General features: G+C 46.4%; 1 protein-coding gene across 1 annotated transcript; it reads right to left on the minus strand.

The window, feature by feature from the left end:
- Positions 1–15,806: 15,806 nt before the first annotated feature.
- ALOX5AP (arachidonate 5-lipoxygenase activating protein) lies at positions 15,807–39,264 on the minus strand. Its single transcript, XM_052650283.1, has 5 exons — positions 39,166–39,264; positions 32,655–32,754; positions 26,077–26,147; positions 23,066–23,147; positions 15,807–16,216 (listed from the first exon to the last, which is right to left on the minus strand). The coding sequence occupies exons 1-5, from the start codon at positions 39,233–39,235 to the stop codon at positions 16,054–16,056; spliced, it is 486 nt and encodes a 161-aa protein (XP_052506243.1). The 5' UTR covers positions 39,236–39,264; the 3' UTR covers positions 15,807–16,053.
- Positions 39,265–72,089: the final 32,825 nt, after the last annotated feature.

Raw genomic sequence — 72,089 nt, forward strand, 5'->3', positions numbered from 1 at the left:
GAACTGCCCAGGTGCCAGGGCCTCCCTCCAGCCCACCCCTTAGGCCAGAAGATGGGGGCTGGGCTTTGGTGGGCATCTAACCACCCCACCTACAGCTGCTTCTATAGAGAAAGGCACTCAACATTCCCAAGACACCAGCCAGTCAATGCACTGTCTTCAGTCTCAGCAGCAGGTGGAAAAGGGCAGAACCAGGAAGCAGGCAGGATGGGGAAACAGAACAGGTCTCAGTTCTCCTTCACCCACAGAGTGGCTTTGGTGGGGTGTAGGGAGGTCTGACATCAGGAAAGGGATACCAGGGACTGTTGTCAGACCTGCCGACAGTGGGTCCCAGCAGAGATTTTATCAACCGACTTTGAGGAACATTGGTGGAGTATTTAATAGATGAGGAAGCCGAGGTTCAGAGAAGTTAACCAAATCCTCGTTCTAATCATCTTCCTGGGCACACACTGCCTGGCATCCCCTGCAACTAGGCGTGGCCATGTGGCTAGTAGCTAAGGGATCTGAGTAGAAGTGATGTGAGCCTTTTCCAAAGTGGGTCTTCAAAGTCTCCCACACATGCCACCATGCTCTCCGAGCTGGCTGGAATGATGATGACTCTGGGCAAGCTTAGAAGTGACCACTGACCTAGTAAAGAGGGAAGCCAGGCCAAGCCCCTGAATAACTGTGCTGAATTGGGGTGCCCACCAACCTCTGCCCCTGCCCAAGAGTACTACCTGAACAAGAAGCAAACTTCTCGTGTGACTACACATGTTGAGGTCTGTTTGATACATGTAGCCTTCCCTGACTCATACGATGAGATAGAGCACTCTCAGGGTCTCTGTACTCCATTTCACAGGACTAGTGCCAGGGTGACTGGTAGCATCTGAGGTATGCAGACTCACCTGGAAAGGTCCAGAGATGCTGGGATCAGAGCTGCTCTGTTCTTCACAACAGCTGCATTCAAGAAGTTAGCTCCAAGACAGACCATTAATTGTTCACATAACGTGTCCCCAGAGAGATTACAGCTTTACTGCACGATGCCTGGTACTTAAAAGATGTTCTATAAATACTTACTGAATGGTTGGATAGATGGATGGATGGATGAATAAGTGGATGGCTAGATGGATAGATTAATGAATGGATGGATGGATATATAGATGGATGAATGGATAAATGGATGGATGGATGGATAAACAGATGAATGGACAGATAGACGGGTGGATGGATAGATGGATAATGGCTTCTATTACAGGGCCGAGAAGGAGGGGATGTCCTAAATATAGACATGGGAGTCTGAGACACAAGAAAGATGGTAAAGAGAGAGTTGCTCACTCCAGTGGCAACAGCCTCTTGCTGTATGTTGGCAAGACCAGCTGGGTAGAGAAGAGCAGGTGAGCAGAGATGGACAGGCTCAAGGAGGCAGCAGATATGTGGCATGAGTGTCTGCCACTGCTGGGAATGCTTCCCATGCAGCCCCAAACATGGCTCAAGATGCCACTTAATCAAATAAGAGCACAGACTGGGTGCCCGGTTCAATTTTAATTTCAAATAAATGACTATTATCTGCCCTTGTGATGTTGGGGACACGCTTATACTAAAATACTGTTCACTTTTTAAAATCTTAAATTCAAATTGAACTTTTGTATTTGACCTGACAACACTCATCCTGGCTGCCCAGTAAGTGATGTTATAGGGACAAATGGGGGAGGCTTCTGACATGAGCTGATCAAAGACCACTGCTTCAGAGATCAGCAGCGGTTCACTTTGTCTCAAGACCAGAGAGGAGAAGACCTCTAGAAACTCCACTGGACCTCTTCCCTGCATTTTGGAAAGTATTCTAAGTATACAAAATGGCTGGTCTATAAATAGTGGTGTAAATTAGAACAGAAAAAAAATAACCTCATATGAAAGTGAAAGCCACTCAGTCATGTCTGACTCTTTGTGACCCCATGGACTGTAGCCTGTCAGGCTTCTCTGTCCATGGAATTTTCCAGGCAAGAATACTGGAGTGGGTAGCCATTCCTTTCTCCAGGGGATCTTCCCAACCCAGGGATCAAACCCAGGTCTCCTGCATTTCAGGTGAATGCTTTACCATCTGAGCCATCAGGGAAGCCCGTACAAACCAAACCAAAACTAAACTAAAAAATCCCTTTGGCCTTTGGTCTACTAGGGGGAAATCCCATGGACAGAGGAACTTGGCAGGCTACCGCCTATGGGCTCACAAGAGTAGGGCATGACATAGCCACCAAACCACCACCACTGCTAGATCCAGAAAAGAAATCCTTCCAACCCAGTGACTGTTTATTAAATGTGAAACGTACACTCTTATTTAGAAGAGAATTTATAAAATAGGGAGAACAAGCAGTCTTTCTGCTTATAACCGTTGGAAGAAGTCTCTGTGTATTTTTTTCAAGATTCTTAAAACAAACGTTTTCTACATGTAGTTATTGTCACTGTCAAAAACTTGCTATTTAATAAACAAATCCATTGTCAGCACAGAATTCTTGGTCAGTGATTGTAAAGATGCTTTTTTCTCCCTTTAGATTCAACACTATTTTAATTTATTTTCTTATTAGTCCCGGGAGCCATGGGAGAAAGTTCTAGAAGTAAAGGGAGTCTAGCGTCACTCTTTTTCCCGATACTGATCACATTATAATTTTACATGGAAATCTTAGGGGTGGGAGGTGGGAGGGAGGTTCAAGAGGGAGGGGACACATGGATGCCTGTGGCTGATTCATGGCAGATATACGGCAGAAACCAACACAATATTGTAAAGCAATTATCCTCCAATTAAAAGGAAATACATTTTAAAAAATTTTCTTGGGGAATAAAAATGCAAGGGGCCGGAAGCGCTAAGTCCGGCTCCCTCGGGGTCGAGAGGACAAGTCAGGTACCTGTGCCACAGCCTCACTGGGTGCTGATGCCTTCTGTCCACGAGAGGACTGAGAGCCTCTGAGCGTCTCACAGACAGGACCTCCGCCCTCATTGTGCCCACCGCTCACATGCTTTCCTTGTCATGGTGCCCCGTAGGAGCCCCAGTTTTCACGTGTGCCCCTCTGCAGTCTGTTCCCTACCCAGTAGCCAGAGGAGCTTTTGGAAAACGCCATCTCCTTGCTATAAACCTTCCAGTGAGTCCCCAGCCCTTGAACAAAACAGCCAATCCCTCTACTGTGGTCTCTGGTGCCCCCCAACTCCGTCTCTCTGACTTCATTCCCTCCCAGTCACCCCATCACCCTCATTCCACCCACCCCACTGACCCTGGCCTTCTTTCTGATCCTCAAATACATGAAGCTCCACCCCTGCTTAGGGCTCCCCATGAGCTGATTACTGTCCTTGGAAAATCCTGATACCCCGGTGTTTGCTTGGCTTCTACCTTGCTCTCATGCAGAAAACAGCACAAAAACTGCCTTTCGAAGTTACTTGTCCAGATCTTGAAACCTAAAGCAACTCTCTCCCTTCATCCCTCACCATGTTATCACACTGTTTTTTTTTTTTCCAAACTTTAAACTTTTTACTTTGTATTGGAATATAGCCGATTAACAATGTTGTGGTCATTTCAGGTGAGACGCAAAGGGCCTCAGCCATACATATACAGGTAGCCATTCTCCCCCATCACCCTGTTTTATTTTTATCATAGCACTTACTACCATCTGATCTTTTTTTTGTTTAGTTGCTTGTTGGCTATATCCTCAAAACAGGATGCAAACTCCAAGAAGACAGGGACACTGTTTGTCCTATTTGACCCATTTCCCTGGCACCTGGAACAACACGGCACATGGCAGGCTGGCCATGCCTGTAGACTGACTGAACGAAGGTTTTGCAGAAGGTTTTGGAAGCTCGTCTTATTACCAGGCACCAAATCCTCACATGCACAGACTTGACACAAGTATTTATCCAGGGCTCACTACCTGGCTAAGCACTTTGCATGTGTGATTCAGTCCCTTAATCCTCACATCAGCCCTGGGAATTCTGTCATATCATCATCCCATGTCAGAGGTTAGGGCCTGGGGCACAGATAGAAGATGTCATTGCCCATGAGCACACACGGGGTCAGAGGATGACTGGATGGACCCTGGCAATGCACCTCCACACTCACTAAGCTGTGCTGATGACTCCAAATAAACCCAAATCCTGGGACACAAAAACCCAGGTGGCACTAGTGGTAAAGAACGTGCCTGCCAACAGAGGAGATGTAAGGGGCCCGGATTCGATCCCTGGGTTGGGAAGATCACCTGGAGAAGGAAATGGCAACCTGCTCCAGCATTCTTGCCTAGGGGGTCCCACGGACAGAGGAGCCTGGTGGGCTACAGTTCACAGGGTCGCGAAGAGTCGGACACGGACATGAGCACGCACATGGTATGGGGGGACACAAAGGGACCCGGGTTCTGGAAGGTATTCCCTGTGAGGCTTTCGGTTGTCCGTGTTCTTTCCTTTATTCCATTTGTTGAGTTCTGGTCATATTTCAGAGTCAAGAGGAAACAGAACCAGGGAGTGACTTGGCAAGACTTAGGAGCGAGCCAAAGACAGAAGGTGGAGGAGGACCCGGGATAGAAGCAGTCTCCAGTGTCCACCCACCCATCCATGGCCATTCACCCAACACCCAGCACCTCCGGGCACCATTCTGGGCGCATCTGTCTATGAAGAGGCGGTGAGAAGAGCAGAGGCACAGAGAAAGGGAGGGGCAGGAGCTGAGGATAGAGCAGAAGCTCCACAGGCTCCAGAGGGAGCCCGAGAGCAGGGCTTCAGGCTGTCGGATGGCAAGTGGTGAGGTCTCGAGGCAGGAACATGCGTGGTATGTCCAGAGACCAGCAGGACTGGGTCTGAGACAGGGCTGCAGTGGGCAGGGCCAGGGTCAGGGAAGAGAGAGGACTTGCAGGTGCTGTGAGGTGTTGGGATTTCACTCTGAATCAACAGGAAGCCGTGGTTTGACTGACAGTTTTCGAGAGTCACTCTGGCTACTCAGGGACTGCAGGGGATGAGCATGCAAGGGGAAGATCGGCCAGGGCGGTGGTTCTGCTCCCCTAGTGGAGACCCGACAGCATCTGGACACAGGTTTAGGTCATCAAGTTGGGGAGGAGGGGAGTGGACGACTGGCAGCTGGGTGAGGATCAGTCAGGGACACTGCCAACCCTCCTGCACTGCACACGAAGCTGACCCAACAGAGAGTTATCCAGCTCCAAACGTCAGTCGTGCCAAGGTTGAGAAATCCAGAGTTAAGGGATTACTGCAAGCATCCAGGGAAGATGGACTAAATAGTGACTGAGCACGTACTATGTGCCTGGCAGTGTTTCAGGGACTGAAGATACAGAGACGAACAAAACAGACCAGGTCTGCACCTTCAGGAGCTTACAATGTGGTAAGAGTGGAAGCTTCAAACAGAGTGGAGGTGGCGGAGGGAACAAAATGGCCCAGTTTGTCTCTCTTCTGAAGGTAAAAACCAACAAGGTCTTCTAAGGAGAGGATGTGCAGAATGAGAGAAAGAGGAGTGAAAGGTGATCCCAAGGCTTCGTCCTGAGGAGTAAGTACTGAGTTGCCATTTACTGAGGTGAGGACCATGGGAGTGGGGTGGGGTGGGGAGAGGTGATTTGAGGGTTGGGGACATCAGGAGTTTTGTTGTGGACGTACTAAGTGGAGATGGGGGAAATTGGAGATTTAAACCAGGTTTTTCTTTTTTTAAAAGAAGGGGTCTTTTTCGGTAGGAAAATTGTTTTTAGAAACTGACCAATGTAAATAAGCACCCTAAGGAATTCAGTGTAAACGTTAAGAGTATATCCAGGAGATTCTCCCCCCAGACTGAGCTCTCCTTCTTGAGAGTAGCTAACCTCCAACCCTGCAGAGGCTGGGGAGGGACAGGATGAAGCAAGAAGAAAGTCAAATGAAGAAAGTGTTCCGAGAGACGAGCACGATCAAACCACGTCAGGGAAATACTCCCACGACAGGAAGAAAACCTAAAAACCGCCCCTTCCCCATTTCTCAAAATTAGAAATTGATCTGGTGCAGTCTCCCTCAATTCGGTCCACTCATCACTTCCTTATATATTGCAGTCTCTCCACTTATTCTGATAGATAATTAAATTGGATATTGTACAAGATGCAAAAATGATTCATGCCTATTTCCCGTCCTCATGAAGCTTTCCATCTGCTAAGGAAAATACAACATGCACAAAATCTCCTGCCACATCAAAGGGAGGAATTAATCTATCAGTACTCAGTGGGCGTCTGCTGTATTCACAGCTTGTGGCTGAAATAACACATGAGAAAGGCGAGAGAAAGGCTTCTATCTCATGGAATTAACAGTCTCGTTGTGGAGCTTGGGTATAAACAGAAATGAAATACTTAGAGGAGACATAGTGGGGAATGGAGATGCTCTAAGTGTGGGAAGAAGGAGGAAGCCATTCATTTTGAAAGGCCGTCGTACTGTCTTCCAGCCTGAAATGTCTCCCTTTTTGCTGGGGTTCATGTATGTGTAGGGACTGAGGGTCCCAAGGAACTTGGGGACCAAGAGGATGAGCATGAAGCAGCAACAACTGTGAAAACCTCTGAGCAAGTGACCCTGATGCCTACTGGCCACGGGCTGACTGCAGGAGGAGACTTTTCCCTGGAGCTCAGACTCAGGCCCAGCATTCCCTAGGGCTGGTGGTGGCAGGGGAATCAGCGCCAACACGGAGCCTAGATATCTCCATGTCTCTTCCCATTCATTACCTCCCAGCGGTTATTTCCCCAGAAGTAACCAGATAAAAGCAGTTTTGCATTTGAAATGTGGAGGCTTTGGAAAAATCGATTTCCACACCAATTTCTCTCTCAGGTCTGATCTACTAACCCGAAATAGTTTTCAATTCTGCACATCTCAGTATTAGAGTAAGAAATTCATGGATTTCTGCATTAATATAACCAAATTCTCATATTATAAGGAGCAAACCTCCAGTATTCACAGGAATTCTTGGTATAAGGGGTCGATGAGCCTCAAAGGACAGTCAGGCATTTACTTTGTGTTAGCCTCTCTTCTAGAGTATAAGCCAGGTGGTAAGGTAGTGGATTGCTGGGCAATATGCTTCAAGTTTTTGCAAAATCTTTACACCTTTTTCTATAAAAAATCTTGGGCAATTCTAAAGATAAATGTGTGTAACTTGAGATCAAAGAAACCATATATTTTCTTTTTGTACTAATTCCTGAAATACTGTTTCAGGAAGACTCAAGAGACCTCAGAAGGAAGACAGAAGGATAAAGTACTTTTTCAGAAAGTTTGCTTCCTCTGTTTCTACTTGTCTTCTTTTTCAAGTCAGTTTGGTTTTTAGTGACAGTGCATGTTTAGTTGCTTAGTCGTGTCTGACACTTTCTGACCCCACGGACTGTAGCCCACCAGGCTCCTCTGTTCATGGGGTTCTCCAGGCAAGAATGCTAACTAGAGTGGGTTGCCTTTTCCTTCTCCAGGGGATCTTCCTGACTGCAGGATCAAACCCAGGTCTCTTGCATTGCAGGTGAATTCTTTGTCATCTGAGCCACCAGAGAAGCCCTTAGTGACAGTAAGATATCTCACTTATCTGTTCTGTCAATACGTCACCAAAGGAAGGCAAACATAATCATTTTGCTTTGGTATAAATAAATATGGGAATAGGTTATTTTTTCAAACAGCCAGGAACCACATAAAGTTGGAAATCCCTTCAGGTCTGGAAGGATTGCAAGGTCATTATCAGGAAAATTCCTTCAAGTCCATTTCCTTAACAAACAGTAAGAAAAAGACCTGGGTTTTTATTTTTCACCTATGAGGAGCCATCCCATTCTTTGAATAAGGTCCTAACACTGGGAAATACAAAGAATCAATGGACTTCTTATGAATGTGATTTTTCTTACCTGACATATTTTCTATAAATTAGGACAATGATGCTGAGTTTTTAGATTAAAAGACCCAGCTCAATATGTCTGTCTGGGGAAGAGGAAATGAAGCATCTGCTTCAAGCCTCCGTTAGGAAGATGACTTACAATGGGCAGCTGGATCCTGGCTGAACCGATTCAGACCCCGTGGTGAAAGCCTTGGAGACCCCCTCCAAAGTCATAGACCGATACCAAGGCCCTCCCAACCCCCATCAGGCTGTGTGCTCAGTCATGTCCAACTCTCTTCGGCCCCATGGACTGTATCCTGCCAGGCTCCTCTGTCCCAGGGCTTCTCCAAGCAAGAATACTGGAGTGGGCTGCCATGCCCTCCTCCAGGGGATCTTCCTGTCCCAGGGATCAAAGCTGTGTCTCCTGCATCTCCTGCATTGGTAGGTGGATTCTTAACCCCTGAGCCACCTGGGAAGCCATACCCAGAAACATGAACAACACAGATGTCCATAGATGCACATTTTGAGCATAATTTCAGGGTTTTCAAGCTTTCCCACCCTGGAGATCCAGACCATGAAAACACATATATCAGTTCTGAGCTCTGAGATCAGGATCACCTCTCTCTAAGACTCATCTCTGTTGTAAAGCGGTGTGGGTTAATGACACCTCACTCATCTATTGATTTTGAAGATTAAATGAGCAGATGTATCTGAACCCCTCTGGGCTTCCTCATTGGTTCAGTGGTAAAGAACCCACCTGCCAATGCGGGAGACAGACGCGGGTCTAATCCCTGGGACAGGAAGATCCCCTGGAGGAGCACATGGCAATCCACTACAGTATTCTTGTCTGGAGAATCCCACGAACAGAGGAGCCTGGCGGGCTACAGTCCATGGGGTCACAAAAGAGTCAAACATGACTTAGCAACTAAACAACCAAGATATGAAGCTCTCAGTGCAATGTCTTGCCCATAACAAAAGCTGTTTCTTGCCTGGGCTATGAGTGTAAGATTTCCTGGTCAAAAAAAATAATACAGGTAATTTATAGTTTATCTCTATCAATTTTAAAAAATCTAAATGACGGGTTTTACAGAGTAGCAGTTAAGAACATGAGTTTGTTTTACAACGTCCATAAGTTACTTGAAAAGAGCTTGACACTGAGAACAGAAACATGAGTTTGGATGAGTTGAAGCTTAATTCTCAGGGCATTAAGTTGCTTTAATAGAAAATTCAGCCTCAGGGGGTGGTCAGCTAGAAACATATCAGAAAGCTGTTGGCTCTTCACATCTCCAGCATCACCTGAGGCTTTGTGAATTAAGATAGTGAATGTCAGAAATGAGTTTTTATTGGCAAAAATGAGAGACTTTTTAGTTTACATGATGAATGTCAGAAATGGACTCAATGGTAGAATTAAAGGTATTCCAGTTTGGAAGATGGGTAAAAACCTGTATAGGTGCTCCCAATCCACGCTGTAGTGTCCAGTACGGCCAGGGGTCATGTCCATATGACGGTCCTGTGAGCTGCCACTGGTTAAAATTTCTGCTTGCCTAATACCAACTCAATGGGCAGAAACTTGAGCAAACTCCAGGAGATAGTGGAAGACAGGGAAGCGCTATGCTTCAAGTGCTTTCAGATGCTTCCAACAGAACTTTAATAAAAGTCTGTACTTATGTCCAGATTTGGCCTGATAATTGTTTTCTTAATAACATGATAATGGGGTCTGAGGATAGAACTAACTCTCACCCACCTTAAATATCTCAGTGACATCATAAACACAAATTACTGGAGTGGTGCTCAGCCTTATTGGATAAATTCAGTTAACAATAGTTTTTTGGGTTTTTTTTGACCCCCACTGTGAGACCTGTGGGATCTTAGTTCCCCAACAAAGTTGAACCCAGGAGCCTGGTAGTGAAAGCGCAAAGTCCTAACCAGTGGACCACCAGGGAATTCCCCGTAATAGCTTTAAGATAAGATAGACAAATTTGACTCCCAGACGTGCTACTCTCTAGTTATTTATCCTGGGGCAGATGTCCTCACCTGTGGGTCATTAAAGGATTGAATAAGATCAGGCCTACAGAGCACATGAACAGCACATGAACCTGGCTCACAGTGAGAGAGTGATAAAGACGTCGTCACGGTGATGATCAGGTATTTGGGATTCTCATTTCTCCTTATTATAAGTGGCTTTCCAGTGTCTTTTGATGTTAATTTCTCATGACAATTTTACACACAACTATAAGTTGAAACTGCCCCCTCTTGGGCTTTTGTGACCCATTATACTCCAGGCTTCCCTGGCGGCTCAGATGGTAAAGAATCCGCCTGCAATACCAGATGGTAAAGAATCTGCCTGCAATACAGAAGACCTGGATTTGATCCCTGCGTCAGGAAGATCCCCTGGAGAAGGGAATGGCTACCCACTCCAGTGTTCTTGCCTGAAGAATCCCGTGGACAGAGGAGCCTGGTGGGCTACAGTCCATAGGGTTGCAAAGAGTCAGACACGACTGAGCGAGTAACACCTATACTTCGCTCTGATGCTTCTTCTACCCCTTCAAGTCTTTAAGATTCCCACTGGGATGAACGTCCCTTGAGGGCGGGGGTCCCTCCCAGAGTTCACTCAGATTCATGTCCATCAAGTCAGTGATGCCATCCAGCCGTCTCATCCTCTGTCGTCCCCTTCTCCTCCTGCCCCCAATCCCTCCCAGCATCAGAGTCTTTTCCAATGAGTCAACTCTTCACATGGGGTGGCCAAAGTACTGGAGCTTCAGCTTTAGCATCATTCCTTCCAAAGAAATCCCAGGACTGATCTCCTTCAGAATGGACTGGTTGGATCTCCTTGCAGTCCAAGGGACTCTCAAGAGTCTTCTCCAACACCACAGTTCAAACGCATCAATTCTTCGGCGCTCAGCCTTCTTCACAGTCCAACTCTCACATCCATACATGACCACTGGAGAAACCATAGCCTTGACTAGATGGACCTTTGTTGGCAAAGTAATGTCTCTGCTTTTGAATATGCTATCTAGGTTGGTCACAACTTTTCTTCCAAGGAGTAAGCGTCTTTTAATTTCACGACGGCAGTCACCATCTGCAGTGATTTTGGAGCCCCAAAAAATAAAGTCTGACACTGTTTCCACTGTTTCCCCATCTATTTCCCATGAAGTGATGGGACGGATGTCATGATCTTAGTTTTCTGAATGTTGAGCTTTAAGCCAACTTTTCACTCTCCTCTTTCACTTTCATCAAGAGGCTTTTTAGTTTCTCTTCACTTTCTGCCATAAGGGTGGTGTCATCTGCATATCTGAGGTTATTGATATTTCTCCTGACATCCTTACCTACTGATTATTTCCAGCTTGTCTCTCCTCCCATGTCTGGCTGGTTCTTTTTTCAAGTGTCTTCTACAAAGCAGTCAGATTATTCTATTAAAACTCTGCACAAGTCATCATTCCCTCTCTCTCTCTCAAAAAACAAACAAGCAAACAACAACAACAACAAAAAATAACCCTTTTTCGACAACTCTCTGAGATCATCCAGATCCCACAGACTTTCTGGCAACTGAGTCTCCACGACCTAACCCATGGACCTTCCTTTCAGGAAATCTTTCTCTCTGGTCACAATGGTTTACTCATTATCTCTGCTGATTCCCCGTGTTCACAGACCAGTGTCTCTTAAACATCTCCACTATAGACTCCTTAAACTACAAAGGAGGGTGACTCAAATACAAAGAAGGAGATGTTGCTTTCAAAATGTGTGTCTTATGTTAAGAACCCATGCGAAAGTGTGCATTCCTAACATAATATATCCATCCGAGTTTGTCTTAATATATAAACATCTTAGATCATAAGTGAAAGTGAAGTCGTTCAGTCGTGTCCGACTCTTTGCGACCTGTGGACTGTAGCCCACCAAGCTCCTCCATCCACGGGATTCTCCAGGCAAGAATACTGGAGTGGGTTGCCATTTCCTTCTCCAGGGGATCTTCCTGACCCAGGGATCGAACCCAGGTCTCCCACATTGCAGGCAGACGCTTTAACCTCTGCACCACCAGGATTATAGCTACTCTGTAAAACTAGATGAGTCCAATCTCCAGGGTCTGGTAAGACGTACCCAAGTAAGCTGATGGTTTGTGGGTTCTCTAGTTCACCACAGAGCGGAGCACCATTCCCCGCAACAAACCCACAATCAGTACTCCTGGGTTCCCTCCTCCCTACCCTGACTATTTGGGATGGCAGTCACCACCTCCTCTTTGATCCTACCCACTATAGCTTAAACTATGGACCACCTTTTCATAAACACTTCTGTTCCCCCAAATAAAAGGTAGGCTCTTTGAGACTAAGAGTCTCTGTTATACCGGTATCTATTCCCTGGGTGTTGCATGAAGCTCTAAATGGCTCTCAGCAACGTCTTCTGTATTCCTCAAATGCTTTAAAGTGTCTCTTAACATTTTCATTTTATATTGATTTTTTTCTCTCTTCTTTTCTTTCTCTCTTGTCTTTTGAAGGCATTTCTTTCCTCTTTTCTCCTGTTTCAGGTCTGAATGAACCAAACACTGACATCTCTCAATGGCAGGAGTTTTTCTGTGCCATGCTTTCAAATGCTTCCAACAGAGCAATAAACAGAGTGAAAAGCGTAACAAAGAATGGCTCATACATGTATTTGTTTGTTTGTTTTTAGCATTTTATCAAAGTCAGGCCCTGTGCTCAGAGATTTATTTGACCTGTTTCATGATAACACGCCTGTTGAGAATCCCTCACTGAGGAAAGGTGGAACATTCCAGAAAAGCAACTCTCAGCTTCCTGGAGACCCACTTCCTATCTCAGTAACAGCCCTACCACATGGGAAGAATGAAAGCAGAGAACTCATGAGAGGAAAGGCTTTGAAACAGAGGGCTAACATGAGACGAGGGTCACTCATTAACTCTGCTCTCTGTGGTCCCCATTAACCAGGTGATTGAAAGGGTGACAGAAAGGATGTGTCAGCTGAATCACAGAACGCTGTTGTGGTTTTCTTCCTCTTACTGGGCAAGCACGCATGCACACACCCCCACACATACACACACACACTTCCCTCCAACCCTCCTCCCACCCCAGCCTTTTTCAGAGGCTGTAAATAACAAGCATCTCCAGCCTCATGGCATCAGTCATGCAAGCAGCGCTCGTCATCTGTCCCTGGCTGGGTGCATCAGTGAGTATATAATAGGAGTGGGGGAGGGAGGCTGTGTGCGCGGTGGGCATGGTCTCCTGGCTCCAGGTGAGAATCGACCTTTTGACCTTTCTAGCTGATGATGTAGCCACATCCAGGTGGCCATGGCATTGACGATGAGAGCCTGAACGTATACACACAGAATCAAGTAATCACACACCAAATCTTCATTTTTTCCCCTCTTGTTGACTGGCTGAGCAGTTATTAGTTGGAATTCTGAGAAGGCTTGTGTTTCCTTTCATTATGTTTATGGTTTCCAGTCTATTAATAGCAAGTCCATTTTTGCAGCAAACTTCTTCAACCATTGAGGCCAATTTCCATTAAAAACTGGTTTCAAAAATTATCCAAAGGGAGACAGAGCTGTTGCTTTTCCATAGGTAGAACTTTCTGATTTCTTTGAAGCCTGAGCTGACTTCTTTAGGCAGACGGGAATGTGCCAATTTGAGGGGCTGTGGTAAATCTTAATACATTTGCCCTGTACAGTCAATCTGCACTACCTATCAGCCCAGCATTGAAATGCTTAGGCCAGGATAACAAGAAAAAAGGAGGTTAAACCTCCCCTGGGACTCTGGTCTATTGGTGTGCCAAGCCAAGTTTTTAATTTGGAGAGCAATTCTGCAGAAATGAACAGAAACTGCTATCTAAACATTTTAATAAGAATAAACCCCCAAGCCAATATGCAATCGAGTGCACTGCTTTCTAGTAATTTCATTTATACAACAGCTCCACAAGCTGTTTTGCTCTCCATATTCAGATAACCCCCGCCTCTAGGGTGACCGGAAAAATGATATTTTAATCATGCGCCACATCTGTGATCAGAAATACTTAATGAAACACTCTGAAGATCACATGGTAACAAGCTTCAAAGAACTCTTTCCCAGATTTAGGCAGGATCCATTTGCTTCTTGTGACAATTTTAGCAGCGTATTTTTCAGTATCCTCTGCAGGAGTCATTACCCGGAGACATGTGCTTGGGATGAGGTCCAGCAGTTCTTTCAGTTGGGGGATTTTGCTAGCACCCATAGAACCTCTGGATCAGTGCTGTCCGATAGAAATACAACGCAAGTTGCACATGTAATTAAAAATTTTGTCATTATACTGAGGAAAGTAGAAAGAAATAGGTGAAATTAATTTTACTAATACATTTTATGTAACACAACATATTCGCAATATTGGGCTTCCCAGGTGATGCAGTGGTAAAGAATCTGCCTGCCAATGCAGGAAGCATAAGAGATGAAAGTTTGATCCCTGAGTTGGGAAGAGTCTCTGGAGGATGGAATGGCAAACCACTCCAGTATTCTTGAGTGGAGAAACCCATGGACAGAGGAGTCTGGTGGGCTACAGTCCATGGGGTCACAAAGAGCAGGACACGACTGAAGCAACTTAGTGTCAACAGCATCCACAAGATTATTGTTTTGATGTGTGAAAGTGAAAGTGTTAGTTGCTCAGTCTTGTCCAACTCTGAGACTCCACAGACTGTAGCCCGCCAGGCTCCTCTGTCCATGGAATTCTCCAGGGAAGAATACTGGAGTGGGCTGCCATTTCCTTCTCTTTCTGGCTTACTTCACTATGTATAACAGGCTCTAGGTTCATCCATCTCACTAGGACTGACTCAAATTCGTCCCCTTAATGGCTGAGTAATACTCCATTGTATCTATGCACCGCATCGTCTTTAACCATTCAGTGTCAGTGGACATCTATGGTGTTTCCATGTCTTGGCTATTGTAAATAGCACTGCAATGAAATGTATGTGATTTTAAGCCATAAAGTGTGTGGCCTTTCATTATGCCACAATAGAAAATGAATGCAATAACATCCCAATAATAAATATAACAATAATAGATCATAGTGTTCAGCACTTACTATGTGCTAAACATAATCAATTGCTTTATCTCATTATTCCTCACAGCACCTCCTAAGTCTGGCACTGTTATTACCCCAATTTAGCACATGCAAAAGCTGAGGCTCAGGACTGAGGATGTGGGGGCAGGGGTCCAGCCCAGGGATGGAACTCTGAAGAGTCTGGTCATTATGCCACACTGCCTCCTATTCAGAGAGGGGCCCCTCATGGAAAGACTGATGCTGAAAGTGAAGCTCCAAGTCTATAGCCACCCGAAGCAAAGAGCAGACTCATTAGAAAAGACCCTGCTGCTGGGAAAGATTGAGAGAAAGAGGAGAAGGGCACGACAGAGGAAGAGATGGTTGGATGGCATCACCAACTCAATGGACATGAGTTTGAGCAAACCCTGGGAGATAGTGAAGGGCAGTGAAGCCTGGTGTGCTTCAGTCCATGGAGCCACAAAGACTGAGCACAGCACAATATTCAAGAGCTGACGATTTAGTGGGGACCAGTGGTACAGAACAAGAAACAGCTTGACATCGTGGTATGAATTTGCTGCAGCTGAGACGTGCACAGGGTGCTATGGACAGTCGGGCAACATTAGACCAATCTGGAGTTTGGGAAGGCATCTTGGAAAAGGCAGTCTTCAGTTGTGTCTTATTACTTTGTTTAGTGGTATTTATTTGCTCCTTAACATTTTCCAAATAATATGCAAAAATATAAATAAGCGAGTAAAAAACATATCTGAAATCTCTTCACCCAGAGATACTCACAATTGATCATTGGTGACCTTCCAGGAGTGTATGTATGTGTGTGTGTGTGTGTGTGTGTGTAGATAGCATATTTTTTATTATCATCATTAAGGTTGAGGAAAACAGCCTAGTTATTCAACTGTAGCAATATATCCACCCAAAACTCAACCACCAGCTTCAAACATATGTCTGTGTTTTATTTTAGGAAAACATAAACTGGGTCACAAAACGTCTTCAGAAAGCAGGATAAGTCACGAAACACACAGAAGGGATCTGAATTTGCAAATGTGGGGCCTCGGCCTTGTTCAGAGGGCGAGGCTGATGTGAAAATTTCCTCTTCCAGGAAAAGCGAGGTTCACTCAAGCTGCAAAGCCCAGCAGGTCATTAGATTTACAGCCTCTCTTAAAGGTTTGCGCTTTGATGGCTTCTAGGTATCGATTAGCTGAGCACACCAACCGGAATTCAGCAGAGACTCAAGGGATGAGAAGGAGAGGGGAGATGGTGGTGGTGATGGTCCTGATGTAGTTTTCAAAGTCACTTCCGAAAAAGGCGATGAGGAAATAGTTGAGTATCCCAGCGAGGGACATGGCGAATAGGAACAGGATAATGCGTTTCCCGAATATGTAACCAGGCGTGCTGGAAAGGAAAGAGAGGGAAAACTGGAGAACAGCACAAGTGACGCCAATTTAACACAAAATATTATCGCTTTGAAATACATGGGGCTTAAAGGATACCTCCTTTTACTCAAGGATGCTCCATTTACTTCACATGAAGGATGGACGTGTCTTACCTAGTATTAGTCATTGAATCTAGTTCAGAACCAAGCAAAAACAGCCTTAAACCCATCACCATCAGGGCTCTGCTCTCTGGTTTCTCTGTGCCATGGGAACGCCAGCTCCCGGATGGCGTGAATGTGGTGGCGTCTGCTGGTAGCCGGGGTTATGACTGGGGATTAGGAACCCGTGGATTCACGAAGACCCTCTCAGGAGTGCCTGTAAGACCCATGCTGGCAGCTGTGTGTATTGCAGGATTTTCAGTGCCTCAGGTGAGAAGGGATGGTATACATGAACCAAGAAGCCTGGTGGATTCTAAGAGATGCTCTCGCATTCGAGGGCTCAGTCTCCTGAGGCTGCCTGGGGATAACTCAAGTTCCCACTAATGAGAGCTGGCCTCCGGGGCTGGAAGGCAGGCCCTTACATGTGAAGAGAAACAAGGAAGGGAGACTTTGTAGGGCCAGATGATTTCGTCTCCTTCTGTCACAGGCTCTAAATCCTACACTGCTTGGACAGAGCATCCACTGGGGTCAGGAGGCATCTCTCCAGTGACATGTGACCACACAGCTGTGTTCAGCAGCTGCCTGGTTCCCCTCCTCTGTAGCATCCTTCTGTGATGGCTCTGGATGGTTCATTCCTGCAGCACTGGTATGTTTTGAAAGTGCAGCCAAGTGGGTCACCGAGTGAAAAGTGAAAGTGTTACTCACTCAGTCCTGTTGTACTCTTTGCAACCTGATGGACTGTAGTTCACCAGGCAAGAATACTGGAGTGCGGTGCCATGCCCTTCTCCAGAGGATTCTTCCCGAACCAGGAATCGAACCCAGATCTCCTGCATTTGCAGGCGGATTCTTTACTGTCTGAGCCACCAGGGAAGCCCCATGGGTCGCCAAGATTATCAGTTGCTAAGGCTGTTAGTAAAGACCCTAGCAAGGGGACTCCTTGGCACTCAGGAGGCCTCCCCAAGAACACCCAACTCATCTAAACAGGTACCTTAAGGCTGCCAGGCCCTTGCTTGCTATAATCTAGAGACTACAATGTGGTATCCATAGGTTCAATGTTAGAAATTTTATCTTATTGAAAGGGACCCCAAAGGTTCATGATGCAACTCCTAGTCTTCCTGTGTCGAGAGTTTGAAAATAGTTTTGCAGCTGAGTATCAACCTCCTCGCTCCTCACAGTGCTCCATGGACCAGCAGCACAGAAGCTTGTTGGAAGTGCACATGCCCAGGTCCATTGGATCAGAACCCATACTGTGGACAAGCTCCCCCTGGGACTCGCGAGCACAGCAGGATCTGAGAGGCACCCTCAGTTGACAGCTCCCTGCTTCTTGGCCAGTGCGTTCCTCTCTCCTTGGTTTCCTGGTTACAGTCCTGCTCGTGACGTGACCCATTCTAGCTCCTTGTTAGGGAAAAAAAGTATGGTCCCCAAAGAGAGCGTTCTGAGCTGAACTATACATGTGCCCCGCCCCCACATTCATATGGTGTGGTCCTAAACCCTAGTCCCTTAGAATGACTGTATTTAGAAAGAGGGTCTTTAAAGAGGTGATAATGGTAAAATGATAATGGTAAAATTTTCTCTTCAAGAAAATTAGAGATACCAAGGGAACATTTCATGCAAAGATGGGCTCGATAAAGGACAGAAACGGTCTGGACCTAACAGAAGCAGAAGATATTAAGAAGAGCTGGCAAGAATACACAGAAGAACTGTACAAAAAAGATCTTCACGACCAAGATAATCACGATGGTGTGATCACTCACCTAGAGCTAGACATCCTGGAATGTGAAGTCAAGTGGGCCTTAGAAAGCATCACTACAAACAAAGCTAGTGGAGGTGATGGAATTCCAGTTGAACTATTTCAAATCCTGAAAGATGATGCTGTGAAAGTGCTGCACTCAATATGCCAGCAAATTTGGAAAACTCAGCAGTGGCCACAGGACTGGAAAAGGTCAGTTTTCATTCCAGTCCCAAAGAAAGGCAATGCCAAAGAATGTTCAAACTACCACACAGTTGCACTCATCTCACATGCTAGTAAAGTAATGCTCAAAATTCTCCAAGCCAGGCTTCAGTGATACGTGAACCGTGAACTTCCAGATGTTCAAGCTGGTTTTAGAAAAGGCAGAGGAACCAGAGATCAATTTGCGGACATCTGCTGGATCATGGAAAAAGCCAGAGAGTTCCAGAAAAACATCTATTTCTGCTTTATTGACTATGCCAAAGCCTTTGACTGTGTGGATCACAATAAACTGTGGAAAATTCTTCAAGAGATGGGAATACCAGACCACCTGACCTGCCTCTTGAGATATCTATATGCAGGTCAGGAAGCAATGGTTAGAACTGGAACAACGGTTCCAGTCCTAACAACTGTTACAACATGTAACAACAGACTGGTTCCAAATAGGAAAAGGAGTACGTCAAGGCTGTATATTGTCACCCTGCTTATTTAACTTATATGCAGAGTACATCATGAGAAACACTGGGCTGGAAGAAACACAAGCTGGAATCAAGATTGCCGGGAGAAATATCAATAACCTCAGATATGCAGATGACACCACCCTTATGGCAGAAAGTGAAGAGGAACTAAAAAGCCTCTTGATGAAAGTGAAAGAGGAAAGCGAAAAAGTTGGCTTAAAGCTCAACATTCAGAAAACTAAGATCATGGCATCCGTCCCATCACTTCATGGGAAATAGATGGGAAAAGTGGTAACAGTGTCAGACTTTATTTTGGGGGGCTTCAAAATCACTGCAGATGGTGACTGCAGCCATGAAATTAAAAGATGCTTACTCCTTGGAAGAAAAGTTATGACCAACCTAGATAGCATATTCAAAAGCAGAGACATTACTTTGCCAACAAAGGTCCATCTAGTCAAGGCTATGGTTTTTCCAGTGGTCATGTATGGATGTGACAGCTGGACTGTGAAAAAAACTGAGTGCCGAAGAATTGATGCTTTTGAACTGTGGTGTTGGAGAAGACTCTTGAGAGTCCCTTGGACTGCAAGGAGATCCAACCAGTCCATTCTGAAGGAGATCAGCCCTGGGATTTCTTTGGAAGGAATGATGCTGAAGCTGAAACTCCAATACTTTGGCCACCTCATGCGAAGAGTTGACTCATTGGAAAAGACTCTGATGCTGGGAGGGATTGGGGGCAGGAGGAGAAGGGGACAACAGAGGATGAGATGGCTGGATGGCATCACTGACTCGAAGGACATGAATCTGAGTGAACTCCAGGAGTTGGTGATGGACAGGGGGCCTGGCATGCTGCGATTCATGGGACCACAAAGAGGCGGACACGACTGAGCGACTGAACTGACTGAGGTAGACCCTAACTCACGATAACCAGTGTTCTTATAAAAAGAGAAGGTCAGGGACTTCCCTGGTGATCTAGTGGTTAAGACTTCAAGCTTTCCAACAAAGGAAACTATAAGCAAGGTGAAAAGACAGCCTTCAGAATGGGAGAAAATAATAGCAAATGAAGCAACTGACAAAGAATTAATTTCAAAAACATACAAGCAACTCCTGCAGCTCAATTCCAGAAAAATAAGCGACCCAGTCAAAAAATGGGCCAAAGAACTAGACAGACCTTTCTCCAAAGAAGACATACAGATGATTAGCAAACACATGAAAATATGCTCAATATCACTCATTATCAGAGAAACGCAAATCAAAACCACAATGAGATACCATATCACACTGGTCAGAATGGCTGTTATCAAAAAGTCTACAAACAGTAAATTCTGGAGAGGGTGTGGAGAAAATGGAACCCTCTTACACTGTTGGTAGGAATGCAAACTAGTACAGCCGCTATGGAGAACAGTGTGGAGCTTCCTTTAAAAACTGGAAATAGAACTGCCATATGACCCAGCAATCTCACTGCTGGGCATACACACTGAGGAAATCAGAACTGAAAGAGACACGTGTACCCCAATGTTCATCACAGCACTGTTTATAACAGCCAGGACATGGAAGCAACCTAGATGTCCATCAGCAGACGAATGGATAAGAAAGCTGTGGTACATCTACACAATGGAGTATTACTCAGCCGTTAAAAAGAATACATTGGAATCAGTTCTAATGAGGTGGATTATACAGAGTGAAGTAAGTCAGAAAGAAAAACACCAATACAGTATATTAACGCATATATATGGAATTTAGAAAGATGGTAATGATGACCCTATATGTGAGACAGCAAGAGACACAGATGTATAGAGCAGTCTTTTGGACTCTGTGGGAGAGGGGGAGGGTGTGATGATTTGAGAGAACAGCATTGAACTATGTATATTATCATATGTGAAATCGATCGCCAGTCCAGGTTCGATGCATGAGACAGGGTGCTCAGGGCTGGTGTACTGGGATGACCCTGAGGGATGGGATGGGAAAGGAGGTGGGAGGGGGCTTCAGGATGGGGAACACATGTACACCCATGGCTGATTCATGTCAATGTATAGCAAAAACCACCACAATATTGTAAAGTAATTAGCCTCCAATTAAAATAAATTTTAAAAAAAGACAACAACAAAAAAAAGATTTTGTGCCTTCAATGCAGAGGGTGCAAGTTTGATCCCTGGTCAGGCAAGCTGGAATCTCATGCAGCCAATAAAAGTTTTTTTTAATTTTTTTAAAGAGAAGGTTAGCGGGGTTTCCCTGGTAGCTCAGTGGTAAAGAATCCACCTGCCAGTGCAGGGGACAAGGGTTCGATCCCTGATCTGGGAAGATGCCACATGCTGTGGAGTAACTAACCCCATGTGTCACAGCTACTGAAGCCTCTGCTCTAGAGCCCAGGAGCCACAACTGCTGAGCCCAAGCACCGCACCTACTGAAGCCCACACAGCCTAGAGCTGAACTGAGCTCCAGAATAAGAGGAGTCACCGCAATGAGAAGCCCACGCACCACAAGCAGAGTAACCCCTGCTCCCCGCAACTAGAGAAAAACCCGTGAGGCAACAAAGACTCGGCACAGCCAGAAATAAATAATACATTAAAAAATATATTTTACAGAGAAGGTTACGACATAGGCACACACCATGGGAAGACCCTTGAGGACATAGGGAGAAGACGGCCAAGTACAAGCCAAGGAGAGAGGCCTCAGGAAACAGCAACCCTGCCATTGTCTTGATTTTGGACTGCCAGTCTCCAGAACGATAAGAAAAGACATTTCTGTTATTTAAACACCCTGGTCTGCATGGAGCACTTTGTTCTGGCAGCCTCAAAGACAAATACAGAGAATTACCTGCTAATGTTGGTAAAGAAGTGGAAAGAAAGTAAAGGAGTCTATTTTCTTTTTAAGCCAGAGAATAGAGGCTTCAGAGAAATTAAATTGTTAAAAGTCAAATATTGTAGTGAGTCAGATTTATCACATGAATGAGGCCACCATATGCTCATTACAGAAAGGAGGGAAAGTGATTTGTGAAGCTATTTCAGAACCTGTTCAAGATAAATCTGTGGTGAAGGATGAAACAGGAGTGCCTCCCGATGAAATAGTGGTGTTCTTGGTCTGGGCAGGATGTTTCTAAGGACTCGAGGAGTATCGCCCCTCAAGGAGGCGCTTCTCTGGGTCTTTAACTCTTCCCAGACAACTTCTCCAGGGATGTCACTGCCTTTTTCGCTGCTGAAGAGGGCTCTCTGCTCACTTCTTGGCCTTTTGGCTAAGATCAAGTGAAGGAGGAGGCTCTCTGAACTGGGCAGCCTTATCCACCAGAAAGTGAAAGTGAAGTCGCTCAGTTGTGTCTGACTCTTCTCAACCCCACGGAATGCAGCCCACCAGGCTCCTCTGTCCATGGGATTCTCTACGCAACAATACTGGAGTGGGTAGCCTTTCCCGTCTCCACGGGATCTTCCCAACCCAGGGATTGAACCCAGATCTCCCACATTGCAGGCAGATTCTTCACCAGCTGAGCCACAAGGGAAGCCCAAGAATCCGAGAGTGGGTAACCTATCCCTTCTCCAGCAGATCTTCCCAATCCAGGAATCAAACGGGGGTTGGGGGAGGGTGCTATTGTGAGACATGGAGGGGGACAAGAAGCGGAATAGGGGGTGGGCGCTGGGGCCAGCACGTGGGGAGCAGCCCCCACAGCATCTTCCCCACCCTTGGAACCCATCAGCGATTCTGATCGCTCCAGAATTGGGGCAAACTGTAACTTGAACCTTTCTTCTCTAAGTATCATCATTTACTTTACTAAAACCCAGCTTTCCCAACCCAGGTCTAAGGAAAGGACAATCGTAGCCTACGCTGTCTCTGTCCGCCACCGGCGATTGTGTCTGACTTTCTTAACAGTCTTTCCTCAGGTCCCCGATGTCTGTTACTCAAGAGAACTTATCACAAGGTGCAAGCTTTAGTTCTCCTTCCCCTGACAAATAATGGCACACTTCACTCACGGCAGGCTTTGGGAAGCCAGACAGGGGGATGTGATTCAAGGCCCAGATGCAGCAGGGTGGGAGTAGAGGCTGTGGTTTGGCAAGGCATGCTTTTAAAGCAACCTTTGGGAGTCCAGCACCACGTGGAGGAATTTTTTTTTTTTAATGGAAAAACTAGTCCAGGGCCCTGGCTGTATTTCCAGAACCAGCAAAGTTCAGGGAGGAAAAAGGATGAGGGATTGAAGTCGCCCTCCCCACTCCAACACTCGTGGTCCCTCCCGGTCAGCGGAATATTGTTGAATGACCACTCTTCCGGCTGGAAAGCGCCTCTCCCTCCATGGTTCTTACTTTGTCCCAGCAGCCTACCTCTGAGTTCTCTCCCCCAGGTAGCCAACAAAGTACTTCTGCCTCACGAACAGATACATCAGTCCAGCAAAGGCAGCAGGAACTAACAGGAGAAAAGACAACACCCGTGTTAGTGTCCTAGACGGAACCCAGTATTAATACAATAGGTACTCAGTGTTGGTCGCAAAATCGAGCGGAGGCCTCAGCTTCTGCCAGTCAGGGCTGACGTGAAGTTTAGCAAAGAGCCAGGGACAGGAAGCATCCTGAGATCCTTAAGAATAGTCATGCTACCCTGAACTGGCATCACAGTGTCATTTCATACAAAGTCTTTTCATACCCGTCATCTAATCTGAATCCTTTTCACGTGACTGGCACCATCTTTTTCTTTATTATGTATTTGTTGTATTTCTGGCTGTGCCGGGTCTTCCTTGCTGTACCTGGACTTTCTCTAGTTGTGGCATGTGGGGGCTACTCTCTAGTTGCAGTGAATGGGCTTCTCACTGTGGTGGCTTCTCATGTTTCAGGCGTATGGGGTCAGTAATTGAGGCACACAGTCTTACTTGCCCTGCAGCGTGCTGGATCTTCCTGGAGCAGGGATCAAACCTGTGCCCCCTGCACTGGCAGGCAGATCCTTAGCCACTGAACCACCAGGGAAGTCTTGGTATGGTCTTTTCTATTTCCAGATGTGGAAACATGGATTCCAGCAGTCAAGAGACTTGTGTGATATTGTCAGCTGGTAGGTGCACTTACACGTGTGTGTGTGTTTGCATGTGTGTGTGTAGGAGGAAAGCTAAACTTGCTCCCAGAGCCCTGCTCTGAAGCTGGTCCTTACAAAGTACACCCTTCACCTGTGGACCTCTGGGAATCATGATGCTCAACGTTTTCTGAACAATTGCTACGGTTTAGGAAAGATCTCCAGGGAAAGAAATGCCTTTTGCATTCCAACTCTGTGAGGAATACACACAAGTTAAACAACCCCATGGGGTCTTGAGCGCTTGAAGCCGAAAGTTGGAAACCCAGCCCCATCAGGACTGTTAAGATCAGGAGCTAATGCTTAACACATTCTATTAATACATTTGACAAAGGGCTGATTACACTTTTCCTACCTATCAGGAATTACTATGAGGGTGAAACAGAAGTATGGATATAAAAGTTCTTCAAAATCCGCACCGCCCCCTCCCCCGCCCCCGCGTTATTCAAATACCAAGTAAAGCACATCAACTAAGCACTTGATATGTGTCAGGGAGTGCTCCAGGCAGTCTGGGTACTCGGGTCTCCAATCCTCTCTTCTCTGATGGTTTCAAAGTTGTGACAAGTCACAGCTGCCGTGGACAAGGTTTTTCCTGGTTGGTCCCTTCCAGATGGCTCTGAGCTAACTTATTGGCCCACCTTTCTGTCACCGGGAACTGAACCGAACATGAGCTGATAGAAATCAGGGTGCAAAGTGACTGAACTCACTGCCCGTATTTGGGGATCGGTGCCTGCCCCTGGCGTGGACCTGAGCTGCTTGAAACACCAGGAGGGATGTCGTGTGTTCAAAACGAGGCTCTAAAATTCTCGGGTTTGAGCAGGTTCCCCTGAGGTTTGGGTTCCTGCTCTGTAATGTGATGAGTTTAGGCTGGTGTTCCTTTCACCTGAGAAATTATCCAATCTACCATATTTATAGGAAATGACTATTACACCGAACAGGAGTGACTGACAGTTTTTCTCCCCGCAATGCCAACACTTGTTTTGGCAGAAAATGCTTACTTCCGGGCCCTGAAACCCTTTTCAACTCCCTTTATCCAACCAGAATAACTCCAGATTCATCCCTATCAAGTATCATCTAAGAAGACATAAAAGGAATCATAACTCCTACTCAGAGTGTAGTTTGACTTCATTTTCCAGGTGATGCCAGACATGTTTCTTATTTAACTGAGGATAGAAAGTGGGAGATTAAGACATGTTTCCTGACAGCCTTATGGATCACCTCGTGCTCCTGAAGTAGTTTCTGCTCCCAGCCTTCACCTCTCTCCTCTTTCATTGCACCTGATTCTCTTGATTCGTGGCGTGTCTCACTCTTGGCAATGAACTTATCCATTCATTTATTTTCTGTTGGTCCACCTTGCCAACTGCTGTGTGCTTCACCACCATCTCTGTCTTATTTACTGCTGTGTATCCAGGGAACAGGGCTTGGCACATAGTAGGTGTTCAGTGTATATTTTTATGGAAATGAATAAAGCAAGAGGACACATGTGAAAAACCCAGGATTTATCCTGAAACCCCTGGGAGTCTGTCCTGGCTCCTTTACCCACCAGCTGAGCAACCTTGAATAAGTCACTTATCTCCCTGAATCAAAGGATCCTCAAAAGTAACAACAGGGGGCAACAATGTCCACTTTACCTACTTTATTGCGTGAGTGACCACAATAAGGATGAGATCATCTCTCACAGGACACTGGCAGCCTTTTGTCTCACACGGCTGGGCCACAGCGTGGAAGCCGGCCAGGTCACACCAGACCTTCAGCAGACACAAGGCCAGTCTCCAAAGTGGACCAAAAATACCACTCAGTTTCCACTTAATTTTAAATCAGTTTTGGGAATCCAACTTGCTGAAGTCAAGACTGTGGGCTGCTGAGGACCAGGGAGGCTGGAGACCCCGACCCATGCCGGAAGGAGGAGCACCCTAATGAGCAGTCAGCCAGGTGACGGTCGCTCAGAACAGACACCTCCTGCTCTCATTCAGAATGCCCTTGTGTCTGAGCTCATGCTGCTTAAGGTTTCTGAGTCACATTTAGCCTGAAACCACCCTTGTCAGTGCAGCCGCTCTCAACCAGCCACCAGGGAGCCAGCATTAGCGATGCATTACCGCCGGGCCCCACATTGGCCCCCCGCCCACTGGCGCACAACCTCCGGAGGGTCTCACCTCTCCGGAGCTTTGCAGATTGGAGCTGGAGGGCAGACAAAGTCTTTTCAACAGAAAAGCCTACACTCGCACCTCCTGGTGACACACGTTTTGGAGCGAGCACACACAAGGAGAAAAGCCCAGGTTACCTTGGCTGCAGAGAAGCCCGGCGCTCCAGAGCATGACAAGGAAGGTGGGGTAGGCATCCACACAGTTCTGGCTGCAGAATAAATCAACAAGGGGGAAAAAAATCAGAGGACATAGTTTAGTCTGAAAATTACCTGAAACCCCAAATAATAATCAATGTCTTGCAAGGTGGGCTTCCCAGGTGGCCCTAGTGGTAAAGAACCCGCCTACTATGCAAGAGACGTAAGAGATGCAGGTTCAGTTCCTGGGTCAGGAAGATCCCCTGGAGGAGGGCATGGTAACCCACTCTGGTATTCTTGCCTGGAGCCTAGCAGACGTGGACAAAAGAGCCTGGCAGGCTGTAGTCCATAGGGTCGCACAGAGCCGGACATGACTGAGATGACTTAGCACACACGCGCACACGTCTCACAAGGCCTGGACTCCATTCATAATTCCTCTGACCTCCAGAAACAGACAGCAGGTAAAGCAGACACAAGCTTGGAATTCACCTACTCCCTTCCGCAGTGAAGCCATTTCTTGATGGATCCTCCTTGGCAGGAGTCCTGCTCCCGGCTATGCCAAAGCACTTCTTAGAATTGAAAAGTGAGCGACGCGGACAGCAGGGCTGGGTGAGTCAGGGTGGGGTCAAGAGAGGGACCCGACAACGTGGACCCCACCGAGTAGACCTTCAGGTCAGACGCACAAGTCAGCTCAGACACGTGGGCCAAGCTGAGGAAGGACAGGTGAGCCTCCACGTTACAGGAGCCAAGGTGGATTAGGCAAAGGTGGTGCTCGTTATCCTGCTGATGGCTTTGTCAGGGCGCAGGCCTGGCCCCCGCGCCGGGGTCTGACACCCTTGGTCTCCTTTAAGCTCATGTAATCCTGCCCGTACACTCAGTAACTGCACGGTTTCCTGTGGCTTCTGGGACAAGTCGCCACAAACTCAGAGGGTTAGGACAAATGTATTATCTGCAGGTCAGAAGTCTGAAGTCAGTCTCGATGGACCAAAATGAAGATGTCAGCATCGTTACATCCCTTCTGGAGATGCACTGCTTCTGTCTCTTTGCCTTTCCCAACTTCTAGAGGCCACCTGTGTTCCTTAGCTCGAAGCCCCATCTAACCTGAAAGCCAGCCATGGTTGATTACGTCTTTCCAACTCCAGCTCTTCTGCCTTCTTCTTGCACATCTGAAGGACCTTTGCAATGACATTGGTCCTACCCAGGTAATTCCAAACAGTCTCTTAATTTAAACTCAACTGCTTAACAACCTTAACTCCCCCTTGCCATATAACATAACCTATTCACGTGTTCCTAGGATCCGGATGTGAACATCTTTGGGGATCATTCTTCTGCCTATCACAATTTTCTCATGTGTCAGATGAGAAACTGAACCTTGGAGAAACTGAAGATAACTTACCCAGGGTCACCCAGAGTAGTAAAGCCAGGACTTAATACGACTCTAAAGCCAGGACTGTTACCTCTTCAACCCTACAGGCACACCTTGGGGATAGCGTGGGCTGAGCTCCAGACCACCACAATGAAGCAAACACCGCAATAGCACAACTCACAGGAATGTTCTGGTTTCCCAGTGCACATAAAAGTTATGTTTATGCTACACTGCAGCCCAGTAAGTGCGCCATAGCATGATGTCTAAAACACAAGGCACATTCCTTAATGACAAATATTTTATTGCTAAAAAATGCTATCCATCATCTGACAATGCAGGGCCGCCACAAATTTTCAGCTAGTGAAAAACACAGTATCTGTGAATTATGATAAAACAAGGTATGCCTGCACTCAATTAAATAGTGGGTGTCCTCTTGAAAAGCTTCAGTTGAGATCAGGACAATCTATCCGGACATCCATGGAAACACAACATAACAAGACACAGAGGGATGAACAGGGAAAGGCGATGCAACAAAGCAGGAGGGGCACCCGATGAGGACTGGTCCCCAACCTGATATTAACCAGCTGTTTGTCATTGGCAAAGCAATTTCTCTGGACTTGGTTTCCCTACTGATAAAACCAAGAGACGAATAGTGAGTAACTGAGATCCACTTAAGCTCTAAGAGTTGATGGTCTAACGTACCAGTTCTCAAGGTGTGGTCCCTGGATCAGCTGTATCAGAATCACCAGGGACCTTCTTAAAAATGTAAATGTTAATGCCTTCCTTAGACCTACAGAATTAAAAATTCTGGGGGCTGCCCAGTAAGATTTTAAGGAGCCCTCCAGGTGATTCTGATGCATGCTCAAGTTTGAGAACCACTGGTCTAAGGCAATTCAAACTAGAGGTAAACTCAAAGATGCAACTTTCTTCAGACTTACCTGGCAGTTCAGTGGTTAAAATTCTGCGCTTCCAGTGCAAGGGTTGCAGATTCAATCCCTGGTCAGTGAACTAAGATCCCACATGCTGTGCAGTGCAGCCAAAAACGTATTAAAAAATGTAATCTTCAAAACACGTTTGGCCTTTTATCCAAGTTCCTTTCTTAGAGTTTTCCTCTGGCAGCTTCTTGATGTGCTTCTCATGATTTTTCTCCTAAATATCAGCCTTCAAATTGATAGGGTCTCCCGATTCAGATGGTACCACTGAGAACCCTAGAATGACCAGCCTTTGGTCTGTCCCTTACAGAGTGCCCAGGGAGGCTGGGCTGTGTCCCTGGCCACGGGGGCCTTCATGTCTTTCTGATGGTCAAAAATTCTTTACTGGAGAATTTGACAAGAAGAAAAGATAAGAAACCAATGTATCCTGTCCTGGGATATGGGCATGGGGGAACCAACAAAGCCTGCTGACTCACTAGGTGCTCTGGACACCCAGAACTTCCACTGACCTATGAACACAGTAATAATTCCAAAGGACAGGAGCCCCTTAAAGATCTACCATTTGGGGTGAAGCATTTAGTGAATAAGAGCCTCTTGATTAGGGTGAAAGAGGAGAGTGAAAAAGTTGGCTTAAAGTTTGACATTCAAAAAAACAAAAATCATGGCATCTGGTTCCATCACTTCATGGCAAATAGATGGGGAAAAAGTGGAAATAGTGGCAGATTGTATTTTCTTGGGCACCAAAATCACTGTGGATGGTGACTGCAGCTGTGAAATTAAAAGATGCTTGCTCCTTGGAAGAAAAGCTATAACAAACCTAGACAGTGTATTAAAAGGTAGAGATATCACTTTGCCAACAAAGGTCTGTCTAGTCAAACCTATGGCTTTTCCAGTAGTCATGTATGGATGTGAGTTGGACCATAAAGAAGGCTGAGCACTGAAGAATTGATGTTTATGAACTGCAGTGCTAGATAAGACTCTTGAAAGTCCCTTGGACAGCAAGAAAATCAAAACAGTCAATTCTAAAGGAAATCAACACTGAATATTCATTGCAAGGTCTGATGTTGAAGCTGAAGCTCCAATACTTTGGCCACATGATGCAAAGAGCCAATTCACCGGAAAAGACCCTGAGCCTGGGAAAGAGTGAGGGCAAGAGGAGAAAGGGACAACAGAGGATGAAATGGTTGGATGGCATCTCAGACTCAATGGACATGAGTTTGAACAAACTCCAGGAGATAGTGGAAGAAAAGCCTGATGTGCTACAGTCTACAGGCTCACAAAGAATCGAACACAACTTAGCAACTTAGAATGCGTGCATGTAACTGAATCACTTTGCTGTATGCTTGAAACTAACACAACATTGTAAATCAACTCTATTTCAAAAAGATTTTAAATTAATTAATTAATGAAGCAAATATCATTAATAACAGTAATAGCATCAATACCAATCAATAGAACCAATGTAGATGGATCACGTTCAAATCATTGGACAAGTCCATGCTACTTAGAAGTGAGCCTAGGGTGAGAGGAGCAGGGGAGAAGAAGCCTTAGGGTGTCATTTACCAAAATGCATTTTTGTGAGACACCAAGCCTTTGATACGCTTTTTTTTTAAGGAGGGTTTTCTGTAGTTCAATAAGACCTCCGCTTCTTGGAGAACCAAGCGCCACAGAGTCTCTTAAAACTGCAAAGGGTCTCAAAAGCCTTGCTGTGGGGAACCTGTTTCCCTGTCATACCTGATAACAGCCCACGAACTTGTAACCTAGGGGACCCATTTTGGAAAACTACATACCTCCAGAGACCCGTTTTCTCTCCACAGTCTGTGCTCACCTGCACCCCTGGGGAAGAATCTTAGGTCCCTTAACTGACACTTTTCTCCAAAAATCAAACTTCGACTGCTCTGCCTGCACACATCAGCTGGGAACAGAGCTTCAACCTATGTGTTAGATACAAGATAAGACAGTCAAGGTCTTTTTCTCTCTCAAAATCAGGCTCAGCTCTGCCCTCGAGGGAGATAGGTGGTAGGGCAGCCGATTAACCGAAGTCCAGTCTGAACTAACGGCATAACCTGGCTGGGACGTCTTGTTTATCGACAGCCCCCAAATCTTGAACAGTCTGTATCAGTCCACAGCCAAATTTTATGCTGAAAAACATGCATTAGTCCTTTCAGTCCACCAGCATCATTTATTCCTGATGCTATCTTCCCTTTCTATGGTCTCTAAACATTTACGATCCCACACTCCATCAACCAAGACTTTTGATGGTATAAGCCTATGACAGGTACATTTATGTACAAATTATACACAACATATGCCTCTCGATCTGTATATTAAAACTGAGTAAAGCTTAGTTTCCTATAGATGGCAACAGTAAGTACATGTTCTCTTCTACTCGCATCCCCGTGGCTCATCTCACACCCCTTTTGGGTGCCTTTGGAGGCCCCTGGGGAAGCTCTCATTGGGAATGACTTTCTTCTGGTAGCTTCCTGGCCGAGGCGCTCAGACCGGAGGCCCTGGGGGTGGCCAGCGGGCAGTAACAACCGCTGTGTTATCTCCAGAGCCTTCCACAACCCACCTCAGGCACACACAGGGTGCTGCAAGCTGGCCAGGGAGGAAATGGTCTTTGTAACAGAACCACAGCAGTGTCTGGATGACCTTCATCTTACAGAAAATTTTCCTCCACCCCCGCCATAGGTCCAACCTCTCCACAGTTCACTCTCCTCCCCTCGGTCTCTTTCCCCTCTCTGGAAGGGTAAGTAGGAAAGTCAGGACCCCCAGGCAGCACTGACTGCCCACCACTCTTCTCTAGCGTCTTTTGATCTCAGGGACTGCACGCCATTGCAGAGGTCCACAGCCACCCCCACAGGGCACTTCCACAATCCGGAGGCTGGCCGTGGGGACCAGCGGTCAGTGCGGTGGCTTTGTCTTCTTCTTTTTTTAATTTATTTTTATTTATTTGGTTGCTCCGGGTCTTAGTTGCAGTATGTGGGATCTAGCTCCCTGACCAGGGACCGAACCCAGGCCCCTTGCATTGACAGCGCCGAGTTTTAACCACCAGGGCAGTCCCATGGTAGCTTCTGAGGAGAGCTGGTTCACTCCTGGAAGAAAAGGCAGAAACAAGGCGGCCTGGCCTGCTGTGGCTCTTCCTCATTGCTGGCAAGATAGGAGCTCAACTTCCCACCTGGTACAGAGAAATTCCCCTGCCCCCACTTCTCCAATACTGACCAGCTGTGTTCATAAGAGCACAGTGCTGCTGGTGAGAATGCAGTGATCTGGGTGGGAAGAAGCTTCCCATTCCAGCCTGTCTGTAGAACAGGATTCCTGGTTTTTGGATTCCATTTTCACGGAGGTTCTGGCATCATCCCCAGTGGAGCACCCTGTCTTTGCTCCTCTTTGCCGGCCCCTGCACACGGCACAGAAGGGCTGGGGGTGCCCCACACACGATTCCCCTCTCCTATAAATGTGAACATCCTACATGGCTTAAAGCCACACCTTTCAACTTCTCCCTACCCTTCTAGAACTTTCCTTGTGTGGCCCTAAGTCCCGTTTTAGAAGGCTCTCTGGGGAATATCAAAGTCACCTCCAAGCCGAGACTGAAGGCCAGCTCCCTGGCAGCTTGGGGCTACAGCCGCCCTTCCTAACAAGCCTCCAGTCACAGGCATGGAGAAGCCCGCCACAGGCTGATGGCTGAACCCTTTGTCTAAATGCATTTGGCAGAGAGGAAAATGAGTGTTTGAATAACACCGTTCAGATTTGCATCCCAAATAGCACCCCTCCTCCTTCCCTGAGTTGTTCAGGTGTTTTCTAGCAACCTTTACCTGCAGAAGTAAAGAAGGAGAGAGAGAAAAGCAAGCGGATAGTCCCCTCATGCTCTCTGTCCCGGTCGCTCCAGGAGACCAGGCGTAGGTGTGTCAACGGGGCAGCAGGCAGCTGCCTGCCAGTCCTGCTTGTTGCTTCTGATGCCAGCTGGTAAGTAATGGCTGGTTTGCACACCAGCACTTCGGGACTAACCCCCCAGGAAATTGGTCAACTCCATGACCGAATGACTGGCTGAGAGGTTTCCTGACCAGGCAGGAGCTGTGAGGTCTACTCCCCCACCCCCAACACCTCTGCTTCCTCTCTTCAAACACCAGCACCTGCTAAAATGATGAAAAGTACCCCCAAAGCCTCCCAGGTGAAGTTCAAGCTTCCCTGGAACCCACACCGTCCCCCGCCACACCCCAGCATCCAGAAGGTTGTCCCAGGCCCACTCCGGGTCAAAGAGCAGTGTCAGAGTTTGGACTCACTTGGCAGTGTAGACCCGCTCGAAGGCCAGCGTCCCAGTCCTCTGGAAGCTCCGCCCATTGTGGGTCTTGCTTTCGTGCTCCACCTTGTGGGCAAAGAACCCTGCCAGAAGGAAAGGTTTGGATTTATAATGGGCACGTATCCTGAGCCTGGTATCTTAATATTTTTCCTGGAATGTTAAATGTTTCCTTCTCTCGACCTCTAAACACCCCTAATTGTCCTCCATCAAATGTCACTGAGCACAAAGGTATTCAGCAGCTACTCTTGACTGATTGCTACACTTGGTGTTGGTGAGGCAATTGTGAGCAAGACACACCCCCACCAGAAGAAACAGACAACCAAGTAAAGAAAGGCCTACAGAGAGACGCGTGCTGAGACTGAGTGAGAACATGGAGCCATCGAGGGTCAAAGAGGGCTAACAATTCAGTGTTTGGGTCACAGAAGGACTGCTAGAGGGAGTGACGTGTGAGATAAAACCTGAAGGACAAGCAGATGGAAGGGGCCAGGGAGAGCTGAGGAGACCACTTCACTCTGTCGGAATGGGATATGCAGAGGCCCAGCAGCAATTCCCTCTGGGGTTCGTACATCCAATTGACTGGGAGATGGGAGGTGGGGAGGGCAGTAATGGGGAGTATAAACCTGGTAGAATTACAAATGAGGCCGAAGAGAGGGAGGCGGTGAATTGCTCTTTCAATGCCATTTCTCTGTTATCACTTGCCTTGTGCCAGATACTTAGCTTGTATCAGAGAACAAAACACACACACAGAGCCTTGGCCTCAGGAGCTTATGTTCCAGCAGGATACAAGGAAAGGAGACAGACCACACACAGTAAACAATATGTAAGAAATAAAATCACATGGTGTGCCGAGCTGTGGACAAAAGCGAAGGCAGAGCAGGGCAGGGGCCTCCAGGGGTGCTGGTCAGGGTGGCCAGGGGGAGCCTCAAGGAAAAAGTGCTAAGTGAGCCAAGGCTGAGCAGATGGTGGCAGGCACACAGCCCTCAGACCAGCAGTGTGACCATGACCTTGAGGAGAGCCACGTTAAGAACGTCTGAATTTATTGCCATCTTGAGGAAGCATGGAGTTACTGACAGGTGTGAGCTGATGAATGGCTTCGCCAGAAAGCCGCTCTGTCTTAGCGTGGTGAGGGCTTAGAGGGGTGAGACCCAGGACAGGGGGAAAGACAGCAGGGAGCTGGTTAGGGTGATGGCTGGGGGATGCAGAGACGTGGGGGAGACAGAGTCTGTCTTGTCTACAGGCTGGATGGTGGGGAGGGGGGAACACGGTCTCTCCTTCCCTCTCACTCTTTCCTCCTTTCTCTTTCTCTCTCTCCCACCCCTCCTATTTAATTCCTTTCCTCCTAGTTCAAGAGTGAAAAAAGGAAAAAGGGTGACAGTCAGGTATCCCACTCACAGGATTTCTTTTTATCAACTTCACATTAGCCTCCTCGAAAAGACCTGAAAAGGATGCTTCATCCATTGTGTCCGTGGATAAAAGCCTTTGTGATTTGCTTTTTGGTGAAAGCATGTTCCTCCCCTAGGGCTGTGCCCACACCAGGCAGAGCCACAGGGCTGGCTTCATGATGGCACTCTGGTGGACGCCAGACACATGCTCTGTGAAGCACATCCCCATGCTGTCAACAAGGGCACTGTGGCTCAGAGAGGTTGAATAACCTTCTCTGTCCCACCACTGGGGAACAGGGGGCTGCTGGGACTCGAGTGCAGCTGGGGATGCGAGAATATGTCCATCCTCTTACTACCACACAGAAGCTCACTGCAGGGACTCCATCAGCAGTGTGGGGTCTGAGTAGCCAACTGTCTGCTCTGGACATCTCTTCTCTCCAGAGAATACAGTGAAAATTCTGATCACTGTCTTTCCAGAACCCAAGGTGATGCCCGTGCCTCTGAACACATTAGCAGGGACGGTATTAAGAAAGTCCGAGGTTACTTCTGCAGCCAGCTGCACGGCGGGGCCCTCCTTCTCTCAGCCTGCTTCCCTTCTTCCTCTCCTTGCCCAAGAACAGCCCCTTCCTCTTTTTCAAGTCTTAGTCCTCCACCTGCGACCTTGACCCTGCTTTGGCCAGCCTCTTCCGGTCTTCCTTCATCGATGTTTGCCCTGCTTCATAAATCTTTGGTCTCTATTTTTCTCCGAATCTTTACCCTTGAAACATGCTCAAATCTCTCCTAACCTCAAAACAGAATAAAAACAAGCCTGCCTCTGTCCTGAACCCCCACTAGGGTCTACCTCTCTTTCCTTCCAAGCTAAACTTGAGAGAGTTGGGCCACGTTTGTCCACTCCTCCAAATACTGACACTCCATACTCCATATGCTTGATCATGTTACAGAAACTATGCGTGCAGGGAGCATTCACACACTGCTCTTGGCTGGCTGCTAACATCAGGCCAAACTGGAGGGATGGAGAGAGACCAGAGGGAGAAGGTTGCAAACGGTCACCAAGAAACTACCTCATGCTGGCCTCTGCCTGCAACTCAGGGATTATCTGAGGCAACACCCTCAGCTACCACAGGTGGACAGTATTAGAACCCCACCTCTCTGTTGAGGAAACTGCAGGTCAGAGAAGGTGAATAACTTTCTCAGGATCACAGAAAAAGATTCTGAGATTTTCATTTAGTATGAGTCAGCCCTGTGATACACAAGAATAGCTCACACCTCCATCATTTTAACAGAACTGGTGTCTGGATTTCGGGAACAGATTTCTTGCATGAAAAACACCCACCTGCATCTTAGAAAGAAGATAGCAAGTTGGTGGTGGGTGGGGTGGGAAGGAGTAATCTGATGACTAGGGACTCTGGAAACTAAGTCGGCTGAGAAATGATATGTTGAACCAGGGCTATTACAGGTGACTTTGGAAATACAGAAGCTGCAGGCACAGTCTAAGCTTTTCCAAAGAACAGACACAACAGTGGATAGAAATTAGAGGGCAGCAGGTTTCAGTTCAATGTAACAGAACTTCCCGAGCGGTGAGTGTTTGAATGAGTGAATCCAAGACAACACACATCGTGTAAACTTCCACGTTTTGAAGTAGCTTTGAATCCCAGTTTCACCACTACTGACTCTGGAATCTCCAACTAACTCTCTAAGCTCTCTAAGCTCCACTTAGTTATTCTGTGAAATAAGAGTGCAATAGTAGAATATTTCATAGGGTGCAAGGATTAAATGAGATCATGTTATGACCAGCACAAAGCACCATACATGACACAAAGCAAATTCTCAATACACTTGACAATGGGAAGAGTGAGCCCAGGATGTTGTGAACGCTCCATCCTGAGAGTGTTCAGTAGGGGCTGTTGAGGATGCTGTCTAGACTTCTGCTGTTACCATTCACAAGGTCTCCATGCACAAGGCCCTGGGTCCCTCCCCTCAGCTCACTCTGTCCCCCACCCCCCCAACCTAATTAGTTTGGCTTCCCGTGGGAATCATTTCTCCAAAGCCATGTTTCCCAGGTTTGCTTCATGTCAAAGCTGCTGGCACCCTGGCCGGGAAGTGGGAGGCCCTCTGGATGCTACGCAGAGGAAATGCATCTGTTTACACGACCGGGGAAACCAGGCTTTGGTACTCATGGTCCAGGTCGCTCAAACTTTAAACGTGGTCTGCGTTCCCAAACGTGCATCATGCTGGATCAAGCTGGGAGGGGGCCTCGGGTTCAATGATCTTGACGACTCCTGACTGTTTGGGAGGCAGAGGAGGAAGCTCACAGGGCTGGTGGGCTCTGCCTCTCCCCTGGGGAATTGGGAGCCAGAGTGCGCCCCCCTCACCCCCATAGTATCACAGACACAGGGGCCGAAACTCCTTGTCTTGGGACAAACACGAAGTACACAGTGCCTGGCAACAGCATGTAAATCGATCCTAAAGCTAACAGGAAGGGTTTTGAATGTAACTGGGGTGGGGGCAGAGTTTTTGCATATTTTCTGCACGTAATACGGTAGGTAGACCTTTGGCTGCAACCTCGAGGTTAATTAGAATTGCAAAGAGAGGTTCTGGACCTCGGTTGGACCTTTGTGTTTGCCTAAAAGCTCAAGGATAGAACAGGTAGAGGTGTTATCTCCCCAGTCACTTGAATTTCTCTGGTTCCCCTGCACCAGCACATTGAACAAAGTTAAAAGGTGGTCTCAGCATGACCAGCAAGCCTCACTCTGTGCCTCAGAGACGAGCAAGGCTGATCCTGAGCCTCTGAAGAGAGCCAAGGACTCCTTCAGTGGCTTCAAAACCGCCCCAACCTTTGCAAAATCACTCTGTCCACACGGTGCCCTTGCTGGTCACAGGGCAGGGGATGGGGAGGAACAGAGGCTGTGACATGGGCTCCGTGCTGTCCACATCGCCATAAACACAGCCCAATCGACAATGCGTCCAGGATGAAAAGTCTCCAGCCCAAAGCAGGAGCTGGTCCACTCTCAATTCCCTCCCTGCCAGGAAGCGTCATCAGCTCATGGGACTGTGTGAGCAAGGCCATTGCGTCCCGTTGTCGCCTATCCAAGATGGTCAGCCGAAAGATTGTGATTAGAGCTCAGACATGTGGCCATCTATCCTCTCTCCTCCCCACGACCTAATCTCATCTGCCAAAAATGATTAGAAATCTCGTCATCCACCTCAAGTCTGCTCAGGGTTCCCTGCACTTCTACAGAGAAGTCCAGGACTCACCGGACACTCCAGAGCCAGGTCCTGGGGCATCTTGGGGGAGGGGCAGAGACTCTGTTCTCATGGGGGGGACCACGCAGCATCCCCCCTCTCAGCTCTGGACCGGAGGCCAGCAGCTCAGGGTGGCTGCAAACCTCTGCATGGGCGGCTGAGGGGACTCTGGCTCCCGTCCCCTGTCACCAATCTTGACGGGTTTCGGGGGGGCCGGAGGGGGCACCCGCACAACCAGCACCCATGCAACTGCCGCCACAGGGACTCGAGGCTTCACAGCAGGCTTCCTGCTTCCTGCCTGCCCATCTTCTCCTGCTGTTTGCTGCTAATCCCCATGGATGTGGGACCCTTCCTGGGCCAGGCAGAGTCCCCGTTGGGAGTACGCAGGTTGAATGAATGATCCTTTGGGGATTTACAGAGACCAAGAGAGCCCAGCATGGCAGCTGCATGAAACAGCAGTGGCTTGGGGCCATGGCAGCCTCACCCGGAGCCATTCGTCCCCTCTCAGAGCTGCAGCTCTGTTGTGTGGCACTTACTATGAAAATGCTCGGGTCAGAAAGCTGCCAAGTGTTGTTCCACAGAGGAGACCGACTTGGAGTATGCAAGATTGGTCCCTTTGGTGCCAGGAGGCCATGGGAGCCTTACTCTGTGCCCAGAGGGCTCATCACAAACCTAAGGCCACACTCAAGCTGGGGGAAAATATCAGGATATCCCAAATCGAGTGAATACCCACATTTCCAAAGTGTAACAGTATATGAACATTCAGAAATTACCGTTAAGTTACAGAGTAAATCTTCCCCTTTTTTTCTCTGTCTTCATAAACTGCAAATCCTAAAGACACCAGCCATGCTGATAAAAAGAATCTGAGACAGTCCTAACTTAGGAATTTAAAGAGAAACTCCACCCTGTCCTGCCTTTCTCAGTTCTAGGTCCCTTGCCTGGGTTAAGTGACACCAGGGTTAATGGAAATCCCCTGGAGAAGGGATAGGCTACCCACTCCAGTACTCTTAGGCTTCCCTGGTGACTCAGATGGTAAAGAATCTGCCTGTAATGCAGGAGAACTGGTTTCGATCCCTGGGTCAGGAAGATCCCCTGGAGGAGGGCATGGCAACCCACTCCAGTGTTCTTGCCTGGAGAATCCCATGGACAGAGCAGCATGGTGGGCTACAGTCCATGGGGTCGCAAAGAGTGGGACACAACTGAGCGAAAGCACAGCGCAGGGTTAATGGAAATGCAACCCTCAAACAAGGAAATCCTTCTGACTCTCTCTCCCTTTATGTGAGTACATGATGTCTACCAAAGAACGCTTCAAAAATTACACATTGCTAAAGAAAAAGGAAGTATTGCAAAGGATGTATTTCATCAAAAGAAATTAAAAAGCAATACAGAGGTAAAATAATGAAAAAGTGAAGTCCCCCCTCACACTGGCCCAATTTTTTTTTTTTTTAGCCTACAGGTAACAGGTAACTCCTACTGCGCTGAAGTCAGCCTGCTGCACCGGGTATAACCCAGTGTCTGAATGAACATATATTTGATTGTCGCTTTCAGGCTTCCTGCCCTCCAACTGGCCACAGTAATTAATAGTTAAAGTGCTGATCGCAAACACTTCAGTGATGGTTTCTGTACAACCAACTTGCTGTTCCAGCTCTGCAGACATGATTAATCATCCCCATTAAAGCAAAAGAAAGATGGGGAGAAGGAAAACTCCCAGTTCACACAGAAGTGCACGCATCCTTGTACAGTCAAATAAAGATACAAATACAGATAAAAAAATGTGCATACATATACACACACAAACACACAAGTGTGTAAGCCTGACTCTCAAACACCAAGACACCAAGCCGACCCCGAGGGAGGGGCCTCCCTTACCATTCTGGACCACGCTGATGAGGGTGACAATGGCCAGCAGGACGATATTGCCCACGGCTTCTTGGTCCATGGTTGTTTCGGGTTCCTAGCCGGACTGCTCAGCTCCCTGGCACCCCACGCCCGCACTGTGCAGGAAGGGGAAGTGGGAGCCAGCCTCTGCCTTTCATCATTAGAATTTCCGAAGGTCCCAGCACAATTACAGGCCTTCTTCTTCTTCCTTTTTTTTTTTTTTAATTAGCCACCGTAGTGCCCCGGGCTCAGCCTCTCCTGCCAGAAGAAGCAGGGCTCAGGAGTAGAGAAGGAAGGGAATAAAAAGTGAAACTTGTTTTTCATTCATGGAGCACCTAAAAGGTCTGTGTCCAGGGTACTGTCTTTCTTTCTTTCTTTGAATTCCTGGGAAAATAAATAAATATTTGACACATGACAGAATCCAGAGTAGCAGCCACATAAGCCCTGGATGAATGAATGAACGAATGAAGAAGTGATGTTTCTATGGGAAACAAGCAACAAGAGAATGAAAACTAAACCAAGGGGCCTTCCCTGGTGGCTCAGTGATAAAGAATCTGCCTGCCAATGCAGGAGACACGGGTTCGATCCCTGGTCTGGGAAGATCTCACATGCCACGGAGCCAGAAAGCCCATGCACCACCGTTACTGAGCCCGTAGTCTAGGGGTCACCAGCCACAACGACTGAAGCCCATACTCCGTAGATCTGTGTTCCACAAGGGAATCCACTGCAATGAGATGTCTGCACACCACAGCTAGAGAGTAGCCCCTGCTTGCTGCAACTAGAGAAAAGCCTGAGCAGCAACGAAGACCCAGCACAGCTGAGAATAAAATAAGTAAATAAATAAAATTATTTTAAAAAATAAGGAGCAGAAAGAGGGTCACAGATGACTCCCGAGGAAAACCTCCATGCAGGAAGGATTGTTCAACACCTCAATTGGCTTCTCTGAGGTAATTACTGAGATGCTCCCCTGGAATCTTCTTCACATAATGATGAGTAGCTGCTGCGGTTGCTAAGTCACTTCAGTCGTGTCCAACTCTGTGTGACCCCACAGACGGCAGCCCAACAGGCTCCCCCGTCCCTGGGATTCTCCAGGCAAGAACACTGGAGTGGGTTGCCATTTCCTTCTCCAATGCATGAAAGTGAAAACTGAAAGTGAAGTCGCTCAGTCGTGCCCGACTCTAGCGACCCCATGGACCGCAGCCCACCAGGCTCCTCCGTCCATGGGATTTTCCAGGCAAGAGTACTGGAATGATGAGTAGAGAAAAGGTTAAAGAGGGAACCTGCTGAATGAAGTAGGCAGTGCCTGTTATTTTACAGGAGGTTTCTCCCTGTAAACAGCAACCACTCAGAAGTTACACAGAACATGCAAGATTCTGTGATCTTCATCCCCTCAACATCTATTTGGCAGTGATAAAGATAAGTGTTTATCAAAACCTCACTTTGAAAGAGAATGCTGACCACTCTACTTGGTGGTGGTGGGGTTTTCATCTCGGTGTGGGAGAGGCTGGTGCGGGGAAGAGATCACACGGCCTTGTATTTGAGTGGCTGCAGCCGGCTGGAGGGAAAGAGGTCCTTGGAGGTGGCGAGTGGAGCTTGGATGCACAGAAGCCAATTACAAGGGCAGCCCTGAGCCAGTTCACAATGCTCCCAAGAATCAAGTGCCTAGAACACTTTGCACCATGTGGAGTCATTACATGATTGTCTAGGGGCTCAGCACTAGCAAGAGACATGTGTTCACCTCAATGGGATCTGATGTGTAAATTTCAGGGAAAACTTGAGTCCCAGCCAACAAGGGGTCTGCCCCCCATAAAGGTGGCCCTTCTAAGACTCCTCCTATTTTAGTAACAGTGCATCAGAAGTGAAGGTCAGACCCTTGCAAAGTTCTCTAGTTGCAAACAATAGAAATTCAGCTCTAGCTAGCCTGAGCCAAAAGGGAAGTCTTACTGACTCAAAGACTGCATGGAACTGAACAGCCAAGCATTGAAACGAGCAGAGATGAGATTGGGCCTCTCAGATGAAATTTCCTGTCTCAGTCTCTCTCTCTCCACTTTCTTATAGCTTACCAGCCTTCTTCGCTCTGCAGACCAGCTTTCTCCACACAGTGGAAAATATCTCCCCCTCCACCTCTAGAGTTTTATATCTTACAGCTCTGTCATCTGTAAAGGACTGACTTTTCTCAGTGAACCCACTCCAGTATTCTTGCCTGGGAAATCCCATGGACAGAGGAGCCTGGAAGGCTAGAGTCCATGGGGTTGCTGAGACAACCAGCTGGCAGAAAAATGAGAGAATCTGGGGGTTTCCGCAGTCTCCTGTGGTTGAGCGAGACTGTTCCCTAAAGAAAGAGAGAGGTCGGTGGGGGAGAGGAGTGCTGGGTATGTCTACTGTTCTATTGAGACTGTTTAGGACTCATAATCCCACATTAAAATGCCCAACTTTAAAGCAGTTTCTGTATCCTATAGTCTCCTGTATTTAAGACTTATTCTAATCTCCTTCCTGTTTGTGGTGGGTAAGTTTGTGCCAAGACCTGCAGGCACACAGACACAGTATCAACATAGTCCTACATGGTCTGCCCAGGGCGCTTGTGCAAACCTCATCAGACCCCAGGAATGCAGGAAGGAGAAGCCTCGGCCACTGGTTTCCCAAGCCTCAGGAGCCCTACAAACAGGGTCGATGGGGGGATGCCCAACCAGCCCCACTTTAGAAAGCTGAGAAGGCACATGCTAGGAGGGACCCGTGATGGGACCCCGCCCCCACATCTGAGCTCCTGGAGTCACCTTGCCTGGATGGGGCACACGTGTGTGAGTCCACTTCACCCGGGAAGAGAGCGTTTTAATAGTCAGCCGAGATGGCCATTAAATTACAGCTGCACATTAGGATTCTGGCTGCGGCTGCAGAGGGGCACTTACTTATCAGAGGTGAAGCCTCTGGAAATGCCATTCATCTCAATAGAGAGCTGCTGAGACAGAACAAAAAGGGAGGGGTTCCAGGGCATGGGCAGGGAGGGGCTCGAGCTGGACTCCAGATTCCTAACAGGACAGTCTCCAGGCCTGCAACCCACCCTGGCCCAGCGAAAAATAGACCAGACCCAGTCCAGGACCCAAGGCGCTGTGTAGCCATGTCCTGGGGACCTAGCTTGTGCATTTTCTCCTCAAAACACCCCTCTGGGGACAAACTATCCCTCCCATTGCCCAAAAGATGAGACAGAGGTGCAGGAAGTAAGGAGCAGACCTGGGATTCAAATCCAGGCCTGTCTAGCTCCAACGTCTGAGGTTCTAAGCGCCCTGAATGCTGCTTCTGGAATGGCCTTCAGAGCTCAGGGCTCCTGGCCCTTCTGCCTCCCTATTTGGCAACCCCTTCAGGGGTTAGTGAAGTGACCAACAGCTGCTCAATCCCTAGAGAAATGGTTTTTTAAAGAAAAGAAAGGAAAACGTATACATTTTGCAGGAAGTAGTGTATTCCCTGGACACCTGACCTTTCAGTAAAGGTAATTTAACAGAAACAGCCCACCGCTTCCCAGCCGTAAGCCCACCCGCTATGCTCCCTGGACCCCTGTCCTCAGTGCCCTCAGCGCTCATGCAGACGCTGCGCTTATCCTCGTGTGACAGGTTAGTTAGACAAATGTGATGGGAGTAAGGAAGAATAATTAGCACGTTCATTAATTAGAGCACTGTTAGTAGTTTGACTGTGAAGGACAACCATTTGTCAACAGAGATCAGGACAGCCAGGGCCAAGCAGTGACTCAGGGGGGCAGCAATTCAGCGAAGGTGCTGGCACTGACCAGCTGCTATTAAAATCCACAGGAGCTGCTGTTCATCCACTTAGCGTCAGCGCCTCCGTCACCATGGCAACACGGGTCCACTACAGACAAGAGCACTCTCGAATCCTTCATCTCACCTCGAGCCGCGTGTTGCCGGTTCATGACGTCTCTTCCTTTTGCTCTCCGGCCAAGGTTGCCCTCAGCGTCCATTAGGAGGAGGACTTCCTGCATATAGATGTTGGGTGTGAGAGAGAGTGTGCAGAATGCTCCCGGGGTGCAGGTCACCCCTAGACCAGCACGGGGATATAGCTAAGGTCTGTCTGTAGGCACACGCTGGAAGTGGTTACAGAGCACTTCTTTAAAAAAAAAAGAACGAAACACTTTTGTATTGGGTTGATTACAAAACAAGTGCTAGTTTCAGATGAACGGCAAAGGGACTGGGCCCTATGCATACATGTATCCATTCTCCCCTAACCCCCCATCCAGGCTGCCACATAACATTGAGCAGAGTTCCCAGTGCTCTACAGTAGGCCCTTCTTTGTTATCCATTTAAAATATAGCAATGTGTTCATGCTCATCCCAAACTCCCTAGCTGTCTCTTTGCCCCATCCTTCCCCCGAGCAACCATAAGCCGATTCTCTAAGCCAAGCACTTTCTTTTAATTTTAGTTAATCTGAAAGATATTCAGACCAATACTGATCTGAACAATAAGCGATAGGAGCAACGATCAGGCCACAGCCTGTTACAGATGTCACATGGTGATAGTTGCCATGAGCACCAGCCAGCCTGGTCAAAGTGTCATGTCTCCTTCCCTGGCCACAACCTTACATGAGCAGCCTGTGGCTTCACACTGAACTGAGCTGGACAGAGAGGGACCCTCATGCCACTGGAGGGTGAGAAAACTGAGGTTCCAGCACTGCAGTGAGTGTGCTGCAACCCCGGTGCTCCTGATGAAAGTCCACGTGCTCAGGGCAACCGGCGGGATGGCTCACAAATCAAAATCGTATGGGCAGATCAGACCTCAGTTCCCTAGAAGCTCAAGTTACAGGATGATAATATCAGTGCAAGGAAACAAGTAGAAACAGAAGTTAAAAATTGAAATTAAGCAAGTAACTCATGACTGCAGCCATGAAATTAAAGACGCTTGCTCCTTGGAAGAAAAGCTATGACAAACCTAGACAGCATATTAAAAAGCAGAGATATCAGTTTTCCGACAAAGGTCTGTATAGCTAAAGCTATGGTTTTCCCGGTAGTCATGTACAGATGTGAAAACTGGGCCATAAAGACGGCTGAGCACCAAAGAATTGATGCTTTCGAGCTGTGGTGCTGGAGAAGACTCTTGACAGTCCCTTGGACAGCAAGAGATCAAACCAGTCAATCCCAAAGGAAATCAACCCTGAAAATTCATTGGAAGGACTGATACTGAAGCTGAGGCTCTGATACTTCGGCCACCTAATGCGAAAAGGTGACTCATTGGAAAAAACCCTGATGCTCGGAAAGATTGAAGGCAGGAGGAGAAGGGGGCGACAGAGGGTGAGATGCATGGATGGCTTCACTGACTCAATGGACATGAGTTTGAGCATCTCTGGGAGATGGTAAAGGACAGGGAAGCCTGGCGTGCTGCAGTCCATAGGGTCACAAAGAGTCAGACACGACTGAACGACTGAACAACAACCCATGAGAGCAGAAGATATCATGCTGTGTTCTGTGCACAAAAACAGATGTTACACATAGGTTCTTTCACCCAAGTATCAGCTTAATCTGCGTTATCAACTCTCCAGGGAAAGGAGATCAAAAACAGTATGACCCAACTTGGAAATATTCAGTTCTAACAGCACTGAAAATTGTGATGCTCACATAAGCTCAGCTGATTTTTAACAAAGTAATTCAATGAGGAAAGAAAAGTCTTTTCAACAAAGGGTACTAGAACAACTAGATATTCATATGTGGGGAAAATGAACCCTGACCCTGTCCCCAAATCACACAAAATATAACTAGAAATAAGCCTTTAACCTAAACATAAAAACTAAAATTATAAAACTTCTAGAAGAGAACATAGGAGAAAGTCTTTGTGACTGAAGAAGACAAAGAATTTTTAGATAAAACAGAAAAATGGTGAACTAGATACGAGGGAAAATAATCAATAAGTTAGATGTCATCATGGAGAAGGCAATGGCACCCCACTCCAGTACTCTTGCCTGGAAAATCCCATGAACGGAGGAGCCTGGTAGGCTGCGGTCCGTGGGGTCGCTACGAGTCAGACACAACTGAGCAACTTCACTTTCACTTTTCACTTTCATGCACTGGAGAAGGAAATGGCAACCCACTCCAGTGTTCTTGCCTGGAGAATCCCAGGGACGGGGGAGCCTGGTGGGCTGCCGTCTATGGGGTCGCACAGAGTCGGACACGACTGAAGCGACTTAGCAGCAGCAGCAGCAGCAGATGTCATCAAGATTGAAAACTTCTGCACTTTAAAAGACCATTAAGAAAATAAAAAGGCAAGCCCCACAGAAACAGGGAGCAAATGTGTGTAATATACAAATCTGATGAAGGATTAGACTATATATTCAGAGTATTCAGAATATATAAGGATCTTATTTCAGTCAGTGATAAGAATATAAACAACTTGTTTTTAAAATGAGTAAATGACTTGAACAGATATTTCACAGAGGAAGACAGACAAATAGTCAACAAGTGCAGGAAGAGATGCTCAACACCATAACCACCAAGGAGAAGTGGTGTGGGAGGGGCCTGGGGGACCGCATGGCAAAGGGCCATGTAGGTGCCCTCAACAAGGTTTGAAATGATCCTGGAGGCAAAGAGAAGCCACTGGGGGATGTTAAAAAAAATTGTCTCATGGATGGATTTGCAGTTTGGATGATCACACTGGCCACAATGTAGAGAACAAGTTGGAGGAGCCAGCATCAGCACGGGAAAGCAGCTGGGGTCCATTCCAGAGATCTATGGAGAAAAGATGACGACCAGACTCCCAAAGTGGCAAAGGAATTAACTGGGCAGAAGTTGCTGGATTTGAGGGCTAATTATCAAATGGTAAATAATCTGCCTGTAATGCAGGAGGCCTGGGTTCGGTTCCTGGGTCAGGAAGATCCTCTGGAGAAAGAAATGACAATCCACTCCAGTATTCTTGCCCAGAGAATCCCATGGATCGAGGAGCCTGACGGGCTACAGTCCGTGGGGTCGCAAAGAGTCAGACGTGACTGAGTGACTAACACTGCTACTGCTATTAGACAGCACCTATAAGGGTTAGTGAGGGATGTGGGGTAGGGAAGGCAGCACAAGTGTGATTCTCAGACTTCTGACAACACTCTGGATCCGGATGAGCGGCTGACTCAGCCCCTTGAGAAGTTCCTCTCGAGACCCTTTCACTATCGTCATGCTTAGGGTCCCTCATCAGGGGTCATTTGGGTGCATAGCTGAAGGCCGCGGTGCTTGGCTGACTTTGGCTATTTTTGAGTGAATTTTGGCAAGCATCACAGCTCCCAAATGATCCACCTGACAGTACTATTGAGATGTAGCAAAAATTAGACTTGATGCAGATGTGCATGTACCAAACATGGATGCTCATCTCCTATGGCGTCCTGATAAAAGGAGGAGTGGGGGGAGCTGTGCCCAGCTAGCAGAAGGGAGGCGTAGGGAGTAGACCAGACAGAGTCCAGGAGCCTAGCGTGATGGCTGGAGAGCTGAATTACAAGCTTCATTTCCCCCCAGATACACAGCCACAGGGGACTCCCAGTTCTCGATTAGAGGTACAGCATCCCCACCGACACACACCCCCCACAACCACAGAGCATTGGTGCCAGCAGAGAAGTGGGGAGAGAAATCAGAATGATGCTTCTGCGCCCCAGAGGGGGCCCTCAGGATGCAGACTCCCCCTTCCATTAGGGCGCGGCGGACAGAAGAGAGAAAAACTCCTTTCTTTGCTGTTCTCTCTTTATTGACAGAGATTATGCAACACGCAAGTATATGGAACTCAAACTAAATGACTGGGCATTCAAAGATTCAAAAGCTAAGATTCTTCTGGCAAAATTGGCCTGACCACATTAACAGAGTATATACAGCATTAAGGTGTTTTTGTTCCTGTTTTTCTTTCTCATAAACTAGCTGAAAACATTACTGTTTGTGGTGTTAAATGGATTTCATAACTAATACAGAATGTGGCTAAATTCATATCACTGTGATCATTTTAATTGAATTTCCTGACTCTTACACGTTTAATTGTCAACTTTTAACACTGTGTTAAACATAAGGTTCCAACATTATTGATATAAAATGTTCACATTCCCCTGCGACTGTGATTATATTTTGCTTATCATTCCTGAATGTTGCATTAAGTCTATTTAAAAGATATCCCAAGGGACCCTTATATGTTTACTGCATTAAAAGAAAAACAGATGTTCTCACATATCCTGAGAGATATTACAATTTACATTGTAGATGAGGGGTGTTGAGAACCACTTAGAAATCTTCTTAGGTGGCCAAGGCTTCAATAATCCTTAGCATCTGATTTTCTGTCATAAAGTTGGAAAAAAAGTCTGTAATATAAAGTTAGAAAAAAATGCCAATCACATTTTCCAACTGCAAGCACATATTTTAAAAGCATCCTTGAGAAAAACCAAAGCATCTGAACCACAGTGCTATTGTTCTTGAATCATATTCTCAAGTTAGAACTTACAGGAGTTCATGAACAAAACATCCCAACAGTCACTTCTCACTCGCCTGGAACTTGCCCATTAACCTCACAGTGAACAACCCTGAACCATTTGAGCAGGTTTAACAGAGAGTACTCACTAAACGCCATTTGACTCTTTGAAATGCCCTAAAGAGCCTGGTCATTGTATACAGGATTGTAACATGCTTCTTTCTCTGAAGTGCACACCTACAGGGAGCAAACAAGGAGGAAGGAGCAGGAGGTTTTGGGAACAAAAGCAGCTAAGAGAAGCAATAACAGCACATTGTTTAATTTTGACAAGAACCCTACAAAGAGGCATTATTGTCCCATTTTAGAGCTGAGAACACTGAGGGTAAGAGAGGTCACACAAGCACATGGTAAAGCTGAAACCCTAGCCTTCGGTTTGCTGGAGCCTAGAGAATCATGACAGTAATAACTGTCATTGCTAACATTTATTGGATGTTTTCTATGGGTGCCAGATACAGTCCCAAGCACTTTACATCCATTATTACCCTTAATTCTTACAAAAGAACTCTAAGGGTTCTTCTTTATTGTAACCGTGTCACAGAGGAGGGAACGGAGGCTTGCAAAGTTTCAATCACTTTCCTACCATCGCGCAGTCAAGAGCAGAGACGGGCCTCGGATCCAGGACAACGTGACTCCAAGTCCATCGGGTTCCTGCACTGACCGGGAGGAGGAACAGCTGGAAGCAGGTACCATGGCAACAGTAAGGAAGGGCAACTTGATGGCAAGGGAGAATAAAGAAAAAAAAAAATCAAGAAGCAACCAGAACACAGAAATAAAGCTGCCCGCTGGCTGCAGGCGTCCAAAACATGCTGCTATCACTCAGGAAGAGGGCAGGAGCTTGGGGGAGGAGAAGACTATGAAGCCTGTGGCCACATGAGCAGTGGTCTTAGGGGAGGAAGAGTTGGGAGGTTGGGGACAGCCAGGAACATCAGAGGAGGGGACTGTTGTGACCTCAAAACCCAGGGATTTCACAGGAGGTCTGGAAGCTGCTGGGAAGCCAGGGCCACCCTGACTCACCCACCTCCTGGTATGACCTCAAGCACCCACTGTATCCCCACAGGTCTGCTTATGGTTGGGAAATGTGAAAATGAGCCCAGGCCCTGTGAAACTGATCAAGGAGTGTGTCTCCATCTGGGGCTCCCCTGGCCCCTGCCAATTGCTTGCCCCAGGCTGGTAGCTCCCATCACCCCAATGCCACACACCCAGTGACTCTGACCCCTGGAAGCAGCTCTGCTCTGACGGGGCAGGGGGTTGGGGGAAGATGGCTCGATGTCATGAGTTGGCAGATGTTGCTCCCAACTCAGCTTCACAGTGATGTTCAGCCCTTCAATGCAGACATTCCTATTTGACTGTGACCAAAGTTTTTTTTTCGTGTTTTCTTTTTTCCCTTATCACTGGATAAGAATGCTGGATTTGATGGTCAGGAAGGGATCACCCTCAAAATCAAAGGACCACTTGCCTGAACCCTAGTTTTTGAAAAGAAGCTCAAGAGCGGAAAGGGATGCTAACGTCTGACAGAAGGAAGCTTGATGGGGAGATTTCCAAATGTTCTGGGCTCTAAACACATCTTGATGGATGGGCCCTTCCCATCACGAGGGCAGCTTCCACAGAGGCTCACACCAGGAGGGGACTCCAGGGCAGGGCGCCTGGACCACTTCTCACCCCATTAGCGTGACCCTGTCTCCCTGTTCTGCCAACAGGCCCTGGGGGTTCTGCTGCCTTTTCCTCTGTGTGTGCTGACAGGGAGGCCTTCGGCTCAGGAGATAGTCCCTGCCCCTAGTGCACGAGGGGGCCTTGACCACCTTCACTCTGACCAGTGCCACGTGGACAGCTGTGTGATCATAGAACTTTCCTCATAATAGCTAACATACGCAAATGCACCAGATGCCTCACCAAGGGCTTTGCACACAGTGCCTCATTTAACATGGACAAAACCCTATTGTTATCGCCCTTTTTACAGAGGAGGGAATTAAGCTCAGAGAACCCGGTCACTTGGCTAGCGTGTGTTACTCGCTCAGTCGTATCCAGCTCTTTTGCCATCGCACTGACAGTAGCTCCCCAGGCTCCTCTGTCCACGGGATTCTCCAGGCAAGAATACCAGAGTGAGTTGCCTGTCCCTGCTCCAGGGGATGTTCCAGGATGGGAAGTGGCAACATCTTCTATGACCTACCTAGTCCAAGAGGCCACGTACTATCACTTCTGCTATATTTAACTGGTCACACGCACCAACCTTCACACAGTGTTGGGGGGACTGTTAAGTAAGAGCATGAATGACTGTAGATGAGGATCACTGGGAACCACTTTGGAGGCCAGCTACCATGATCTCCCATCTTGACCCTCAGCCTCCATCCTGGGCACCCTGCATAGTAGCCCCTCCAAATGACCCTCCTCCACTCCTGGCCGCCAAAATCATTCCGGTCCTACCAGAACTCACTTCCATAAAGGCACCCAGAGCGCATCAGCTTTGATAAACTCCTGGTTCACATGGCACTGTTACTTCCGTTACAGTGCTTATCATGCTCTGCCTTGTATTACATGTGCTTGGATGTTGAGTTGCTTCAGTCATGTCCAACTCTTTGCGATTCCATGCACTTGTAGCCCTCCAGGCTCCTCTGCCCATGGGATTCTCCAGGTAAGAATACTGGAGTGGGTTGCCATGCCCTCCTCCAGAGGGTCTCCCTGACCGGGAGATCAAACCCACATCTCTACAACTCCTGCATCGGCAGGCAGATTTTCTTCACCACTAGTGCCACCTGGGAAGCGCCACCTTGTATTATAGTTGGGTACAAATGTATCGACCACCGAAAGACTGAAAATTCCTACAGAGAGAATCCATGACATTCACATTTTCACCTATCCTTGGCAAAATATCTGAAGAAGAGGCTCTATACAAAACTGTGTGGCATTGAATTGAATGTGTCTTTCTTCCTGCCAGGGTTACTGACTGGGAAGAGACGATTTCATTTGACTTTGTACTATGTGCTTACTAGGTGCCGGCTCTTGGGGACAGACATGGTTCTTGTTTCCTCAGAGTTTCCAGTCAAGTGAAACACTGATAAATTCTCGCAAATGACCAGACAGGTGGCCCCACATTGAATAATCTCTGTTCTGTCAACTCAGTGCCTTAGAATATTCCTGAAAGTATTTTAGAATAAGATTTTATAAAGATTTTAGGCCCCAGTCCTTCCACTCAATTCTCAGTCTTTTCTTTTGTGTGTGATGGTTCCTATTTGCTCATTCACTCATTCCGTCACCTACTCCCCCATTTATGCACTCAAAAAATGCTGAGGAAGTCACTGTGGGGATTCAAAGATAAACAAGGGAGTTTCTCCTGTTAGGACCGTTGTTATCCAGGGGAGGAGACAAGAGTGTGCAGAGATGACTCTGACACAGCCAAGAGCACCGCAGGAGCAGATTTCAGCAATGATTCAAGAGACGCTCTTCTGCCAGTGTGCGCAGGGCAGGGCTCTGGCTTCGGCTGTAGGAGCTGCTGAGAGCACAGTAACCTCCACAAACTTCATCAGAGAAAAGGCTGTGTCTTTTTCATCCAGCAAGATCTGGATCATTCCCTGATCCACAACACTAAATATTTGTGCCAATCTCTGCCTCTTTCTATGCAGGGAATTGAAAGCCAGGAAAGGAAATAGGATCAAAGGTGCACTGAAGCTCTCTAGGTAAAAAGTTCATCAGTGTGCTCTCTCTGGGAAAGCAAGCAGGCCAGTCCTCCCCTTGGACTGCCCAGAGCTGGATGTCCCCGCTCCGGACCATGCTGGCTGGCCTGGTGAGGATGAGCACACCAGTGATTCAATGCTAGGGGCTCCAAGGAATCTAGAACCTACCTATCTTCTAAGCCAAAGAAAAAAAAAGGAAAAAACAAAAACATGCTCAAATTAATTTCCAGGGAATCAGGACGATTCATATTGTTACCATATTTCTTTTGATCCCTGAATAAGAATACCTGAGCAGTCCTGCTGTTTGGCACAAGGGTTAGAAATCAGGTGGAATATTTTCCTTCATAGCTGCCCTAGAACCCTGGGATACATGATTGCTAAAGCAAACCTCATAAATGCTCATTTATTTTTAATGCGTGTGTTTTAATGTATGCAAAATATATGATACACATAAAAAGGATTCATAAGATATATGCACGGTTTGAAGCTTAATAAAATGAACACCATGGACCCACTACCCTGCTGAAGAAATATATGTCAGATTATTAGTAATAAGAAGAGTTAATATTTCTGAGCCCTTATCATGTGCCAGACGCTGCTCTAAGCACTTTACATATTTTATCAGATGGGTCCTGACAACGGCCTCATCAGTTAGGTGGAGAGAGCAGTGTGGAGGAGGGGCAGGCGGAAACTGTCATTTCAGGCTCTGCAGCCGACAGAGAGAGGGACTTGGAGAAGTGTGGACAAACCAGTGGTTCAACACAGGTTCAGTCTCTTTCTCCCTTTCTTTTCATGGTCCCGTCATAGATGCCAGAATTGTTTAGACAATTGTAAGATCAGCGTCTACTAGCTTGAAAAACCAACTATCCCCAGAACTTTCTGACTTCTGCCCCCAGAAATGCCCCCAACACCCTCCTCTTTGCACAGACGAGAACATCACGCTGTCCTTCCCCAAGACTTGTGAACAAGGGGCTTTCCAAGAGTCATAGGGTGAGTTGAAGGGAAATGAATTTTTGGCAACGTGGCCCGTAAACCTCTGTATATTGGCTCAAACATGCAACAGTTCAGGAAAACATCCATGCCAACGTTTTTTCTTTAACACATTCCCTACCAATAACTGGGGGGCATCCTGTGGAGGTTTGAGCATTCTTTGGCACTGCCTTTCTTTGGAACTGGAATGAAAACTGACCTTTTCCAGTCCTGTGGCCACTACTGAGTTTTCCAAATTTGCTGGCATATTGAGTGTGGCACTTTCACAGCATCATCTTTCAGGATTTGAAATAGTTCAACTGGAATTCCATCACCTCCACTAGCTTTGTTCATAGTAATGCTTTCTAAGGCCCACTTGACTTCACATTCCAGGATGTCTGACTCTAGGTGAGTGATCACACCATCATGATTATCTTGGTCGTGAAGATCTTTTTTGTACAGTTCTGTGTATTCTTGCCACCTCTTCTTAATATCTTCTGCTTCTGTTAGGTCCATACCGTTTCTGTCCTTTATCAAGCCCATGTTTACATTAAATGTGCCCTTGGTATCTCTAATTTTCTTGAAGAGATCTCTAGTCTTCCCCATTCTGTTGTTTTCCTCTATTTCTTTGCACTGATCGCTGAGGAAGGCTTTCTTATCTCTTCTTGCTATTCTTTGGAATTCTGCATTCAGATGCTTATATCTTTCCTTTTCTCCTTTGCTTTTCACTTCTGTTTTCACAGCTATTTTAAGGCCTCCCCAGACAGTCATTTTGCTTTTTTGCATTTCTTTTTCACAGGGATGGTCTTGATCCCTGTCTCCTGTATCAGATCTAGTCCCTTAAATCTATTTCTCACTTCCACTGTATAATCATAAGGGATTTGATTCAGGTCATATCTGAATGGTCTAGTGGTTTTCCCTACTTTCTTCAATTTAAGTCAGAATTTGGCAATAAGGAGTTCATGATCTCAGCCACAGTCAGCTCCTGGTCTTGTTTTTGTTGACTGTATAGAGCTTCTCTATCTTTGGCTGCAAAAAATATAATCAATCTGATTTAGGTGTCTCTTGATGAAAGTGAAAGTGGAGAGTGAAAAAGTTGGCTTAAAGCTCAACATTCAGAAAACGAAGATCATGGCATCTGGTCCCATCACTTCATGGGAAATAGATGGGGAAACAGCGGAAACAGTGTCAGACTTTATTTTGGGGGGCTCCAAAATCACTGCAGATGACTGTAGCCATGAAATTAAAAGACGCTTACTCCTTGGAAGAAAAGTTATGACCAACCTAGACAGCATATTGAAAAGCAGAAACATTACTTTGCCAACAAAAGTCCGTCTAGTCAAGGCTATGGTTTTTCCAGTGGTCATGTATGGATGTGAGAGTTGGACTGTGAAGAAAGCTGAGTGCCGAAGAATTGATGCTTTTGAACTGTGGTGTTGGAGAAGACTCTTGAGAGTCCCTTGGACTGCAAGGAGATCCAACCAGTCCGTTCTGAAAGAGATCAGCCCTGGGATTTCTTTGGAAGGACTGATGCTGAAGCTGAAACTCCAGTACTTTGGCCACCTCGTGCGAAGAGTTGACTCATTGGAAAAGACCCTGATGCTGGGAGGGATTGGGGGCAGGAGGAGAAGGGGACGACAGAGGATGAGATGGCTGGATGGCATCACGGACTCGACGGACGTGAGTCGGGGTGAACTCCGGGAATTGGTGATGGACAGGGAGGCCTGGCGTGCTGAGATTCATGGGGTTGCAAAGAGTCGGACACGACTGAGTAGACTGAACTGAACTGAACTGAACTGTGGAGGTAGTGGTAAAGAACCTGCCTACCAGTGCAGGAGACCTAAGGGATGAAGGTTCGACCCCTGGGTTGGGAAGATCCCCTGGAGAAGGAAATGGCAAAACACTCCAGTATTCCTGCCTGGAAAATCCCATGGACAGAGGAGCCTGGAGGACTATGGGTCCACAGGGTCACCGTGAGTCATGACTGAAGCGATGCAGGATGGATAGATTTCCAATAATTGAGCATAAAGATTAATTTGGAGGAACTTGGTCCTCTCTGTTCCCCTCTTGCAGAAATCACCTTCACAGAAAAAGTCAAGTTCAAGTCCCTGGAAGAGTCAATAGCATCCTTGGAATCAATATCCACCCACTCTACAGCGTGGTGATGGGTTGTGAGAGCAGAGATTTGTGACTTGGGTCTCATACCCCTCCAGGGTCACTGGGGCGGCCTGAGGCAGGGAACTGGGAAGGGAGCTCAGCATTGAGCCCTGTCCAGTCTTCACAACAATGATTTGGAGGGAAAGTCTTGAAAACCCAGGGCCCAGCGGGAGGCCTTGTACAGGAAAGTGATGCCCTCCCTGTCACCAAGAGGTGGGACCAGACTGCGTCTCAGTGGAGCTGCATTCTTCTGTGACAGGACTCTCTGGACACACAGAAGCCGCTATTTGTCTGCAGAGAAGATGAGCCCAACACAAGAGGGAAGCTCCCCTTTGCAGCAGGGCGCTGGATAACAGAAATGGCTGGCCAGTCAGGAGAGGAAGAAGGGATGATGAGAAAGGGACGGGGGTGGGGTGGCCGAGAGGCTTCCAGCCAGCATCCAGGGGGTTGCAGAGAACTGTGTGTCTAGGGTCCTGGGCCATCTTTAGGAGAACTCAACACACCTGCACATCCGATGGTGGAAGAGAGGGTGGCCACACACTTTCTGTGGGAAGAAGAGCTTATGGGCTGTTTCCACTTTCAGAAAAATTTCCTTGGGGCACATTTCCACAAATGAGGATCCATGTTTAGGAAACATCCAAGAAAATCCTCACATTTCTAGAGGGGGCTTGAACAGAGGGAAGAGCAGGTGGAGGCGATTCTTGCCCCAGGCAGGGCTGGTCCAGAGGTTACAACAGCAGCCTTCCCCTGAGCTGGTCCAGGGCCCCATCCCAGAGCCAAGAGCCAGTTCACTCCTCCCAGGAAACTCCTGGGAAACCAGATCCGGGCTGCGGTTGCCAAACACCAGCAAATGTAAAGGATGCGAAGGCAGAAACACGGGGCAGGAGAAGATGGCAACACTCAATGCCCATGCGCGTGGCTGGGTAACGAGACAGGTGCACACTCATGTGCATCACGGTGGCATGCTCAGTCGCTAGGGCGTGTCTGACTCCTTGAGGCCCCATGGACTGAAGCCTGCCAGGCTCCTCGGTCCACTGGAGTGGGCTGCTATTTCCTTCTCCAGGGGATCTTCCCGACCCAGGAATCAAACCCATGTCTCCTGTATCTCCTGCATTGACAGGCGAATTCCTTACCATTGTGCTACCTGGGAAGCCCTGTGACATGGTTATTTTGCATCAAATGGCAAATCTTATCCCTAAAAGTCAAAGATGACGTTAAAGCCAGAACAATCATGGGAATTTTTAATTCTACAAAAGAACTTTCAAGAAAGAAAAATTGTTCCCATTGATGTATTTATTTTCATCTTAGTAGGACGGCATGCAAGGGCCATGACCTCTTCCTACCAAACATCCGAAGTCAGAGTGTTGGTGGAACTTAAGCAAAAGATCTTCTTCAAGGACCTAGAGTTAGAATGACAGACAAAAGGCAGGACGGTCGGAGGCTGAGGTTTGCACGCCCACAGTAGGCGAGCTCAGGCAGGGTGGGGGTGGGGGGGCGGAGCGGGAAGCGGGGTGCGGCTGGGGGGACGGGTGAAGGTGGAGGCCGCTGCCCTGTGGGCTTGTGTCTCCGCTTCCTTCCCCTTTCTCTCCTCCCACTGGCTGTCCACTGGCTATATTTGTCATTCCTGCCACTCCCGTCCTTAGAATAACCTTCCATTGCCAACACCCAAGTCCCTCTTCTTTCCACCCTTCAGGACTCTTGGAGAGCTCATGGCAAATGCTTCTGTGTTGACAGCTGTTTTCAGATTCCCAAGCATCCAATATCTGTGCCCTGACTTAGGTGGGCGACATATGGGTGTGAACGAGATGGGCACCTCCCAGCCTTGAAGAATGGCCAGGCCAGAGAAGGAAGCGGACAGAGGTCCGCATAACCAAAATCCAGGCTGAGCCAGCTAAGATACTAGAAAGGTAGAGATAAAAATACTGGTGTGCAGGTGCAACGGGGCACCGAGATGAACTCCGCAAATAAACAGGGTGGTCCTGGAGCAGGCCTGGGGTGCTGCAGTCCATGGGGTCACAAAGAGTCGGACATGACTGAGCAACTGAACTGAAACTCCTGGGGAAGACAAACCGAGCAAAATGGCAGGGCTTGCATTTCTTAGCTCTGAGGTTCCCTGTGAGGATGCTTAACAGAAAAGTTAGAGAACAGATGTGCAGATCTTCACAGAGGGCTGATGGAGAGTTTCAGCACCCACTTGCACAACTGCGGGGGCCCCAAGCTCTGCACACACCCCAGCTCACGCTCAGCTTCACGTTCTCCAGGATCTTTGTCTGGAGGTACAGCAGCCAGCCTAGACATCCCCTTACAGCTCAGAGGGAGACGACCATAAGGAGGGCAGAGATCTTAAAGATCTCCCTTCCCTGACCTGGAATCGAGACTCGAACCTCACCTGGGAACCCTCCTGAGCTATACGACTGCCCCAAGCCCATCTGAGTAGGGCTTCCAACCAGCCTGTCTTTCAGAACTGACTCGGGACAGAAGGGGAGGTGAGGAAATGCAGAGAGAGAGAGAGCGAAGGGAGATGAGTCTTTTCAGGACCTGCCCTTGCACAAATTGCTTCCCCTCCCCGAGCCTCAGTCTCCTCATCAGTAAAATGAGAAGGTGGCCCTTACGGCTCCCATGTGCCAGGCTGAGTCATGTTTCCTGCCCTCTCTGCTCCAGGACGCCCTTCTCTTCCAATAAGATGGGCTGTCTCCCAGTCTCCGGAGCCCTTCTCCCCATCTGCTTGTCCTCCTCTCCACTCCTCCCCACCCTTCTCCCTCCTCTCCCACCTTCCCTTCCCTCTCGCTCCCTTCCTCGGGTCTCTGTTCTTTTCAATGCCCCCCTCCTTTGCTCATTCTGTCTCAAAACACTGGCTTTTCTTCCCCTGCTTGGGCTTCACTGGGGAAGTAGCCAGACAGGATGGTGCACACAGCTGCTACTTTGGGGCCGGCTTTTCTGAGGTTTCCCTCCTTCCGCTCTAGCAGATGCGCGCACACACACATACACACACACACACAAGACAGGAAGTGGGCCTTTCAAACTGTCTGCTCAGCACTTGCCAGACAGTCTTCGGATTTCTCAGTGGCGGCAACCAAGAACCATTAACCTCAGCCTGACTTGCAAAAGCAAATTTAGAATCTCTGAAAGGCCGGCAGACCTGGGTGGAGGAAAGAGCCTCCTTTCTTAAAACAAACAAACAAACACACACACTCCTGGCTGAGACATGAGCCACACTCATTGTGAGACGGAAGCCAGGAGGCACCTGGAACAGGGTCTGCTCAGCGGATGCAGAGTCAGAGATGCAGCCGTCTGCTGCAGAGCCCGCTTGCTCCCTTTTAGAACCGTTGTCAGAGAAATGGGCTTTTTTAGGAGACACTCCATCTGGGAAGACAGCAGAAACAATGCTCTGCATGTAAAGTACATCGCTCTTTGGATCTTTTTGATCGGAGCTTTCTTCCTGCCTTCTCTGTCCTGGAGTGGATTCTGAAAGAATGCAGACTGAACCCTCGCATTGGAAGGGCTCACAGAGGAGAGGAGGTGGCCTGAGGTGACCATGTTTCCCTTCACTCCCACTGCCCTCCTCCCCAGACCACCCCCTATTCCTCAGCCTCCCTGGAAACCAGTCTGAGGAGCCGCTGCCCCTCAGAGCCCCACCCCCCATCCCCCATCCCACCACACAGGAGTGAATGTTAAATGCATGCAATAAATTTATCTATTCATATCACTGAGTAGATGATAGCTATGACAAACCTGCTTTAGCAGGCAGATTCTTTACCACTAGTGCCACCTAGCTCAGTGGTAAAGAAACCGCCTGCAATGCAGGAGATGTGGGTTCGACCCCTAGGTTGGGAAGAGCCTCTGGGGAAAGAAATGGCTACTGGCTCCAATATTCTTGCCTGGGAAATCCTATGGACAAAGGAGCCTGGCAAAAGGAATTCATGGGATTGCAAGAGTTGGACACAACTTAGCGACTATACCACAACCCTGACAAACCTAGGCAGAGTGTTAAAGAGCAGAGACATAACTCTGCCAACAAAGGTCCATACAAGCTATGGTTTTTTCAGTAGTCCTGTACAGATGTGAGAATTGGATCCTAAAGAAGGCTGAGTACCAAGGAACTGATGACTTCGAGTTGTGGTGGTAGAGAAGACTCTTGAGAGTCCGTTGGACAGCAAGGAGATCAAACCAGTTAATCCTAAAGGAAATCAACCCTGAATAATCACTAGAAGGATTAATGCTGAAGCTGAAGCTCCAATACCTCTGCCACTTGATGAGAAGAGCTGACTCATTGGAAAAGACCCTGATGCTGGGAAAGATTGAGGGCAGGAGGAGACAGGGACGACAGAGGATGAGATGGGTGGATGGCATCATCAACTCAAAGGACATGAGTTTGAGTAAACTCCAGGAGATAGTGAAGGACAGGGAAGCCTGATGTGCTGCAGTCCACAGGGTCGCAAAGAGTCAGACACGACAGGGACTGAACAATAACGACATTCCTATCACCTATGTTAGTCTTGAGCTCTCCCTGCACGAAGCACCTTCAGCCTTTGTGCTCTGGGGCACTTACTCAGCATTTCATAAACATGTTTATTACTTTAATCCTTCTAAAGTTCACGTCCAGACTCCCAGCCAAACTGCAAGCTGCTCAAGCCTGGGACTATATCTCATCCACCTCTCTCATCCTGGTACCTATCAGTATGTCTAATTCATAGTCAGCAGATTCTGTGTTTATTTTTTATTTTGATCTATTACACAAATAAAACATGCTCACGGTAGGGTTGCATGTTTATTAGCAGAGTAAATCTCCACAGTGCACGATTCACAGGCTCCACAGCAATTAAAGAAACACAAACGTTTAGAAAGAGAAGATGTTCTTTTATGTGTATTGCATGACTGTTGTTGTTTAGCCGCTAAGTCATGTCTGACTCTTTGCGACCCCACAGACTGTAGCCCGCCAGGTTCCTTTGTCCATGGAACTCCCAAGCAAGGATACTGGGGTGGGTTGCCATTTCCTTCTCCAGGGGATCTTCCTGACCCAGGGATTGAACCCACATCTCCTGCAATGTCAGGTGGATTCTTTACCACTAGGCCAGCTGGGAAGCCCGTGTATTATATGAAGACAAATCAATGAAGGTGATGAAATACTGTGTGGAGACAACCATAGGAAGGGAGTGTGCTTAGACAGAATTGGAGGGGTGCTGTAATCTGGTTAAAGACTTTGGGTTGCTACCTGCTGACATCTAACAGGACGTATGAAGGTCCTCGTAGTGAGACTTCCCTGGTGGCCCAGTGGTTAAGACTCCATGCTCTGAATGCAGGGGGCATGAGTTTGATCTCTAGTTGGGGAACTAAGATCCTACATGCCTTGTGAAACCAGCAACCCTCCGGGAGTCACCACCCATGTCCAAGGCAAGGTGGCCATCCGGTCCTCTGGGGAGTGAGTGTGTGCAGCAAAACCCCAGAGCGGAGGGTTGCAGGCTGTTTGGAGAGGCCCCACAGGCTGAAGCCGGCAGCTGCGGTGTGGACTACACCTTCCTACACAGTGAGGTGGTGCCAGGGAGGGCACCCCTGGACAGCAGGAAGGCTCTGGCCTTGGGAAGAGAGACTTGGACTCAGTTTTTTAAATTAAAACTAATGTTTGCAATTTACTTTTCTGATAATAAAATTGTGCATGTTTATTACAGTAAAACTGGAAAGTAGATACAATCAATAAAGAAACAAATCAACAAGCACCTATCACACCCCTTGATTACCTGTTACCTCTGTTATCACCTCAGTATGGAGTTTCAGGATTTCTTCTGCATATATAGGTGTTGGATGTGTATGTCTCATACAACTCTACTAACCTGTACATTTAAAACTGGTTAAGATGGGGGACCTCCCTGGTGGTTCAGTGGTTAAGACTCTATGCTCCTAATGTAGGGGATGCAAGTTCAATCCCTGGTCAGGTAACTAGCTCCCGCATGCCACAACTAAGAGTTTGCATGCTACAATGAAAGATCCTGAGGACTCTGTGTTCCGCAATTAAGACCCAGTGCAGCCAAATAAATAAATACATGTAAATATTAAATATTATTATGAAATATTTTAAACACAAAGATCAGTTAAAATAATAACAACCTATAGAATGGGAGGAAATCATATATCTGATAAAGGGCTAATATCCAGAATTTTTAGGGAACTCATACAACTCAACAAAAACAATAAAGCAGTGACATTACTTTGTCAACAAAGGCCTGTCTAGTCAAGGCTATGGTTTTTCCAGTACTCGTGTATGGATGTGAGAGTTGGACTATAAAGAAAGCTGAGCACTGAAGAATTGATGCTTTTGACCTGTGGTGTTGGAGAAGACTTTTGAGAGTCCCTTGGACTGCAAGGAGATCCAACCAGTCCATCCTAAATGAAATCAGTCCTAGGTCTTCATCGGAAGGACTGATGTTGAAGCTAAAACTCCAATACTTTGGCCACCTGATGTGAAGAGCTAACTTATTTGAAAAGACCCTGATGTTGGGAAAGATTGAGCACAGGAGGAGAAGGGGACGACAGAGGATGAGATGGTTGGATGGCAAAACCGACTCAATGGACATGAGTTTGGGTGAACTCTGGGAGTTGGTGATGGACAGGGAGGCCTGGCGTGCTGTGGTTCATGGGGTCGCAGAGTCGGACACGACCGAGCGACTGAACTGAACTGAACTGAGTGCAATTAAAAAGGGGGCAGGGACGTCCCTGATGGTGAAGTGGGTAAGAATCCACCTGGCCAGTGCAGGGGTCATGGGCTTGATCCCTAGTCCGGGAAGATTCCACATGCAGTGGAGCGACTAAGCCTGTGGGCCGCTGCTACTGAGCCCAAGTTCTAGAGCCCGTGAGCTGCAGCTACTGACGCCTGAACACCTAGAGCCTGTGCTTAGCAACAAGGGAAGCCACCACAATGAGAAGCCCGTGCACCACAACTAGAGGGCAGCCCCCACTCGTCATAACTAGAGAAAGTCTGCATGCAGCAACAAAGACAACGGTGCGAAAAAACACACAAAAAACTAAGTGAAAATTTCAAAGGTGGGGAGCAGAAGACTTCAGTAGACAGCTCTCCCAAGGAGATATACAAATTGGCCAAAGAAGCATACGAAAAGATACTCAACATCATTAATTATCAGAGAAATGCAAATCAAAATCACAGGGAGGTATTAGCTCACACTCAGGATGGTCACTATAAAAAGAACAAAAGATACCAAGTGTCTGCAAGGATAGAGTGAAATTGGAACCTTTGTGCACTGTTGGTAGGTATGTAAAATGGTGCAGCCATTATGGAAAACAGTAGGGAGCTTCCACAAAAAGTTAAAAATAAAACCACCATATGATCCAGCAACCCCACTTCTGGGTATCTATCCAACAGAATTCAAAGCAGGATCTCAAAGGGATATCTGCACGTCCATTGCACATTAGTCGTTGCTATTCACAATAGCCAAGAAGTGGAAGCAAACCGAATATCTACTGACAGACGAATGGATAGAGAAAATGTGGTCTATACAGATATACATACATATATACATACAATGCAGCCTTAGAAAAAGAAGGAAACTCTGACATATGCTACAACATGGATGAAGCTTGAGCACATTATGCTAAGTGAAATAAGCCAGTCACAGAAGGACAAATATTGTTATGATTCCACTCATATGAAGATTCAGAAGCAAATTCATATAAACAGAGAGTAACGTGGTAGTTGCCAGGGACTGGGAGGACTGGGGAATGAAGAGGTATTGTTTAATGGGTATAAAGTTTCTGTTTTTCAAGATGAAAAAGTTCTGGAGCTGTTCACACAATAAGGCAAATATGCTTAACACTACTGAACACAGAAATGGTTCAGATGATACATTTTTTGTTGTATGTTTTTTCCCCACAATAAAAAAAGTAAAAAAAATCTGTGTACCCATCTTTGAACATTATCAAATCCTAACATTTTACTATTCATTTTCAGACTTTATCCAGGAGCAAAATGTGCCAGACAAGGGTGTGTTGCGGGGGACTCCTGTCTCCATGACCTGTTTCCCTCTTCAGAGGTAGCTGCTTTCCTGAACTTTTTTTTTAATTTTTCCTGTGCATGTCTGATATTATGACCGCATGTAAATATATCTATAAATAATATATAGCATTGCTTTGTCTGTTTACTACTTTTATATAAATGGTAACATAGATGGGAATAAAATGGAAACAGTGACAGACTTTGTTTTCTTGGGCTCCAAAATCACTGCGGACAGTGACTGCAGCTATGAAATTAGAAGACACTTGCTCCTTGGAAGCAAAGCTAGGACAAGATCAAACCAGTCAATCCTAAAAAAATCAACCCTGAATATTCATCGGAAGGACTGATGCTGAAGTTGAGGCTCCAATACTTTGGCCACCTGATGCGAAGAGCCGACTCATTGGAAAAGACCCTGATGCTGGGAAAGATTGGGGGCAGGAGGAGAAGGGGACAACAGAGGATAAGATGGTTGGATGGCATCACTGACTCAATGGACACGAGTTTGAGCAAACTCCAGGAGATAGTGAAGGACAGGGAAGCCTGGCATGCTACAGTCCACAGGGTCACAAAGAGTCAGACACAACTGAGCAACTGAAAACAACCGTGATGGACCTATCTTTTGTGCACCATCACATTTTAAAATTGATATACACTGATAAAGACCCAATTCATTGTTAAAGCTTCTGTACAGTATTGCAATGTTTACGTATACTGTGTTTACTTGTTCACCATCATTTTGATGAGCAGTTGAGTCATTTCAAGCGCTGCACTATTATGACAACTCAACAACAAAAAACAAACAACCCAGTTGAAAAACGGGCAGAGGGTCTGGATAGACATGTTTCAAAAGAAACATACAGATGGCCAACAAGCACATGAAAAGACGTTCAATATCACTAATGATCAGGGAAATGCAAGTCAAAATCACAGTGAGATAGCATCTTATACCTACGAGAAGGACTGTTATCAAAAAGACAAGGAGGAGCGAATGTTGCAGAGGATATGGAGAAGAGGGAAACCTCATGCACTGTTGGTAGGAATGTAAATTGGTGTAGCCACTATGGAAAACAGTATGGAGATGTCTCAAAGAATTAAAGATAGGACTACCATATGCTCCAGATAGCCTACCTCTGAGTATTTATACAAACACAAAAATACTAGTTTGAAAAGATATATGCACCTCTGCGTTCATTGCCAAGATATGGAAACAACCTCAGTATCCACTGAGGGATGAATAGACAAAAAAGATGTTAGATACACACACACACACACACACACACACACACACACAACACAGCAGAAATACTACACAGCCAAAAAAAATGAAACCCTGCCATTTGTGACAATACAGGTTGACCTTGATGGTACAAGTGAAATGCTAAGTGAAATCAGTCAGATGAAGAAAGATAAATACCTTATCATTTCTCATATGTAGATTTCACTCATATGTAAAATCTAAAATGAATAAATGAAATTAAATAAAAATAAACTCATAGAGAACAGATTCGGGGTTATCAGAGGGAAACGGGGTGTGGAGTGGGCAAAATGGGTGAACAGAGCCAAGCACATGGTGATGGAAGGTAACTAGACTCGTGCGATCACTCTGGAGTACACAGAGATGTTGAACTAAAATGATGTACACCAAGGACTTATATGTACACCAAGAACTTATATGTATACCTTATATGTACACTTATATGTGCACTTGTACACCAAGGACTTATAAAATATTAATATTTAAATATATCAAATAATTTATTTATTTAAATTATTTAAATACATTATTGTTTATTTAAATAAAATAAACAAAATAGTTCACTACTGTGAACAATACTGGATGGAGTCGTCCTGTGTACATCCTTGTCTACACATCTCTAGGATGAAAAACTGCGTTGGAGGGAGTGAGTCTGTCCAGTGTCACCAGGATACTGACAAACGGTTCTCCGGGGCGTGTGCCCCCAGCTTCCACCCACAGCAGATGAACCAAGCGCTCCCACCACACCAGCTGAGCCTGTCAGGCTTCCTCAGATCTGCCAATCTGCTGGGTGTGAAATAGCATCTCACTGTGATTCTATGTGTCCCAGGTTATTGTCTTCTCACAAGTTTATTGATGATGGGTTTTCTCTCCACTGATGTTTTTTGCCTGTTTCTCTGTTTTGTTGTTTGTCTTCTGATTGGGAAGCATTTTTATGAATTCTGGATACTAAGGCTTTTCTAGTTACATGAGTTGCAAATTCTTTTCAGACCATGGTTTGTCTTTTACATTATTTATTTTTTGCTTATTCGTTTAACAAAAGTTCTTCTGCATTTTAATTAGAATCAAATACATCAACTATTTTGTGTTTATATTTATTGTGTTGTGTTAATGAAATCCTTTCTTACCCTAAGGAGACTTTTCTGTCTTCCCTGGGGAACATAGTAATGATTCAGTAAATATTGACTGAATAAGTGAATTATTTCTAGCTTCTTGGTCTCTAGAAAATTTCACAAATCCAACTTTCAATTTATTTTGTATAAGCCCTATGGTCATACAAGTAATCTTTTATTGCAAAATTGGGCTTACATGTAAAAGGTGGTGCTACCACTTGTCCTAATGAGGCCAAGTGGAAGCACGCCTTTTGTTTTAACGGGCACAGAATCCGAATAAACATTTCCAAAGAAGATAAACAAATGGCCAGCAGATATAGGAAAATGTGTTCCACATTACTCATCATCAGGGAAATGCAAATCAAAAAGCACAATGAGATACCATTTTGAACCTGTTAGAATGGCTATCATCAAAAAGACAAAGCGTAACAAGTGTTAGCAAAGGTGTAGAGCAAAGAGAACACTTGAGCACTGTTGGTGGGAATATATATTCGGGCAGTCACTTTGGAAAATAGCATGGAGATGCCTCAAAAACTTAAAAATACAAATACCATGAAAGTGTTAGTCGCTCAGTTGTGTCCGACTCTTTGTGATCCCACGGACTGTAGCTTCTCTGTCCATGGGATTCTCCAAGCAAGAATACTGGGCTGGGTTGCCATGCCCTCCTCCAAGGGATTGTTCTGACCCAGGGATTGAACCTGCATCCCCCGTGTCTCCTGAACTACAGGCAGATTCTTTACCAGCTGAGCCATCAAGGAAGCTACCATATAATCCAGCAATTTCACTTCCAGGAATATATCCAAAGGATTTAAATACAGGATCTCAAAGAGATATCTACCCTCCCGTGTTCACTGCAGCATTATTCACAGTAGACAAGTCATGAAGGCAACTATGTGTCTGTCAACAGATGAATGGATATATATCTTTCTCTTATAGCTCAATAAAGCTAAAAAATTTTTTTAATTTAACTAAAAAGTTTTTACTTCCTAGCTCCTCTCCTGGAAGCTTGCCTTCTGTAATATACTAGCGAAAATAACCATTCTTCTTCACAAGAGATACAGTTGAGAAAGAGGATTCTTGAACATAGCAATATTTAGAAAGCAGAAAGTAAGCCTTGTTAGCAAGGGCTACAGCAATAGAACAAGGCACCTAGAAGAGCCCACACAGTCAAAAATTGTGTTGAGCATCTATTATGTAAGGAGAGGTGTAGAACTTCTTTCTTTAAAAAATGTAATCATTGGGTGTTGCAGCACACTAAAGTTCTTAATGCCAGAGTTATTGCCATCGACGGCACCAAATCAATAACTCCAACTTATCAATGTCATCCCACTGCTTTTCCCTTTGTTAACTCTTTGTCGAGGGACTTCCCTGGTGGTCCAGGAATTAAGACTCCATGCTCCCAATTCAGGGGGCCTGGGTTGCATCCTTGCTCAAAAAACTAAGATCCTACATCCACAACAAAGAGGCTGCATGATGCAAATGAAAGAAACTGCATGCCACAAAGATCAAATATCCCACATGCCACGACTAAGACCTAGTGCACAGCCAAATAAATAAGTAATCAATATTTTAAAATCTCCTTTCCATTTTCCACCACCCCATCCCAACAAGGCCTCCTCACTTCACACCTGGTTTATCGAAATAGTCTCCTAACTAGGTTTCCCACTGGTTTCTCTCCCAACCTTTGATTGCCAGATTAACTTGTTATCCAATCTCTTTCATTCAAAATTTTCAGTGCATCCTCACTGTATACATAAAACATACTAGTTCAGACATTGTTCCTTTGATGAATGTTTAAGTCATTTAAAATTTTCTACCATTATGAACAATACTCTTATGAACAATATTATTCATAATGCAAACTTTTGGAGGGAGGCTCTAGAGGGAGGGGACCCATGTATACATATAACTGATTCATGTTGTACAAAAGAAGCTAACATACTTGTAAGACAACCATACTCCAACAATAAAATAAAATTTAAAAAAATAATGCAAACTTTCTAACCAGATATTTAAGGGCCTCCAGACTGGCACTTAGCTTTCTTCGTGTCCTACCAAGGTCTGTGTAAATATTCTTCTTTGATTGGGTCAATCATTCATTCTCACAGTCCACACCTCCACTCCCTCTCCTCACCATCTAAAGGATCTTGCCAAGGATCAACCCAGGACCCAGCTCCTCCCAAGGCTCTTTACCGCTCGTTCGGTGGTTACTCTTGACTCAGATGCCTTAAATACCCCCAGTTCTCACTTACTGCCTTGAACCTTTTTAATAGATCTCCTACTTGCCAAAGTAGATTAAAATGATCTGTGGGCAGGACTGATGTCTTGGAAGGTCTCTGGAAGAAGGAGAATCTTTGAAGCAACTAATCTGGTTCCTTATGAGATTCAATAAATAGCTGCTAACTTCCATGTAGCCCCAAATGCATTAAATATTTCATATTAAATTTACAAATTTTTAAAGTCTTAATATACCTTAATATAACCTTTCCTATAGGTTGGGTTATCCTTCCCAAATGAAATTAATTTGTTGTAAAAGAAGAAAAAAAATCAGTGCAAAAAAAAATTTTTAAGAATGTAAAAGTCATCTAAAATCTCAAGTGCATGCATGCTCCGTTGCTAAGTTGTATCCAACTTTTTGTGACTTCATGGTCTGTAGCCCACCAGGCTCCTCTGTCCATGAGATTTCCCAGGCAAGAATACTGGAATGGGTTGCCATTTCCTCCTGCTGGAGATTTTCCCAACCCAAGGATCGAACCTAGTCTCCTGTGCTGGCAGGTAGACTCTACCACTGAACCACCTGCAAAGACCCTGATGCTGGGAAAGACTGAAGGCAAAAGGAGAAGAGGGTGGTGGAGGCTAAGAGGGCTACCTGGTATCACTGACTCAATGGACATGACTTTGAGCAAACTCTCAGAGATACTGAAGGACAGGGAAGCCTGGCGTGCTGCAGTCCATGGGGTCACAAAGAGTCGGGCACAACTTGGCGACTGAACACCACCACCACCACTTGGAAAGCCCAAAATTTCAGGGATCAGTTCTTAAATGAAAGCATATTCATTACTGAAGAGTTGCACATTGTAAAATTCCCCACAGGAATCTACTGCCCCTCAGACATTCTTTCTGAGGCAAGTGAAAGAGTTGGAGAAGGGAGACCAGCTGGGGCATACGGGGCTTGGCAGAGACCCATGTGTGCAGACACAGGACTATGCAAGTTACCACCTCACAGGCTGGCACTCCTCTGCCCCCAGATGGAGAAGATCGGCCAAGAATAACCACCTACCACCCTCTATCTGCAATTTAGGAAACTGCTTCTGCCACCTTTCATCACTGGCTCTTTATAAGTACTGCTTGCTGCAAATGCTTGAGGAAGTAGTGGAAAGGGAGAAAGAAGAAAATTAAAATCACCATTCAGAGATAACCATAACCACTACTCATGTATAAACACACACACACACAATCTGTGCTCATACTGTATAGGCAATGTTGAGAGGCTGTGTGGGTCAAGTTACAAGTGTGACTGATGGAACCTGACTCTGGGTCTGGAACCCAGCTCTGCACTCACAAGCTCTAGAACCTGAACAGAAGCTCTCTGCTCCCATTCCCCACCTGCAAAATTAGAATAAGTAATTATGTCTGCCCCACAGGATTGCTATGCGCTAAAATGAGATGTTATATATAAGTGTGTCTAACAGCATGAGACACATAGAATACGCAGCTATGAGTTATCACAATGACATAGTTCTTCATCTGACCTTCTCACTTAACATTTCATCATACCCTATTGTCATTCTTTGAAAACACTACTCTTAGAATTACAGGATTCTGTAGCTTTTTTTTTTTAACATAACACTTTACCAAGACTATGTCCTTCCCCAATGGTGCAGCAGTAAAGAACCGCTTGCAATTAAGGAGATGCAGGTTCGATCCTTGGGTCGGAAAGATCCCCCGGAGGAGGGCACGGCAAGCCACGTCAGTGTTCCTGCCTGGGAAATCCCATGGACAAGGAGGCTGGCGGGCTACAGTCCATGGGGTGACAGAGAGTCGGACATGGCTTATTGACTAAACAACAACTTACCATGACTCACTATATATTTCAAAACATTATTTTTAATATCTATATATTTAATATTCTATTTTCTCAATATTGGAGAAGGAAATGGTAACCCACTCCAGTAGTCTTGCCTAGGAAATCCCATGGACATAAGAGCCTGGTAGGCTACAGCCCATTAGGTCACAAAGAGTTGGACACGACTGAGCGACTCCACTTCACTTTCTCAATATACTACAATTTATCATTTTTTCCTGTTGCTGGACATTTAAGTTGTTTCCTGTTTTGCTGTTGTTGAGTGGCCAAGTCATGTCCAACTCTTTTGTGAACTCATGGACTGTAGCCTACCAAGCTACTCTGTCCATGGGATTTCCCAGGCAAGAATACTGGAGGGGGTTGCCACTTCCTTCCTATTTATCACTATTATAAATAATACTGCTATGATATACTTAAAACCTGGGTCATCTCTCTGGTCACTTTCCTAGGACAGATTTCTAAATATAGAATTTCTAGAAAAAGAGGGTATAAACATTGTTCAGTGTTCCTTTTACCAATCTACTATCCAGAAATAATAGCCCAAGTTTACTTGATCAGTTCTGTTTAACAGTGGACCCCAATGATGTCCTTGATAAAAATTTTAGTAATATCTCTTTTTCTGCTTTGCTATTTGAGAAAAGGAAAATTTTTACTTCATTTAATTTTGATGACTTGTAAGTTCAGAATCCTCTGCTCCTGTCTCAACTTTTGTTTGCCCCCCCTTTTTTTAAGTTGAGTTGTAAAGAGGTAGTTTTTGAGAATTCCCTGGTGGTCCAATGGTTAGGACTCTGAGCTCTCACTCCCAAAGATCTGGGTTCAATTACTGGTTGGGGAACTAAGATCTCACAGGCCACATGCTGTGGCCAATAAATAAATAAATTTTTAAAAAGGAATTTTTCCATAGTAATTGATAAATCTTCTTTATATATTAGGAAGTTAATTTTTTCCTCATATTTTTTCCAGTTTCCTTTAGGCTTATGTTTTCATTTACTCATCTCTTCTGCATGGAGTTATTGAGCACCTGCTGTGTGCTGAGCACCATGGCAGGTGCTGAGATTCAGCAGAGAACAAAGTTGACTGAAATCTCTGTCCTTGGAGGCCCTACCTCTTGTGGAAGCTTCTAGTCGAGGGTGTCGTTTCAATGGACACAATCATCTGGTTTCTAGAACACCTGTTTTCTAGTTAGATAAGTACCTATAATTACTTAAACATAATTGGTCCCTTAATGCCACCTTCTCTTCAGAAAACCATTGTATTCACATGAATATGAAGCAAGAGACACCCGAGAGCTCAGCCTAATGGAGAAAATTTGATAACATTTTCAAACAAGTATGACTGAAGGAAAACCTTTAAACTTTCAGCTGGGACTCGAGCACATTCAGTGGTTATTTCCTTGTTTCCCTTCTATTCAGGTGCCTCTAAAATTTTAAACCATTGAACATCCCACAGTCTGGGGCTGGAGACATGGGGGTGTGTGGGTGGGGCTGATGAGAAAAGAGAAGTTTGGGGTCTTGTCTTAGCTCAGGCTTCTGTACCAAAGTACCATAACCTGGGTGACTCACAGACAACATAATTGGACTTCTCACAGTTGTGCAGCCTGGAAGTCCAAGATCAGGGTGCCAGCAGGGTCAGGCTTTGGTGAGGGCCTTCCATATTGCAGACTGCTGATCTCTAGTTGTACCCTGACATGACGGAAAAAGATGGAACTATCTCTCCAGGCTCTTAAAAGGGCACTAATCCCATTCGTGACATCCCCACCCAAATACCTCCCAAAGGCCTGACCTCCAAATACCATCACAGTGGCAAATAGATTCCAACATATGAACTTTGAGGCAACAAAACATTTAGTCCATAACAGATCCCATAAGCAGACAGGAGTGCCAGCATTGTGCCAGGAGTGACTTTATGGAATGATGATGCAAGAGTCAATTTCACAAGAGTCTTTTCCCTCAGCGGGGAAAGGAATGGGACCCTCAATAGTAGCAAAACTGCCTCTTCAGCAACCTGTGTGCACATGTGACTCAGGACCAAATGCGGACTGCCCACCAAATCCTCAGCACTTGGAAACGACTCCAGAGAAGGGGATAGAGGGAATCCTGAATTGACAGAGATTGTTTCTTAAGCAGCAGCTGAACAGGAAATCAAAAGAGAAATTGTACGGAATCATAGAAAGACAGAGTTCTATTTCTTATACATCTGAAAGGTATCACTGTGTTTCTAAGAGGAATCACAAGGGGGTGGTGAGGGATAGGGATCATCGTTTAAACACTTTAATTAGAATTTCCCACAGTCCTGGAGATTCCCTGGAGGTCCAGTGGTTAGGACTGCAGGGGGCACAGGTTCGATCTCTGGTCAAGAAACGAAGATCCTTGTAAACACTGCAAGGTGGCCAAAAAAAGTCCCACAGTCCCTGAGGAGAAACTGAAAGTGCAAATGGAAAATTCCATTAAATTAGCATAATTTTAAGCTAACTTTTAAAGGTGCAGGTTGGAAAACCTAATCTGCTCCAATAATTCCAAGATGGAGGTCATCAATTCCTTCTTCACCTGTAGGCCACGCATAAGCACCATATACATAAATGAACTCCAGATTAAACATGACTTCAGGCAGTTATGTTTACCCAAACAGAACCAGATCAAACATAACTGACTCCAAAAGTTGCCCAACACAGATAAATAAAACAAGGTCTCTAGACAGTCCTACTCAGCAGATTCCTCCTTCATTTCCTCTCCTTGCACAGCACAGGCTCAACTCCGCAGCTTCCCTTAGTCTTTCCCTACCCCCTTTATCAGAAGCTGGCCTCCATCACTCAGAGCTTTCTCCTAAGAGAAGCAAAGCTGGCTCTAGCTAGGAGGAAGCAAGCAGAAGAAGAGTCAGAGAACCCAAAAGAAGGATCAGAAGATATGCTCAACATCTCTAGTCACTGGGGAAATGCAAATTAAAACCACAATGAGAACACTTCACATCCATCGGGATGGCTATTACAGAAAGTAAGGAAGGGATGGAGGAAAGAAGGAAGAAGCAGAAAGGAGAGAGAAAGAAAGGAGGGAGAGAGGGACAAGGAGTGGGGAGGAAGAAGGAGGGGGGAGGAAAGGGAAAGAAAAGAGGGAGCGAGGGAGGAAAGGAGAAAGGAAGAGGGAAAGAAAACAGCAAGTGTTGGCAAGGATGTGGAGAAATAGAAACTTTTGTGC

The sequence above is a fragment of the Budorcas taxicolor genome, chromosome 12 (genome assembly GCF_023091745.1).
Source record: "Budorcas taxicolor isolate Tak-1 chromosome 12, Takin1.1, whole genome shotgun sequence".
NCBI classification, from domain to species: domain Eukaryota; kingdom Metazoa; phylum Chordata; class Mammalia; order Artiodactyla; family Bovidae; genus Budorcas; species Budorcas taxicolor.

Coding starts and splice junctions, on each gene's coding strand:
- ALOX5AP (XM_052650283.1), bottom strand. CDS start 39,235: ATGGACCAAGAAGCCGTGGGCAATATCGTCCTGCTGGCCATTGTCACC. Junction 23,148..26,076: donor CGGGCTTCTCTGCAGCCAAG/GTAACCTGGGCT, acceptor TTCTCCTGTTAG/TTCCTGCTGCCTTTGCTGGA. Junction 16,217..23,065: donor CTGGGGGAGAGAACTCAGAG/GTAGGCTGCTGG, acceptor TTTCCTTTCCAG/CACGCCTGGTTACATATTCG.